At 37.2% G+C, this 72,089-nt stretch overlaps 2 protein-coding genes across 2 annotated transcripts; both read left to right on the top strand.

Moving 5' to 3' along the window:
• Nucleotides 1–21,569: 21,569 nt before the first annotated feature.
• LOC129249414 (uncharacterized) lies at nt 21,570–24,574 on the top strand. The gene is made up of 3 exons (XM_054889218.1): nt 21,570–21,732; nt 21,825–22,160; nt 24,260–24,574. Exons 1-3 carry the CDS (start codon nt 21,682–21,684, stop codon nt 24,470–24,472), a joined length of 600 nt encoding a protein of 199 aa, XP_054745193.1. The 5' UTR covers nt 21,570–21,681; the 3' UTR covers nt 24,473–24,574.
• A 22,359-nt stretch (nt 24,575–46,933) lies between these two features.
• LOC129249413 (facilitated trehalose transporter Tret1-like) lies at nt 46,934–49,487 on the top strand. The gene is made up of 6 exons (XM_054889217.1): nt 46,934–47,199; nt 47,454–47,686; nt 47,756–47,886; nt 47,974–48,314; nt 48,404–48,825; nt 49,001–49,487. The coding sequence occupies exons 1-6, from the start codon at nt 47,121–47,123 to the stop codon at nt 49,208–49,210; spliced, it is 1,416 nt and encodes a 471-aa protein (XP_054745192.1). The 5' UTR covers nt 46,934–47,120; the 3' UTR covers nt 49,211–49,487.
• The last annotated feature ends 22,602 nt before the right edge of the window (nt 49,488–72,089 follow it).

The raw sequence follows: 72,089 nt of genomic DNA on the forward strand, positions 1-72,089 counted from the left end.
CGACTACATTTAATGCTTTTTGCTCTTTCGCAATTCGTGTGCGCACTCTTATGTATGTATGTATGTATGTATAAGCGGATATGCAAATGGCTAAATGGAGAATCCCCTGTAAAAACAAATGTCTAGCTGCAGACGCCAACCTGCTGTGGTGTCAATAAAACGCAATGTTTAAAAATAAAACAAATAAATGAGCAGAACTGACAAGACTTGCAGGAACAAGAAAAATTAACACTCGAAATATTCAATGAAAATAAATTTGTGATCATACATATGCATGAGTGATTCACTCGGTCATTCAAGAAATCAAAAAATTCATTCAAAATAAAACCCGAAATGCGACAATTTTCAAAACAACCAAAAACAAAAAATACAAAGCATTGAACAGCTCAAAGAAGTAGAGCTGACTAGAGACCAAAACTGGAAAGCAGAAGACCCATTTAATATTAAATTAATTTTACAAAAATAGTAACTGAAGTTATTTCCTTAAGAAAATGACAAAATATCCAAACAAAAATACGCCTGGTTCTAATTCATGGAGTTGGAGTGGTTTTCGAATGGACGGAATATAATATTATAGCTTTTGATTTTTTGAGATAATTTCATAACTTTCCAATAATAATGGTAATTTTTGACGAGATAAGGTATGGCACTTTTAAGAGGAGATAAAAAAAAATGCCCAAGACCTCCTCTATTTGGTTCTCTGAAAGGAGAAGGGATTTCTTCCACAATCAGCAGATGCCACGCGTAATAATTTCAAGGTTTGAGCTTTGTAGATATAATCACGTCATGATTTAGCCAAGAGAACCTTAGAGTCCCAACGCCAGATGCATTCGGCATAGTCTGGAGGTTACTGTTTTTTTCTGAAATATTCATAAGATTGTTATAAAAAATAATGGGGCCTTAGCCTCGTTAAAGCCAGATAGTTCGAGAGCGAAGTTGTTGAGTATATTCCATATAATCATATTCTGCCTTTGTAGGTATCTGAAATAAAAAAGCTTCAATAAGATCTTAATGTTAGCCTAAGAGGCTGCCTGGAATGCCGCTGATTAATTTTCGAGCGAATGATTTGGCGACATTAAATGTGCTGGTATACGCAGTAGACTTTCTGAGCTTATATAGAGTGGACGAGGTGTGGCACTGGTTGGCAGTACCTGGCGGACCTGTTCACGGATGGCTCAAAGTTGGATGGAATGGTTGGTGGAGGAGTAATATGCGAGAATCGCCCCATCAAAATCAAGTGCAGACTGCGGTGTGTTCTAAGCGGAGACAGTCGCCATCAAAGAAGCAGCTTATTGACTGTTTATTTGCGTAATAACTGTCAAGGGATTAGGCATATACTCCGACAAACATACATATACACAGACAAACGCCAATTAAAGACCTGAGTTCGATGATATGGGGCTTGAAACTAATCAAGAAATGCCTAGCCTCCCTTTCAATGGCATCCCTTAACATTGGGACTGGATCAACTGGACGCTTGGTCGCAGTTACATTGCGGGAAGCTGCTGGGCGGATAAGTTAGTTGAACAGGGCACCCGTGACGAGGTTTCCCTCCGTAATAAGGAGATTGCGGTCACTTGACTACCTGTGGGCTGCTTCTGGAAAGATAAGACTGCTAGGGATATACGCACACTTGTAAGGTCATGAGATCCAGCACTCCCAGAGAATTTCGTAGCATCAATTGCAACAGAATGCCAAAAAGTGAATAAAAGTAAGGGTTTCTGCACTAAGTACTAAAGGAGTTCCTATTCTTTTGCACACCACTGTATATAGTGCAGATTTTGTGCTTTAAATTTTATAAAAACCTTAAAGTCGAAAAATTCAGTAATGCGAATGTCAATCAAAGCATAAATAAGGACTCAGCACACTTGCAAAGTTCACAGCATACTTATAGGCACTTAAAAGCACCTTTAAATTTTTCATAAACCACTATGTGTATGTAAGAGTTGTACGAGTACAAGAGAAAATGGGTTAAAAGCGCCCATAAAATTTTATGCAAATACGCAAATGTGCTGAACATCAAAGTGCGGCAAAATTTTCACGCCGTGTTGGGCTGATTAAGTCTGCCAGTTAGACAGGCAACAGTGAGCTTGAAAAATAAAAACAACACAACGCGCATGCAAGAAAGCCTACAATTAGGCGCTGTACTACTTGCAAATTACATTTGCATATTAAATTATGCGCGAAATGATGTTGAACATAGCCTGCCTGCCGCCGTAGACTTTCAATTCGTGATTTCTACTCACCCACCAACTCATACTTTCGCTGATTGTCACGCTTCAGGCAGGTGTAGATGTGTGTGAAAACACATAGAAACAGTTCGTCATTTGCGCGCTATGAAGATGGCCAGAATGCATACCAAGTGATTACTTGGTTGATGGCAATCACTTTAGGTGGAACTTCACTTCTTATTAACCCTTTGCTTCCAAGTGAACAGAAGGAGGGGCGCAGAAGTTGAATGAGCTGCTTGCTTGTTTGCTGACATGGTGCAAGATGGCAGTACACACATAAGTTCCCTGGGTACGTAACATGCCCACCCACACATGCATATGAGTTAACACACACACACACACACACATACATCGGGGACGAGCAAATGTCAATTCAAATAAAAGCTCCAATCACTCATACTCAGCTCAACTCGGGAGCTGCCGCCGAGTGTAGGCGTGCAAAGACCGGAGAAACGTACGAAGGGGTTATAGGCTTTCAGCAATCACTTTGCCGCAACATCCAACAGCAAACGTCAATACGTATTGAGAGCGGGTTGCTGGTGGCGGCCTAGATGTTAATGACGCCAGGCACTGGCACGAGTGTAGACTTTGTCTCTGCATAGGGGCATAATGACAGCCACATCGATGCGTGCAATAACAACAACAACAACATAAGCAACAATCACTATCACTGACAATGACATCGTCAAACAAATGATGCACCACCTCCTCTTGTGTGCTCGTACATACATACATAGGCATATGCATGGCAGCGCGCCACCACTAACCGCAACGGCAGCATTAGCAAAAGCAAAGTAGCGCAGAGCAGCGCGTAACTAACCCAATGCAAACAATTCTACAATTGTACTTCCGGCCACAGTCAATTATGTCGTTTGATTGTTTCGAGTGCATGCACAACCACATACTATACGCACATGAATGCCGCATGCCATATGACACAGGTTAAAATGAGTAACATTTATAATGCATTGCAAGAGTCGTGACCGCCAAGACATTGCTCAGTGGTTGGGTGAGTTTAAGTGCCGTCAATGGCTTTCTCTATCTGAATAAAAAAATGAATAAAAAATGGCTTGCCACAATGGACACATGTATGTATACGAGAATACAAAAGCGAATAGACGTTAAGTTGCAAGCTGCAGGTGACACCTGAATGCGCGTGATTAATGTTCAGAGTGTGGCGTAGTACACTTATAGGCGCAGGAGCGCGTTTCAAGGGCAAACCTTTACAAATGCGCTGAGCATAAACTCGGAGATGGTTAACTTAAGTGATTTATGTTTTTGTTTTTCAGGTTTAAGAGTGTCGAGCTCTTATTTGCTGTCCTCTTTTGTAGACATGGGCTAAGACTGCTAATTGTGCTTTGGTGATGTTTTATAACTCCACTAGTACTTCGTTTAAAATACCAAGTTAGAGCAACAAATTATTTTCTACATTTACGAAAGACTGTTTGATGCTACTGGAATGATTTTCTAATATTCAAAACCTTTATTCTCTTTCAAGAAACAATCGAAGACGTGAACCTCCACTAGTTTTTTGAAGGAAGCCTTTAACCCAAGTTTCTTAAGCATTTTTTTTCAGACCTATTAAAAGTCTTTATAAATTTATTTACTTACACAAATTTCGGTTAAGGTTTAATAATTTTTTTCTATTCAAGCTCTTTCTACGGGTATTTCGGAATACATTGTTGCTTTAAAAAATCCTAAGACCTGTAGCTGAATGGGTTTGTGCGTGACTACTATTCGGTGGATCCGCGTTAGAAGCCCAGGCAGGCGGGGCAAACCTTTAAGTTCATTTCTGCCAGAGAAAGGTTTCTCACAATAAATATTTGTTGTTTGAAGCGGGCATAAAATTGTAGAGAAGCTCGAATTTTGAGCCACTTTGACATATTATTATGCCACTGTATTAATAAATTTAGTTTTTTTAAAACTCTGATTAAAAATTTTGAAATTTTGCTAAAAATGTACTGAATTAATATTCCGCTAAGTATTTCACATAGCCTGCAAATATCAAAGTTCACAAGCCCTTTAAGGCCGGCGGGCCAATTAGATGCCCTAAATTCAGTAGTTTTCGCGAAGCGTTGTAGGATGAGAAAAAAAACAATTAGCCAAATGAAGTTTTGGGGATAGTTTAATATATATTTGAACTAAAAAAAAAAATTTGTACAATCTCCAACAATATATTGTAAGCCGAGTTATCAATAGATTCCCAGAGCGCCTTGCCACTGAAGTATCCAACTTGTGTACTATACAAGATACAACTTGCAATTTTCATCTTAAAACAAAAAAAAAAAAGATTATTAATTTTGATGTAATTATCTTCGATGTGAACTAAGAAAATTGGGAGAAACACGTAAAATTCGAATTTTTGGGGAAGGTAGAAAAAATAAAGTGGTTTTTCAAGGAAAAAAAAATTCTTCAACTGGGTAAAAGAGTCGCTTAAAAAAAGTTTTTGGATGTTTTTTTTAGTTCACATAGAAGAGAAAACAATACTGAAGATAACGCATTTTGAATGAAATGGATAGCTTGTTTAGTTTTTTTGCAATCGTGTACATAAATTAGGTAAAATCGTGAAAATGAAAAGCCGAGAAAACGCGCTTCAAAGTTTCAAAGTAAGCGCACGGTTGCTTGACGCCGCACTACGCTCGGCTCTGTAGCTCTGCAAATACTTGGAATTTAACTCTGAAAATTTGTGTCTCATGTTCTTGAATATCTAAGCTATTGATTTCAGGAAAAAAAAAAAATCGATTTTTTCGACCTTTTAATTGGCCCGCCGGCCTTAAAGCTACTTGCCAGTCTGAACTCCTTTGCTTCACCGAAATACTCAGAACAATTCCAATGTTCAACAACACAACGTCAAACTATTTGTATAATTAAATGAAGTTGTAATGTAAAAATCGATTTGCCTAAAAGGTCATAAATCAATGCACAAAACTTTCAAGTTGCTGCCACTCTTATTTATCCGAAAACAACTTAAATGCATGCTTTACAATATTTAGATTGCAATTTAATTAATATATACGAGTGTAGAGGGGCCCACAGCCAAAAAGACAGACAAACGGGCAGACAATTAAACAAGCAGCGCCTGAGAGCGCCGCATCGTCCACGAAATGAGAACTACCCCGACCCCTCAGCTATGTAAGCGACAATGAAAATTCAATTAATCACAACTTGCAGCACAGAAAAAGTGGTAGTGGAGGGGGTTGGGAAGGCTTAAAAGCACGCAGCAGCTAGGCCATGCATTTTCACATTTGTGTGAACGCGTCGCTGCGTACAAAGTTGTTCCTACATTTCCGCGAGGTAATTCCACTTGTAAGCCTATTTCCGCTCTGTATCGCATTTTATTTTCGCTTATTCTCCAGATTTTCCCTTTGCCCTTTTCATTTGTTAGTGCGCAACGAAAGTACTTGTATTGGAGTGTAATTTATATTTAGTAGTGCGCCTAAAAGCATGCACTCACACTAACACACCACTAACACACTCACATGCCAAGCAAAACAAACAAGCACAAGTGCAAATGGAAGGCGATGAGGGCAAAGGAGTTGACAACAAAGTAAAGGTAGACTGGCTAGTGGCGGGTAAGCAACGCTAACGACAGGAAAAGCACGCAAGAGCTTGTTCGAGCACTTTCAGTTTGCGTGATGGAGTGTGTGCGCTTACAAGTGTTGAGTGCGAACAAGAAAAATAGCATAAAATTTATTAAACTTGTACATTTGTTTACTAAACTGAGACTGAGGCGTATTTAAGTAAGTGGCGCAGTAGAAAAGGGGGAATAAAGCATCTAGGTATGTATGTGTGCGTGTACATTAGCTTAAGGCAGACATGAACCGGTGCGGAGTGTTGCATACATTTCGCCAAGGATCAGTATCGCTGCTGTTGTTGAGGTTATGTTCATAGTCGATATTTCATTTGTATGCGCCGTAAATTATACGACAGATAAATGCTTTTAGGTGTGAGTGCATTGGATGGCTGATGGAGATTTAAGTGGTAAAAATGACGTGGCACAATAATGGTTGGATCAGTGTAATTCAAATGGAATAATAAAATGATATAAATGGCATTAGATGGTTTGGAGATACCCAAGCGTGGAAAATAGATAAATGAGTGAGTAAAATTTTATTGTAATGGCTACTGGAGCTAAAGAAAATAAAGCCTGCATTAATAAAGTGGGGAAAAGAGTACGGAATTCGTGCAGCGCTACTGATCCCATAGTGGCTTTCAACTCTTTGCTTCCAAAAGTTTAAAAATTTTGACAGTTTAAAATTTTGCTCGCATATTTTTAGGCGCTTACACTCAATTTTAATAAAATCATTGCTGGAATGAAACGGAATTGTGGATTGCCGGAATTTTCCACGTAAGACAATACTGTCCATTGCATTTAAGGTTTGTAGACAGGATTTAAAGGATAGAGAAAGACAAGTGGGGCAAAAATTCATTGCTCGTTTGCTAACTGCCCAGACTCTTAGCATTTTGTTGAGGAAAATATAATACAGCCCAACCATTTTCAATACATCCGACCCAAAGCAATACCCGCGAAGGCTGGGCAGCGGCTGAGAAAAGATTCTGGTTTATCCGCATTCTCCAATCGTCTTGGAGATGAATGCAGTGAGTTTTCGATGACGCATGTGGTGACAATTCTTTTTGTTTGAGAAGGAGCTGATGTCTAACTCGATTTTTTTAATACAATTCGATATACGTACGGAGGTAGTTTGTGAATATATCCCATAGCTGCGAACTATTCTGGCCTGATTTGAAATCAAACTCTAAGCCACAAAGCAAAAAACAAAACACAAAAGCCAACTTCAACAACTTTTAACTCATTAGTGGCTTCAAAATCAGTTTTACCATTTCAAATGCCGCAGCACAACTGCAAATTTACAAATGCAGTGAAGCACAGCATATTTTACGGCAATTCTGCAAAGCCCCTCTACGTATGCACGTGCACAGTGTAAACAAGAGCACACTTTCAGGCGCTTGGGCATCGCCGGCTATAAGCCGATACGCCACATGTAAATCTGATTAACAAACAATGCATGGAAAAAAATGGCAGTGTGAGATGGCAAATATGAGGAAAGAGGAAACAACAGGGGTACATATACGCTCACGCACCAACACATGGACGCTCGTAAAATTCCACATATGTGTTCGTATATATTAAAGCAGATAAAGCCAAATAAATGTAACAACCAACAAACCCAATGTAGGCGCAAACTGGTGCAAATCCCCGCGCTCGTAGATGCCAAGGTGCTGTTGACAATGCCATGTGACCGGTGCGCCAGCAGCAATGGCCACAGATATGCCCGACATTCGATTGTGACGTTGTTAACAACAACAACTGCTAACTGAGTTATATTTGACCACCGGCAGTCATGTGCCTTGCTGTTGCTTTCCATGAACAAGCGAATCAACAAATTTAAGCAGTGAACTATCCAACAAATCAAAGCAATAGCGGCTCCTGCTGTTAGTGCTACTGCAGTGACGGTTATCGTCATGGCGACGGAAGTGCCATGGGCACATTTTCTGGACCAAGTACGAGCGAGTTGTGTGCGTTTGCTGTTGCGCCATAGCAACCATCCTAAAATGGTGTGCAAACTGTAACATAAATCGTAATAAAATGTGCACGACAACGGAGGCGAATGTTGGACCACTGAGAGGAATCAGTGAGCTCACCAAAAAGAGCACTAAATTAAGTTCTTGTAGTGTCAATTTCGCTTAACTATACAAGTACAAGTACATGCGCTTAGCCTAAATGCGTCGAAATATTTTCCCCTCTACACGTTTTCAAGTTTTGAAAAGGGCCAAATTGGGATGGGAGATCTGTAAAGAGTGCTACTTTCAAAATCCGGCCTCGTTTTGCTGGAAATTCATATTATATAATTTGCTCTCGAACTCTAATGCTCTTGATTTCTGCTTCAATGAATCACGCTTTAAATTATCAATAAATGGAAGGTTAAATGGTTAGCGATTAGGCTGATGGGCTGTCAAAATTTCAATTCCTTAAGGAAATTACTTCTTTACTGTTTTTCTTCGACGAAGACTTAATTAACCTTTAATTTACCCTTAAAAGTTTGAATTTGGTAGACCATGAAAATGTGTATTGTTTCGACTATGTTCCAAGTCAGGGGTCAGTAGTCAGATAGAAAGAAAAATTTGCTTTCAAAAGATCTATTAATCGATTAAAATTAAAAAGAAAAACCTAGATTCGGCTCCACATCAGACATAAAAAATCAAAAATTATAGGAAATGAGATTATATCCAAAGGAGATATTGAAAGTTATCGCAATTTGGGACAAAACCGCAATGAAAACTATTTTACTTATTTTTTTAATTTTATTTATTTAATCGTCCGATGCTAACACAATTTGTCATTGTTGCAATTAAAAAGAGCAATCGATTTGAGGAATGCTCCCTTCTCCTTAGGAGAGGTCAACAATAATCAGAGCGTCAGTCTTTGTGTTGCTAGATTTTCGCATTCGAAAAATGCTCTGTGACTCTAGGAAGTGTAGTATTAATTGAGATACAGATATTGTACCACAGTCGCGTTAAATTCTCTCCCTGGTGTGCTAGTATAAACTGTAGAAATGCATCAGCGGCGGCGATTTAAGCAATTTCGTAGCGATCAAGCTGGCTTCATTGTGAGCAGACTTCTACGCTAAGAGAATCATTTGCACACATCTCCGTTTTAGGAGTACGCAACTTCTCTAATTCAACACATTCACGTTTCATGATCTCTACTCTTTCTTCAAGAGTTTTTACGCTTTGCTTTAGGCTTGTAAGCTCAGCTGTAAGTTCTCATATAAGTATCAGTATGCGCTCACCTGATTCCCTCGTTGAATCTTTCACTGCACTCATGATTTTTACCTCCAGTTGCGCCACCCATGCAGCATTAGGCGTGCTCTCACCTTTGCTCAAATTTTGCTGTGTTGTTGGACTCAAACCCAAAGAAGGACCCAAGTTTTTGTACACAACTTAAAACAAAAGAGCGGGAGAAATCAATAATGCACTCAACGGTAGCAAAAGCGATATAGAGCGAAGAAGCATCAACGGAAACACGAAAAAACGAAAAACAAGTTTTTGTTTATGCGATTATTATTATTTTTTTTTTTTTGTAAATAAATCAGCACTTATTCTGACACCACACCGCTCAAAGATATTTTGATAAGCTTGATATAATATAATACTCAAACAATTTAGCGTGAAAGTCGCGAAAATTGAAATTTCTGTACTGAGCGAGAAGAATCACGTCTGTGCTCCCGAACAGTTTTTGTTTTTACCAAACTGAAATTTATTTATTTAATTATAAGTGATTATATTTCGCAATTACGGCAACTAACCACCGAGGCCATGTGCTTGAATTTAAATATAAAGAAGTTGCTGTAGGGAGAGCACGAAGCAAGATATAATATTTGCCAGCTGATTTTCGAATTCTCCCAAAGCTTTGATGCTTATTTAATATTCAGCAAAGAAACTTTTAAAACAACCAAAAATAGAAATTAATTACTAGAAAATTCAAAAAAAAAGTGCAAAGCAAATCCTGTAACTATAAAATACATTTTTCAGAATTTTTATTTATTTCAGTTAGAGCTCCATTTACTCGAGTATCGAGCAATTCATTGCTCAACTGCTCAAATACTTGTTCGAAATCTTAGATCATAATAATAATTCGCCAACTGCTCGCGCTCTTAATGAGTTCAAGCAGATCTCATCTCTTATCGGACCGGATTTTTTTTTTGCCCAATGATGTTTTCATTAACCTTCGTAACCTTAGTTGTCTGTAAAATTTTTTTGTTCACAGACTTTATATATAAATAAATAAACAAATATTATAAATAAATTTACACAATTTGAGCAGCTCAACAACAATTGTAAATTTTATTTGTCATCATTTCTTTAGTTTTCCAACAACGTTAGCACAGTATAAATAATTTGTAAAAAAGTGCTGACGAAGAAGTCAAAATAATCAAAAGTGTTGCTCGAACAGGTGAGCGGGTACTCGTTGCTCATTTGCTCGACGTTTTCAAAAATGTGCGCATCAAGACCTTTAATTAAATTCCACAAAAAAAAACGATACAATCCAACGCAAGGGTATTAACCTTGTTAGGTAATTATAAGTAGCTTTTGAATTGAGTGAACTTCTCATCAAAGGACCATAAAATGTTTTTGAAGTGTAACTTCTTAGGCGTCGATGGACGAGAGAGAATGGAGAGTAAAATTTCAAGGCCATGCAACGCTTTGGCCATTTTCGTTCCGCGAGAGAGAAAAAAGATATAATGTAGAGGAAGGATATATATATCTGGAGGAGGGAGAGAGCTATGCATTATATATATCTTAGACACACTTTAGGGTCTTTTTCCTGAGTTTTTCCTTGTGGTTGCTAATTTCTAGTGAGAAATAACACTGGCTGCCTTTTGGCGCTTGTTTGTTGGTGCAAACTTGTAGGAAATATATTTTTGGTGCCTACTCTTTGGCGTTACATTTCCTTGGTGCCTAGTGTTTGGGGAGTTTTTTGGTCCCAATTTTTTTGGCGTTTGTTTTTTTTTTGGTACCTACTTTTTGGCGCTTATTTCCGTTTTCTGGCTAGTGCTTGAATACTCGTATAAAGTGCTATCCATTCCGGCGTCGGGTTTATCAGTATTGCCTTGCGGAAATTTGTGCCGTTTCTGCGGTCCTGGAATCGCTGCATTTGTGTGGGTGATAAACGCTCGGAGTAGTGCGTGTTGTTGCCACGGTTTGTGTCCGGCCTTTACCTACACCGTTAGACCCTTCTCCGTTTTTTTGTAAATTTTGTCTATTTGTATTCTCTGCAAATGTTGTGAATTTATTTAGATAAATATTCTTTCTCTCTCTCTCTCTCTCCCTCTCTCTCTTTCTCTGTCGGGCCTTTCCCTCTTTCTTTATCTGCCTTGAAAGTTTCACTTCTATACTACGCTACACGCACTTGTTTGCTTATTTGCGGAGCCTTCATTGTGTTCTTTTTTGTGCAATACTTCGATACTCTTATGGGGCTGCAACCCAACAATACTGACTAGAGAAACCAAAAACGACTTTTATTACCAAATCCCACATATTTTTTATTTTTTGTAAAGCATTGACGGATACTCCATCTCATAATAATTTCTCGCAGTGTCTTCAAACAAATTCTCCCAAACAGAAGCAGTGGCGATGTCAAATCAAACAAAGTGTTGCTTGCCATGCCGGGTATTTATTCCCAACTCCCACAACCATCATGCAAACTACTCGCATCGAATAAAGCAGACTACGTGAAACGTGACGGCGAACTGGACCCTATGCGCAACGGTACAGCGTTGCACAATACTAATATTAGCCTAGTTAGGTGTGGCGAGTGGCAAATGTAAATTTACCAAATAATAAGCAGAGACAAAATATGGTTAACAGGAACCGGCTATATCTACCCACCAACGAACGAACTAAGCACAGACAAATTTTTGCAGGAAATTCGATTCGAACCGCAGTTCCAATTGCAATTGTAACTAAAATCAACAAAGGATGCAGAGGTGGCGCAGAGGTTATCTCGGCCAGAAGGATATGCGGCAGTGTGATGTTGCAAAAAGTAAACACAGATCATTTATGTTTGCACGGGACGAGGCAGGAGATGAGTGCAGTTCAACCAGTAGTTTGCATTTATCGCAGTCGGAAAGTGGCCATGTAGTTGTAGTTGTGGAAAGTATTTCCCAGAGTGCTGCCTGCTATAGCCGCAGCCGTTAGCTCTCGTACATAGAATACTCAACTATTTAATACATATTCGAAATTGTCGCGGTCAAATGGTAACAATGAATGTGTAAACTTGTGAAATTGAAAATTGCTATAACAGTGGAAAATTGCATTTGTGAATTCACTATTTGTATGAGTATTAAATGCAATGTGACTGGTAAGAATAGCTTGGCTATTTTGCGAATTTACAATAACAAAATGTCGGTAAGAGAATATTTTGCCTTTGTTTGTTACAAAATTGGGCATTAAAAAACATCACTTTTACGAATTATTTACTTTGCGTCGCGTTTACGTCCTACTTAGCGGTGCACCGCCTCAAACAGACAGCAATTCATTAACGGTTAATGTGGTTGAGTCTAAAATGATGGCATAACATGACCTGCAGACATTGGTCTGCTAACAGTTCAATTTCAAATCGGGCATACCTGCAACGAGAAGAGAGAGATTTTAGGTTAGTTTAGCGAAATAGTTGGAAATCATTTAATTTAAAATATTCAAATATTAAAATTTACTAAAATTAAGTAAAACAAACAGTTGTGGAGAAGCAAGTATGCAGTGTTAGAAGATTCAACAAGGGTGACAGCGAAAAAATTCTTTTCATCATTTGATGGGGGGCATCAAACCGGAAACTAGTCGAATGACAGTAGCAAAAAAATACTCGACAACGGAGTGGTTTATAACAGGTGGCGCAAAATTAATCAATTATGGAAAGATTTATAATATTTGCAAATTTCGTCCTACGGCAATCATATTTGACACTTGTGAGCTCGACAGCTGCAGCATACAAACAGACAAGCAATGGAGCACGTAAGGGTCAAAATAAAAATTTCCGTCATTCAAAATAATTTTTTTTTTCAGTAAAAAGTTTAATGGTTAATTTTGCGCCACCCGATTAATACGACAGAAATCAGTGGAGAGCACACTTTGATTTTGCGACGATATCGGAGATAAAACACGAATCGCTAGAGAGCTTAAGGACATTCCAAAAAGTGCATATCAAAGTGCTTCGAGGATTGGAAAAAAGGCTGGCACAAGTGTATTATATCTGAGGGGATTACTTTGAAGGAGATAAAATAGAAATTGATGAATAAATAACTATTTTTTGAGATAAATGGCAATTCACCTAATTTCTGGAACACACCTCGTATTACTATTATCTTCCAAGTCATGAAAGCTTGGAGGCCAAAAAGAAGCTCAGGGTGAATGAGCTAATTTTTGAACGATTAACATCAAATCTTGTTTTTTTGGGCACTATTTAATTCTTGAGTAGAATCGACCGGTTTATCGATTTAGGGTTAGCAATTATTTCCGCAAGACACAGTAACAGTAGGAAAACAATAACAACGAAAACAGGTGACGGCGACTATCGCTAGTGTCATCAGGCAATCGCAATCGAGCTAAGCTCGGCAGTATGAATGAAGAGCCACGCCACAAAGACCACACGGAGAGTAGTGTGGCGCTTGGGGAGATAAACTAGCAGCACATGTATGCATCTACATATGTATGTGTGTATGAGTGCATAGAGTTAAAAGCCAATCGGCGCTAAAATTTATGTCATAATTTGATTTGAAGACGAGAAGCGCAGTGTGTGTGGCGTAGCGTCTCGTATAGCGGTGATTTAGAGGGTGGGGGAAATGGGCAATACACAAATTATACTATAACAAAGTGATAAGAGCTGGCTAAACACAGCAGCGGAATGCAAAAGCAATAAAGATGATGAAATAACGCACACTATTACGGGCTCTCTGCTTTTCAGGTTATCAATTTGTACGTACATACACAGAGATGTATGGGCAGTAATTCAAACTTTTCAAAGTAGAAAAATGTAGCTGTTCGCAATAGTCGAAGAGGGTATTTAGCAGACGTAGCCGGCTGCAATGAAGCCCTAAAAGTATTCAGCAATAAAACTGTGAGTCAGGTCGTAGGTCAGTAAGGAAATGCGCAAGCAACGAAACCGGCGAAACCAACAAATGTGTCAACCTTTTACCGGTTAAAACAAAGGATAATTCCACAAAATGTATGCAACATTTGGGCGGTTGCCCGACATGCCACAGCAGTTAAGTATGCATATTTACATACCCACACAAAAAACCAACGGATTTCAATTTACTCCTCACTCAGCCTTAAAAACGATTACAATAACAGCTGAGTGCACACAAATATGCGTTAATCGTTTGTGACATAGAGCCAAACAAACAAGCGAAAAAAATGTGTCGTCTACCATTCAATGACCACCTCCTCAACACCACCAACCGCGTGCGACGTTAGACGTCCAGTCCAACCTGATCACTGCGCTGCCCCTCCAACCTGTACAACCTTTGACGGCTTATGTGGGCTGTAATTTTTCGCTTGAAATACATTTTTATTGCATAAGTACGGGCGCAATCACCAGCCATGCATAATTAAAACACGCATTCATTTCAGTGTGATTTACATACGATGAGCATGCACTCGTACATACAAAGGTGTGTATGAATAATTCGTTTTGCCTCAGAGCTCAGCTCGACAGTTTTAATTATTTGCACAAAAATAAACGCATAAGCGGATTGAAATCAAATTGATTTAGCGCGACATGCCCGCGAATATGAACATATGTACGCCATAGGTGGGTATAGCATACATATGGGCGTCGTAAAAATATATACATACATACATATTTACAGTGCAGTGTCAGTAAATTGGGAATAGCGTTGATTCTAATGGAACTACGAAATTTAATATTACAAATGTAAAAAGGTGTAATTGGCAACCCGCGGGAGTACAAAAGAGGTGGTCAAAAGAATAGAGAAACGTCAGGTGGCAGAAGTTATGGGAATTGAGAAGTTATAGAGCGTAAGTTGAAGTTAGCATCGTGCATCGGGGGAAGTTAAACAAGGCGGTCGCGAATTAATTGGGGTCGAATCGGCATTCACGTCGTCATGTAGCCAAAATATTTGCCCGTCTAAAAGTGGTTGAAGCTTTCAAGTCCTGGGTGGTTAAGCGATGAAGTCCTCGGAACGTTCAAGCCGTTCCTGAATCAACTCTTTTAAGCATTATAAAAATATTATATCAAACAAAATATTTTGTCGAGCATTTCATGCTTCAGTTTACATAAATTAGCAGCAATTTCGAGAAATTGTTGCTCTCATTCATGCTAAACGGCATAGTGATCGCTTAGAGGAGGATGTGTAGCTACAGTTTTGAGATATGGTAAAAATATCCATCAAGAAAAAGCGTACAATTTAGTTTAAGGTTAGATTTTAAGAGCAAACGCTAAATGGGCCGCATTATGGTTCGAAAAGTATTGAAAAACCACTTTGAAGGATGGAGCTGAAGCTAAAATCATATCATACCATAAAACGGAAAAAATTAAGAAACAAAACAAAAATTTTAAAGATTAAAAAAGAATATAAAAATTAAAAAAAGAATATAAAAATAAAAAAAAAATATAAAAAAAAATTTTTTGTATCAAACATTTTTTATGAAAAAAAAAAAAAATCCAGCAGACTGGGAAAAGGTATTCGGGTAGGTTTTGTAATTCAATCTCTCGTAAATTCCAATGCAGCACTCAGAAGATAATGCATAAAAATGTGTAGTGTTCATAAATCGATGCACTGTACTGTAAACGTAGGAGTACATGTTGTTTTTTTTAATGTTGTGCATTTCGCAGTTAAATGGAGATTGAAAATAAAATAAGCATTTGTAGGAGATTAAGCTCATCTGAATTTAAAATGAAACTTTAAATTTTATTTTAAAGTTAATAATTGAAGTGAATTATATGATGTGGAGCCTGCAAAAGCGGCTTAACGCGGTACAAACGAATGGCTGCTGAACGGAGTTATGTTTCGTTCACCATTGCACAGAAATTATCTGATGACTGGCCTACACGGTGTACCGAATTCAAAACAGCTGATTTGCTAGAGCAAATGATTATGATTAACAGTTAAGCGATTTGACTATTTGTTTAGCTTAAGAATCTAATTATTAAGAATTAATAGAATCCGATGTAGGCAAAGTAAAGGCCAGCTGATGTAAATTCGACAATATATTAAATTCCCGAAGTGCTCGAAAAATCGGTGCGTTGCTTTCAAATTTACGACAAAGGTCGACATAAACTGAGATTGAGTTGGTGATATACGAAAAAATACGAAAAAATCAACGCAGCCACTGCTCATGCTACTTCGCTGCCTTCGGAACCATTGATGAGTAGATGCAAAATTCTCTTATTTCATGAGAGAACGTGCCCAGGTACTCAAACTTGGCAGCACTGTCAATCCCTGGATAGATAAACAGCTGCTAGACGAAATGGCGAACTGCCAGAAACAAGGCGGCAAAATTAACTGACGAAAATAGTTCATTTTTACGTTAATATCGCGATTTACATATTTTCCGAAATTTATACTCAAATAAGAGAGAAAAACAAAAATGAGGAAAGTAAATACAAAAGTTAATGCTAAGCTGATGTTTTAAATTAATAAATTATATTGTAATACTGTTTTTTCAGCAAGAAAATGTCAAAAGTAAAGAAAAAGTTGCTGCGAGGATGCTTCGGAGCAATGAGTTTTTAACTTCCACCTAGCAATGGTGATAATGAGATTAGTGAATTGAAATTGAATTATGATATTTTTAATTAGTGATATTTTACATTTTTTCTATACTATCCAGAATTAAAAGTTATTCTTGTTAATTTACTTGTTATTTTATAAATTTGTTTTTGCTACCTACTTTTTTGTTATAAATATTCAAAAATTGCATTTTTTTTATTTTTATTTTTTTTAAATTTATTTTTACCATATCTATATATGTAACTACGTTTTTGCCTTTCTTAATTTTGTCTTTGAATGTTTGGTAATTTCATTTAAATCTTAATTATTGAATTTTTGCTTATTTATTGTACGTATTTTATACTGATTGCCCTTTTTTTGTGCTGATGTGGAAATTGCGAAATTCCCAATTGTTTTTAAAGCACCCAGTCAATGTTTGTTCACGCCCCTCCTTACTAATTCATCGTCGCCGCACCTGAACTTCCAATTTTACGGCGCAATTGTCGAATTTCACGCTCTTTCATCACAGCAGTTGTTGTTGTCGCTGACTTATTTGGTGTCTTCGTTGAACCGCGCGCTTACTTATCCCCACTATCTTTGCACATTCGCTTATGCATTGTTGCTGCCCAACAAGAATGATAGAAATCCCTCCCGTATTATATTCGCCTTGGCTGCCCAATAATTAACTCATATAAGCATTATTTTTTTTCAAACTCTCTTCGCTGATTACATTTCTACCTGTTATCTCAGAATATCACAAGACAGGTGATTTTAACATCGTAGAAGCGAAAAAGCAGTACATTTTCATTAAATTATAAGCGTCCGAGCTTAAGTATATTTTTCATTTTTTTAATAGTATGCGATTTATTCTATTGTCAGCCCTCAAATATAGAGCATCGTAAATCTACAATCGAGTGTTTAAGTATTTTAAAAACATTATCTGAAATCGTGGAAAACGCTTCACAATTCATCACCGTTTTTTCCGTTTCCCATCTACATAGTTATCTATGGCCTGAATCTTTATATATATATTTCTTATGTTCGTGTGTTTGTCACTGAACTCCTCCTAAACGACTGAACCGATTTTGATGAAATTTTTTGTGTGTGTTCAATGGGATTCGAGAATGGTTTAGATTCACAATTTGGTCTCCTGGAAAATGTCTAGGGTCTCGAGATAGAGACCAAAACGTGGAGCCTAGAATGTGTATGTACAATATGGGTATCAAATGGAAGCTGTTGGTGAATGCTTTAGTTCAGAGTATTTTTCACGCCGCTCCGTGACTAGGGTCTCGAGATAGAGACCAAAACGTGGAGCCTAGAATGTGTATGTACAATATGGGTATCAAATGGAAGCTGTTGATGAATGCTTTAGTTCAGAGTAGTTTTCATGCCGCTCCGTGACTAGGGTCTCGAGATAGAGACCAAAACGTGGAGCCTAGAATGTGTTTGTACAATATGGATATCAGATGGAAGCTGTTGGTGAATGCTTTAGTTCAGAGTATTTTTCATGCCGCTCCGTGACTAGGGTGTCGAGATAGAGACCAAAACGTGGAGCCTAGAATGTGTATGTACAATATGGGTATCAAATGGAAGATGTTGATGAATGCTTTAGTTCAGAGTATTTTTCATGCCGCTCCGTGACTAGGGTCTCGAGATAGAGACCAAAAGGTGGAGCCTAGAATGTGTATGTACAATATGGATATCAGATGGAAGCTGTTGGTGAATGCTTTAGTTCAGAGTATTTTTCATGCCGCTCCGTGACTAGGGTCTCGAGATAGAGACCAAAACGTGGAGCCTAGAATGTGTATGTACAATATGGGTATCAAATGGAAGCTGTTGGTGAATGCTTTAGTTCTGAGTATTTTTCATGCCGCTCCGTGACTGGGATCTCGAGATATAGGTCAAAACGTGGACCCGGGTAACCTTTGGTTGTGTATGTACAATATGGGCATCAAATGAAGACGTTCTAATACCGAGAATTCCAATGATTCCACCTGAATTGCCATTTGAATTCAAGCGTTTGCAACTACCCATTCGCTTAACATTTGCAATAACTATCAATAAATCACAAGGGCGAACTTTAGAAATATGCGGGATGAATTTAGAAGAACCAGTATTCACCCATGGTCAACTATACGTTGGCTGTTCACGTGTTGGGAAGCCAACAGCATTATATATTTACTCAAAAACAAATAGAAAAACAAAAAATATTGTGTATGCCAAAGCGCTGGAATAAAGAATAAAGAAATAAATAATATGAAAACCATATCTTTTCTGTTCTAAACCATATCTATTCTATTTTAGTGTGCCCAGCGAAGCGGGCGGGGTTTGCTAGTCTATATATATAAAAAGAAGTTACATTTCCTTGGTAATCTTATAACTCAAGAACCGCCGAACCGATTGGCACAAAAATTTTAGAGTTCTTTTCTATCTTTGAGGAGGTGGTTTGTGTGAAGTTTGATCGATGCAGCCGTTCCTGAGTTATGACATTTTATGTGAGTAATGGTTTCCTATCATACGAAATGCCTGTATGGGAAAAACAACAACAAATACACTGCCGCTTATGAGCGTTTCTGTTGTACTGTTGTGGTTGTAAGTGTATTATGTTAATATTAATTTTGGACGAAAATATAATAAAAACTGGATCATTAAAGGAACTGGAAAAACATTTTTAACTTTATTTATTTTAGCATAATTTATTTAGCGTAAAAAATTGAAATGGAAATTAAAGAATCAAAGTTTAATTACAAGTTTTTATCGGCTCTTTCACCTTACCTGTATATAGGTGACCACCACAATCAAATTTTAAAAAAGTACAGAAAAGGCTATTGTGGCATCTTTAGAAAGTATGTTGAATGAAAAAAATCAACTAATTCAACTGTTTAAACATTTTACGAGTTCTATAAAGAAAACTTAATATGAAAAATTTCTTGCGATATAAAAAAAACATTTTATGTATGGTGGTGCGAAGCCCACTGGGAAATGCTAGTATTGTATAAAAATACAAGTTAAAAACCTGTTCTGTTCCTATTTTTTGACAGGCACCCGTGGAGTGAGTTTGACAGGCAGTCAAGTGTGTAATGGTGTGAGTGCTTGGTCTGTTTGCTTGAGCGTACTGGTGCAGTTGCTATACCAAGAATTTTTATGGTAACATTAAAAACAATGGAAAATCGACCAGAGAAAAATCGATAGTACGAGTAATACCTTTGACTTGGAAAATTTACACTAACAAATATCATTAACATATTTCTTAGCTATAACAATTATTTTATTGGGATATATCAGCATTTTTATGTTATTTTTTAGACTTTTTTATACGTTTTTCCATGAAATTTCATAATTTTTTATGCAACCATTTTACAGAAACAACGTTTTAAAATAAGGTGATCTCAGCTGTGGGCATTTTTTAACAACTAGCTGAGAGTGTTTTTACTTATGAATCTGCACAATGGGTATGGATAACGACTGATTGGAAGTGTGGAGTGTGAAGAATGCGTGTGAAATGAGCGAGCACAAATCTGTTGACAAACACGTCGAGACATAACATCCAAAGTTACTCTCACAATTTGCTTCGGATAGCCAAACTTTGTATTCTACCATCCTAGACTGTCTTAAACGAATGAAAAATGAAATCTTCTAAACAACTGCATTCTCCGAAAGTGCTTAAGAATAAAGCAAGAATACATTTTATTTCAGTTTATCATAACCAAAAGAAATTTCAATATTAAAAACTTCAATTTGAAGTAGGCAGTCAGTAGAGCGTAATCGCTCCTGCAAGCAAAATTTCATTCAAAAAGCATATAATAAACCTGGTAATTTCAAAATACTCATACGCGTATAGAAACTAAGTTCGCTACCCACAGAAAGCTGAAGTAAAAATGTCTCACATCTACAGAGGCATGCAAATTATATTACTACTCCCACTTGAATGTCCTGCCACCCCAAGAACAATGAGGGAGTTTTATGCATTTGATCTGACATTGTTATGCTCGCACCAAAAGTGGAATCATCCGAAACACGTGTCAGAAATTATCAAAGATATGTGCCCAAAGTACTTTTGTGAATGTTTAGGAAATGTCATTGCTTTCTAAAATGACAATGAAAATAAAGTAATAACGTTTGGGCGCAAAAAACAGCCTTTCTATTCATTCACTTCCTAGACACCATTTTCTAGGCAATATTCAGCGCTCTTACCGATTTGTTTTCTTTCTCCTTTTATATTTTGCATTGGAAATTTCGAACATGTGTGTAAATTCTCGCATACATTTTCACCAAAGGGGATTCACGAAACACTACCACCTATAAGTGGCAGTGAGTGATGATGAAAACATAGGCAAACGGCGAGCGATTGGGGCAGCAAAAGCACTCTTTCAATTATGGGAGTTTGTTGGGTGTGAGCGGGGACAAGTAAGTGTAAGTGTGTGAGAATAAAAAATAAAACAAATACAACCCAAACAAAACCAAAACAGATTTCAAAGGAATAAGCGAACACAATAAAAAACATTTCACAGCTGTTTTGAGTTGAAAAGGGTTCAATGACAGTTAGACGGCCCATTATGATGATAGGATAGGAAAATACACTGGCGGGCGGCCAATCGATAAGACACCGAAAGGAATTCATGTAATGAATGAATCTATCGACGGCTTGCGAGAAGTGTGACAGGCAGGTGACAATGGTGATAAGCGAAAAATATTTTATAAAAGAGCTACTAAAAAAGCAGTAAAATTAGTTTGGTGTAGCAGACATTTCATTCAGTTTGAAATTTCAATCAAATAGAGTAATCGCATTTCACATTGAATGTGACATATTTGGCACGTAAATTATAATTTGATTAATTTATTTGTTTCCATATTTAAGAAATTTCAATTATCTCTCCCATTTTGGCATGCGAGTTCAATATGTAAATATACGAGTATATGTAGCAATATTCATTTAAAAATATCTGCGTTATCAGCAGCCAGCTAAGCGAAATGATTTTTCTCCGACCTGATAGCCCGCCAGTAGCGCCGCAGTGAGGCAAATGTTAGCTGATAAGCCAGTAGCGTGATCAATAAAATTCATGTCTCGACTTAGGCAAAAATATTTATTTACATAAAAACAAATCCTCAGTAGCAGTTAACTAGCAGAAGGTGTTGTAAGCATTTTGTGTTATATACGGAAACGCATACTTTTGAATTTTGTGAAAGTGCATATAAACGAAATGACACAGAAATTGTTTATATTAGTTTTAATATTTTTGTTAAGTGCAGAGGTAAGTAGTATTTTTAGCAAAATGATCAAAGCACTTAAAAATTTAGAAAACTTTCATATCTGCTCTTTTCTGTGGTATTCCCCACAATGTAGCACCTCACATTAGCCAGCATAATACGTGTGCGGCGCAGTGCTGAAAATTATGGATTCGTTACAACGGAAAGACCTGATGAGAACTCCTTGGAAGACAGTTTCATCAGCAGTGCCACCCGAAAGCAATTCGAACGCGAAGCTTTGAATGAGACGAAGACCTTCCTAGATAACCTGTTCCGTTCGCAAATAGATTATTTCAGCAAAGTCAAGGCTTTTCTTCCGCCCACAGTTAAGCGAGTGGCTGACATTGAGAAGTATATTGAGAGATTGGAGAAGGCCATATTGGCGGACTCTGTGCAAGACAAGGACAAAATGTGGCGCGACACATTTGTGGAGGTGAGTGAGCGAAGTAAAGTAAGATGAAGTCAAAGTGGAGTAAAGTTGAGTAAGTAGAGTCAAGGAAAAGCGAGTTAAGTAAGGTAAACGAAAGTGAAGTGAAAAAAGTAATAAAGCAAAATAAAAGAAAAGAAAATGAAGTAATGCAATCATAAAGTAAAGTAAAGTACAAGAAAGGTAAAGTAAAAAAAGTCAAATAAAAGTAAAGTAGAAGTGAAATAAAATAAAACGAAATAAAGCAAAGTGAAGTGGAGTCAATTAAACGTAAAGCACAATAAAGTAAAGGAAAGCAAAATTAAGTAAAGTTAATTAAACAAAAGTTAAGTAAAATTACCAATGACCTTATCAATGAGCAGTAAAAGAAAGAAATAAAATAAAGTAAGCTAGATTAGAAAATTAATTAGGCAAAGAAAAGTAGTATAAAGTAATTTGAGTAAATGTAAGTAAGTGAGTAAGCTTCTCATTAAGGACGCATTAGTCAGGTCTGCAAATCAAAGATGGATTTCCGTTAACACCTGTGAAATTGCTAGGCAAACATGGCCAAGGCTAAATTTACGTCTGTCCAAGAGTATTATAAAACTGAATTGACTTCAAATCAGGACCTTAGTAGGGGCCCTCACAGGACATTGTCTCATAGGAAATCATGCAAAGAGATTAGGCGTTTACACGCATGATTTCTGTCGTAGCTGCAGAAATGAGGAGGAGTTGGAAACAATTCAACACCTTTTTTTGCACATGCCCAACTCCAGCCAGAAGCAGAAACCGATTTTTAAAATCCTACTTCTTAACGAATATAGATAATCTATACACTTTAGGTATCAACAACCTTTTACGCTTTGTCAAAAGCTCAGGATATGGAGAGGGAAATGTAGCTTAGCCCCCGCGGTTCACAACGGACCCGTTTCGTGGTCTAAGTGCCATCGTTGTCTCTCTGTGCGATGCGGCTGCCAAACCTAATTTGAGTAAATAACGGTGGGGGAGTTCAGTGATTAAGAACATCATATGAAAGATCTATAAAGCATTTTAGATAAGGTTGAGCACACAGCAATAAATCCGACCTGAAGATCAATGTCGCTAAGAAAAAATAATTACAATTATTTAACCTTAGCGATGATCGAAATATCAGATACTTTGGTTGTCAGCTTATTTAGGGCATATTCTACGAAATCGCACGCGCGAAATGTTGCAACTCGTCCTGGAAGTTAACAAAGAAAGAAGACGAAGTATTGGAAGAAAAAAAATATCATGGATGTGCAATATTAGACAATAGACGTCAGAGAGTTGTGGAATGTGACAAGAGACAGAGAGCTTTTAACGAAACCACACACAATATTTTTTAGAAACTTTAAATTGTAAATTACAATTAAATTGTAATGAAACTTGAATTGTACGATCGCTTACGTTCGAAAACGAACATGCAAATTAAGAACAAGAGAGTTTAGTACAGTAAAGTACACTTAAGTAAGGAAGGAGTAATGTAAATGAAGGAAAGAGAGTTAAATAAAGTAAAGTGAGAGTAAAGCGAAGTAGAGTGATTTAAAGTATAGCAAAATTGAGTTCAAATGAATTGAAATAATGTGAATTAAAATTAATCGAATGGAATTAATAAAAATAAATTGAATTAGATTAAACTTAACTAATTAAAATGGAAATTTGATGCGAATTAAGTGAATTGAATTGTAATAGTCTTAATTGATTTGGACGTAACTAAAGTTGATTAGCTGCCTTGACCTCGGTAGAACTGATTGATGACTTAACTGTAAAACTAAATAACAGAGTAACTAATTCTATAAGTCATATATTATTTTTGCTTTAAATACCTAAAGTTGCAGTTGAAGCCAAGTAATCTTTAAAACATTAAACTAAGCATAGCAGAGTCGGTCAGGTTCAGTTCTCAAAATAATACGAACTGACTGCAAGTGAGTTAATTTAAATTAAAAAAAATATACGGAATTTGAAAACTTTTATTCGATTGAATTTCAAAGGTGAATTAAAAAACAAAACCATTTAAATAAAAAAAAAACAATTGCTTATGAAATTAGGGTTGTCATTCTCTCCTCTTGATTATTTCTCAAATGATATTCACACATTTGTTTCAGTTCAGTGACACTGCCTTCCTGCTGAATAATGAAAAGGATACTGGCGTATCAAATACACGTTACCTCGAAGTTCTAAACGATAGTGGCCTGGAGGAGACGACTAAGAAGTTCCTAAGCGATGTGTCCGTATATTTCTTGAAAATGGCAAAGGCGAGTGGAAAAGCCATGGGATCAACTATCGACGAACAGATTGAGAAATGGCAAAATAAATGAATTTGAAAAAAATATAAATTGCGAAAATTAATTTGAAAAAAGTCTGAGACTAAACACTTTGTTGAACGAAGTACAAAAAGAAGAAAGTTTTTCAAAATATATATTTAGTACTAACTAAAACTACATAGATTTCATTATAAACTTTTGGAAATACTTGTTTATACCAACTATAAGTGGGATAAAAATATGTATGTAGATAGGGGAAATGAGTTTTTTATATCAGTGTTTAACACTACGTGTGCTCTCGTATTGTGTTTGCCAGTTCGTAAATTACCCCTCACAACTGTTAACAAATGTTTACACATGAAGACACACGGATGCACACAAATACGTGCACAAACGAGGCATCCCTTCAGTCTCGCTCTACACTTGCGCGCATATACGCACACATGCATACTCCTGCCGACTTGACTCGATTGGACGTGCCACTACATGCACTCGTTTTGCGCGCGTCAAAGTTGGGGTCTCCGTAGCGTAATGGTTAGTGCGATTGACTACCATGCGAGCACGTCCAAGTTCGATGCCAGGCGCTGAGGTATCCAGTGGACTAACAGAGATTGGAGTTACTCTAAAATTTATGGACAAGGAAGACCCTACAATCTCCGGCTCTCTTCTCATAAGCGCGCAGTCAAAATGGAGATGGGAGCCGAAAAATCCCGCAAAATGCCTGTTAATGGCAAATCCTGCGCGGGTGTGAACGAATCTGATTCACGGTTGTAATGACTAGTTAAGTTATCATCTAATACATACTTACACTACTACACATGCATATAGAGTTAAGGAATGCAAAAAGGAGTTAAAAAAATAAACAGAATAAAACAAAAAAATCTTAAAAAAATAAAAAAAAAATAAAAACCGGAAAAAATATATTTTGTAACGGTTCATGGCTAAAATTACAGACTTAAGGATAGGACTGTTTTTTCTCTACTACTCCACAAGTTTCCTAATTGTTTCAATTTTTTTAGAATTTTGTTATAACTGAGCAGTCCCAAAAAGTTCAAATAACCTTTATATTCATTCATGTATGAAACAAGCCCACAAACTACATATAAATGCGCATAAAAAACTCTGGTCATGTGAATTTCCGTTAACCGACTGCACAGTTAGCTTTTTGTGGTAATAGAAAACAAAAAAAAAAAAAGAAAAAAAAGAAGAGCAAACCAAATTGAAGTGGCGCCAGTGAAGTGACAATCAACTGATGTGCTAACGGGGGCGATACAGTGACTCAAAGAAGTATTTCGCATAGTCTCTTGCATGCACAAATTTCAAATTTGTTATCTTTTAAGTAGGCGAACTTAGTTTTTTTTTAAATGCGTTTTCTTATTGTTGCGCATTTCCTAAAAAAATTGTGCACCCAGCAAGCACAAATATTGTATTGTTAAGTAGTTATAACAAAAAGCAAGTGAAAATGAGATTCTGTGCTCCTATAAGGAATTTGCTTATTGTTTTTGAAACCGTTAAACGAACCAGGTTCGCTTTTTTATTTAGTTTTAGCTGATCTGGGGGCAACTAAAGTGTATCATTTCTAATGCAACCTTTATTTGAATACATTTTGTTTGTACTGTTTATATCAAAAATAACAAAGGCTAAAAAATTAACTACAGCTGAAAACAAATACTTCACAACGACGATAAATCTGTGAAATAAATTTGTAACAGATTTAATCGATGTCGCTAAATGATAAAAAGCGAAATAAAACAGTGCAAAAGCGCTGTATTTTAGAAAACTGAATACATTAAGGTCCACCAAAGCGGCTGACGGGTAGAGAAGATCGCCAAATATTAAAAGAAAAAAGTGAGGGCCCCCCTTTGTCAGACCCAGCGGTTAACAAGAAACTAAAGTCAATATCCCCAATATCCGATGAGGTAGTGCGCAGAGTACTTAGGAGTTACAACAGCCACGGCCGCGTAGCACCAAAAAACCTGGTTATATAAAAAATTAGAAAAGCAATTTTGTTCGCCAACATCTATAAAACATAAAGTTTTGAGTTTTGGAAAGCCGTAATTTTTAGAGAAAAAAGTAAGTATACCAAATTAGGAGCCGATGGACGTCGTATGGTATGATGAAGACTATGATTAATTGCTATCGCGCCGTTCACTGGGCGCATAGTGTCAGCACAATTGATTTCCATTTATTTTGCATTTCAAGTTTTCGTCCTCTATTTCGTGCTCCCAGTGAAGTTTCTAGGTGCGTCGTATAGCGGCAGCCAAATAAAAAGTTGCGAATCAAAAACGTAAACTCCATTGATTCTGTCATGGTTTCTGGTTGTATGTCAGTTCATCCTCAAGAAAAATTTGTATTCCAGTGCAGCAGAAATGCGAATGTCAAGAAACGAGTTTTTTATTTCAACACGATATCGATTATGAACATACAGCTTACGGTGTTAAATGCGGATACTTTTCAACTCAAAGCATTTAAAAACACCTCCGCCAGTTTTGACATAAACACTACATATAGAAAATCGTTGGGCCTATCTCGAGGATTTTAATTTAATTAATAATTGGCGCGTACACTTCTGTTAGGTGCTTGGCCGAGCTCCTCCTCTTATTTGTGGTGTGCGTGTTGATGTTGTTCCACAAATGGAGGGACCTACCGTTTCAAGCCGACTCCGAACGGCAGATATTTTTATCAGGAGCTTTTGAATGGCAGAAATACACTCGGAGGTTTGCCATTGCCTGCCGAGGGGCGACCGCTATTACAAAAATGTTTTTTTTTGTTTTTATTAATTTTGCTTTCACCGAGATTCGAACCAACGATCTCTCTGTGAATTCCGAATGGTAATCACGCACCAACCCATTCGGCTACGGCGGCCGAGGATAACGTGCGGAAATAAAAAAATTCATTAATAAGTGACCTTAAAAGGCTATTTTGCTCGAGGAACGGGAAAAATACGTGCTGAATTTAATTGAAAGACAATAACAAATAACAATTATTATTCATTAAAAGTTTTGCTGAACTATTTTTGTAGTTTCAATATAAATAATCAAATAATCCATAATTCAATATCAAATAAATTATAAAAAATACAAACATTTTAAGGTTAACATGCAAACTACTTTTCTGAGAACATACCCAAACAAGAGCCAGGCATAGGTAAAATATTAAACCTCAGTGCAAAATTCAATCTCCCTACAAAACATCCAAAAAATATCATCCAGAACTCGCCTTCCTGAATACTAAACCCTAAAGCAATTAATACTAGCCTAAGTAAGTTAAACAAAAACAACACGAATCCAATCCAGTATCAAAGTTTTACGAAATTAAAGAGAAATACCACAACTATAACTTCATTTACACAGACGGATCTAAGATCGACAGCAATACTATTGGTTCTATAACTTAATTTTAAGGATTTTCTGAGTGAATTTCTAGCTTTATTATAAAAATTTAGTACAATATATTTTATTCAAAATATTGTCCATCGTTAGCCACTACTTTTCCCCATCTTTCTGGTAATTTGTGGATACCGTCCCAAAAGAATTGCGCCGGCTTGGCTGCCAAGAAGGAATCGAGCCAATTTTTGATACCCTCAACTGAAATGAATCGTATTCCAGTTAGTGCGTTCTGCATCGACCGGAACAAATGGTAGTCGGACGGGGCAATGTCTGGGCTATAAGGCGGGTGAGGTAAAATTTCCCATCCACTGTTTTCCAAATATGTTTTGGCCGGTTGAGCAACACGCGGCCGAGCGTTATCATGTTGTAAAATTATGGCCTCATGCATATTCTGGCCGTTTTTCGGCAATTGCTCTCTTCAAACAAATCAATTGTGTTCGGTAGAGGTCCCCTGTGATCGTCTGGACCGATTTCAACAGCTCATAATAGATCACACCTTTCCGATCCCACCAAATACAGAGCATTACCTTGGCGCAATGAATATTCTTCTTCGGTTTCGCTGGTTGGCCGGGCTTCACGTATGATATTTTGCGCTTAGAGTTGTTATAATGAATCCATTTTTCATCCCCAGTCACAACCCGATGCAAAAACGACTTCAATTTGTGGCTTTCAAGCAGCAATTCGGCCATGCATTTTCGCCTTTCAATGTCTCTCGGCTTCAGTTCATGGGGAACCCAATTTCCAAGCTTCTGAATGGATCCGGCTGCTTTAATGCCTCTAATTCTTCATCTTCAAACTTTTTTGGCTGTTCTGGACGTTCCTTGTCTTCCAAGTCAAAATATCCACTCTTAAACCCAAACCAGTACTCACACGTTTGTTGCGATGGAGCATGTTCCCCATAAACTTCATACAGCAATCGATGACTTTCAGCTGCTTTTTTCTTCCAATTGAAACAGAAAAGTAATGCTTGATGTAAGCAAGAAAACATTATGATAGCGAAATACTCTAAAATCAAACAAATTTGGGTGCCCGGACACGCCAACATAACCGGAAATGAATTCGCTGACTACACCGCCAAACAAGCACATCAAATACCAACACTATTGACAGATAACTTCAACTTAACCGACATGAAAAAACATATAAAAAAAACATTTCGATAACAAACAGCACCATACATGGACCTCAACCAATGACTGGTACCAACAGGTAAACCATACAAAAACCCACATAACGGACTTTATAAAAAATAATAAAAATAGGGTAACTCAACTAGACGTCATAAAGTTCGGGCGTCTTCGGCTAGGGCATACAAAGACTACACATGGGCATTTCATGACCAACACCAACCCAACTACGTGCACGTGCAACCCGGGCGTAATATGTACCACACCCCATATCCTCCTTCATTGCCCACTATGCACCGCCCACAGAGGACGAATCTTCAGCAACTCAACTCCAATGACGCATCTATCTTCCCCAACCTCCGATTCAATATCTTTAGTAACCAAATTCCTTAAAATAACCAACCTATACCATAGAATTTAAGATACAATACAAAGGACTCCATATAGACAGTTTAAACGTAAGGCCTCGACGCTATCGCTTTATGTTACAATTAGCTTATAAGATTTACTCTTTAAGTCAATTTCTAAAATAAATAAATAAATAAACTTTTTTGAGACACTGTAGGTAGTGAAAAACCCAATGGCTGCTTTAGATCATATCATACAAAATTTTTGTATAGGCGTCCCTTTGTGCCCTTTGTGTACATGTGTACACACATAAACGTATATGAATACAAAATATGGACCTCAGAAATAACAAAAGTGAGTGCCCTGAGTGCTACAATAACTACGTACACTTCAATTAATGTAATTGGACTTTCAGATTTTTTATCTGTTGAACGTGTGAAGATGGTAATATACAAATAGAAAACTACACATGTATTTAGATATGTATGTATGAGCGTAAATGTTGCTATGCCGTGTTGAGGAAAAATCGAATTTATGGTTCTGATGGGAAAAAGAAAATAGAGTATTGTATGTATGTATATTAGTTGAGTGCCTCCTTTTGGAGGAGAAGTTTTCAAAATCAAGGGAAAACTTGAACAAGTGAAACAAATTTTTGGCTCATTTCTGCTGTTTCGGTAACTGGCTTCTGGACGCAGTTGTTAGTTGTCGTTTAGAATCGAGCTGGGTTTATCAAATTTAATGAATTACATTTTAGTTCTGTAATAGGTTGTTTTTTTTTTTTAATTTTCGGGCAAATGAGCATACGAACGAAATTACTTCTTAATGGAGTGTAAACCGCCGAGCAGCTCCGGAACAAAAAAAATCATTTTTTGCCCGAAACAAAACGCCGAAGCTATTTGTTAGTGTTTATAGTCAGTTTTAAGTCCTCTTCTTCTGACTATTGACAGCTGACTATTGATTAATACCTCTACCTCGAAGCAATGGGAAGCAGTCTCGACGTTCAGTTAAAAATCCAAGAGAAGAGGAGGGATTTTTTTATAGTGGGTTCCCCACACATGTAGTAGCGGCGGTTACCGTATAGTGGAAGGTTTTAACCCAACGTCACCGCCAAAACAGCAAAAAACAAAATTGACTCATGCCTGATGGTCATTGGCTACTACGATTATTATTAGAAGGCCATTACGCACTGCGACCAGAGCTGATCTATTGTGAAAGGTCTATTTTTGTAACCCTAGAGTTTTAGGCTTTTTAAAAATTTTAGCACAATTTTAGGTTTGTTGTTCCAAAGATTGCATGGAGATACTACGATACCACCAAGGTGATGAAGTCTCCGTCTGCCCAACGCAGGACATTCACAAAGCACATGTTCTGAGCTTTCTATGTCCATTTCGCAAAAGCGGCAGACATTGGTCTCAGATAGACAAATATTATTTAGATTATGTCTCAGGCTGCAGTGACCTGTAAGATATCCTGTTAGATCTGCGTCTAGATCTACTCTGCTTAGTGAGAGTAGCTTGTCAGATATTCCTTTGTTGGGACTTAGGAATAGTTTGGCTTGACGCTGACCGGCACAGTTTAGCCAGTGTGCGGCAAGTTTTCTTTCCTCCCATTTCCTAAGGAATTCATTAAGGGGTTACATCTAGTTAGAATTTTCAAAAAATCGATTTTTTTTTAATTTCATTTTTGTCATTCCGAAGATTATTTTTGAAGTTATACGCATAAATGTAACGACGCGTCAGAGCACTTTAAATTAGCTTTTAAAACTTTAACCTTGTTTTTCTCAAAACTGTGTTTTGAAAGTCGGTGACCACGATTTCTCGGAAACGGCTACACCGGTTAGTCTGAAATTTTTACACCGGCTTCTGAACTATATTTTCTAGTACTTAATCGAAGCTTTTTTAAACCGATAAACATTTTTTGTTTATACACAATTTAAGGCCAAAACTATTCCAAAAAATAGATTTTTTTTTTGAGAAGCCGCCATTTTGTCAATAATTTTTTTTTTGCTTATTCCTTCGATTAATTACAAGAATATACAATACTTTAATCAAATCCGTTAGGTTTTTTCATTTCAGATAATCCACTTCGGAAATATAGTGGTCACCGTAAAACGTCTTTTTTTGGAGGGGTTCCTGGAAATCTGCTGTAGCAGCTATAAAAACTGTTATTCTTGCAAATAAAATTTTTTTAAATATTATTCAAAGTTACCATAATATGTGTACAAAGGCTTAAAACAATTAATTCAGAAGTTTTCTCAGGAAAATTTTTTTAAAAACCTCATTTTTCAGGGCTTCTAACTAGATGTAACCCCTTAATGTGGCCTTTTGTGAGTCCACAGAAAGGCTCAGGACCAGTAAGTTGCATATTTGCTCCTTGTTTTGCAAGGTCATCAGCCATTTCATTTCCCTCATGTCCTTCATGTCCCGGAAACCAGCCTAGTGTTACTATGTTGAGGTTTCCTAACGCGTTTAGGAGGTTTAGGGAATCATTTACCAATTTAGAGGTGGTAGTTGTTGATAGAAGGGCTTTTAGAGCCGCTTGGCTATCTGAAAGTATGTAGATGTGAGTACCTCACATTTTCCTGCTAAGGCATTCTCTCACACATATTTCAATGGCATGTATTTCTGCCTGGACTATTGTTGGGTAGAGTCCCATCGGAATCGATTTTTTTAATTTAGGCCTATTGATTGCTGCCCCTGTTTTACCATTTTCCAATTTGGACCTATCAGTAAACCATAGCTGAGAGCCAGGTTTGAAAGTGATAGAATTAGTTCTCCAGTCGGTGCGTTCGTTAATTATAACTTGGAAGTTCCTGAAGAGTATTGGTTTGGGTGATAGTATATCATCCCTATGAAGAATGGAACTATATAGGAAGTCTTCTAAGATCTTTTAATGTCCTTTCATATCCCCACTTTTCAGTTCAGATATACCTTTTAATCTTAAGGCACTCGAGCGAGCTTCCCTTTCAATCAAGATTGGAAGTGGTGGTATGTTCAGGAGCTACTACGATTACTACCGACAATTCACCGATTATTGACTTTTGACTACTTAACGATTGATCTTTGGATATTGACTTCTGATATTTACCCTTGACTACTGACTATTAATTATCTTCTCTTGATTATTGATTATTGAGTATTGACAAATTGATATTACATAAAATCGTCTTTTCAGAAATAGACATCCATTGAAAAATCTAAATAAGAGTCGGAGGCGGCAAATAAAGGGTGTAAGAGCGAATTATGTATATAGAAGTATATGACGGCCGCCGTAGCCGAATGGAATTCGGAATTCACAGAGAGAACGTCGGTTCGAATCTCGGTGAAACACCAAAATTAAGAAAAAGATTTTTCTAATGGCAGTCGCCCCTTGGCAGGCAATGGCAAACCTCCGAGTGTATTTCTGCCATGAAAAAGCTCCTCATAAAAATATCTGCCGTTCAAAGTCGGCTTGAAACTGTAGGTCCCTCCATTTGTTCAACAATATCAAGACGCACACCACAAATAGAAGGAGGAGCTCGGCCAAACACCCAAAAAGGGTGTACGCGCCAATTATATATATATATATAATAAGTATATCCAATAAAGCCCCCCTTGCAAAAGATAACTGTGAGAATAACAGATATTTGCTCTTCTTGTGGGCTGAAGTAAGGAGTCGCAGTCATCATAGCCCCGCTACGGTTTACGTGCCGTCTCGAGCTTCATCTCTTTAAGTGCACTTATTTGCCCACCTTATCGCTGAAGTATTTTCAGTACGAAAATTCTAAGCATGTTATTGATTTTCTTCCACGCCACGCTTAGCCATAATCAGCATTTTCAAAAGTCCCAACCCGTAGGTGTTTGATCCAGGGCACAATAATGGTTTCCATTGAACTGTCGACTTCGCTTCCGCAACACTTTTATGCACCATGATGAAATGTAATTTTTCCCAATAGATGATTTACCATATAAATTTTATGTTATAAATAATTTGTCAGAATTACATACAGAGAAAATTGCAATGTGTGCCTGAGAGTCTTCGCCTGTTGCCTTTATGAATTTTTTATGAAGCCTTTATGGTTGCTATCACGCTCGCATGAGTTACATAATCGTAAAAAACTATAGGTGCTTCCTCGTTTTGTTGCATTGACTTTGACTGGCAGAAGAACGATGTGGCGTGTCCTGCTCGCGCAACTCCACTCACCTCGCTGTAGGACTATCTCGTGCTGTTTGCGACACGTTAGGTCGCTGTCATAAAAGATTTGTTGTTGGTAATATACTTTTCATGTTTTCCTTTTCTTGTTTTATGCTATTAAGTAAGGCCGCGCGCAAGGGGATTCGCCCAGAGCTGTTAGTGTGCGCTGCCATACATATACATATGCACATTGGAGTACGTAAATGTTTTCAGTAACTTCTAAGTTTCCAAAGCTTACTTTTATTATTAACGACTTCTTCTGGTATTTGTTAGTTAGACGCGTAAACGGAGAGTACAAAATCTACTGCGTACTTGGGATTTCCTTACTCTACAAAATGGGCGGTTGGTAGCGGAACCTACAAATACATACTTATTGAACGCACACACACATGCATAAAATATAATAAAAATGCTGTTGGAGCATGAGAATTGATGTATGTATAAGCTTTCTCGTATTTGGTAGTTTCTTGCAAACACCGACTTTCGAAGCTTCCTTTAATGCAAACGAAATATTACATCTTCGCAATACATAAATGTGGTTTGGGTCCCTTAGAGCATCGCGCAAAAATGCGGTGCTGACGACAGGATGTATCCTGCGGTCGCATTGGCGCAGATACCCACGTACAACTTTGTACAGCAACAAATGCGATACAGAGACCACTGATGTGTCTGCGTATGTGGCAGCCAAGGTGGATTTTCTTGACATTACAGTAACATAAACGTATTTACTTAGAAGAATTCCTCTCGTCGTTCGAGCGGCTTACTTGTTTAAGCGCATAAATTCACTTTACTTCCTTGTTAGCATATTCGGTGTTTTTTTTTTGGCAGTTGTGTTCCTTAGTCAAATAAACTTAACCGAGAGGTTTGCTGAAAAGAAGACGACAGGAAAATTTGTTATATGCCATTGTGTTCGGTGTTGCTGGGTAAGAGCAAAGTGTTGCCGTTGAATCATCGCATATTCGGTTGCCAAAAGAAGCGCCGCACTGCAAGCGACGCACTTTTCCCTCGTTTATTTCACTGATTTGTTGTGCTCCTGCTGGGGCTGGCTCACTCCCTATCTTTCACTTAGGGCTGTGTGTAATGGGTAGGCATTATGCCGCTTATGCGCTCATGATTGGTTGATGGGCGTATGCCTCGTGGCATTATGCTGCGCCATATTTGGTTATGAAGGAGCAGCAATCATATATTTACATATGCACAAGATGGCAGCGCTGAGTAACTCGGAGAAATGCGGCAAGATTGGAGTCTGTCGAAATTGCAAAATTTAAAACATTGCAGTTTAAAACGTCTTGAGGTTTTATCTCGCAACTACTGGGTGTACAAATTGCTTTCATGCGATTAACGCTAAATATTACCTATCGGCAGGTAATGACAAACCTTCAGCCTACCATAACAATCATATGCGATCTGCCAAAAGCTCAAATTTTGGCTCACGAATTCCATGTATGACAACTCCCAAATTCTCAAAAAAACTTTTTTGGTTTTTTGATTTACATTATGGACTTGGAAATCGCCCAAAATATATGAATATTCGAAATCTCAGCCGCCATAGCCGAATCGGTTGGGACGTGACTACCACTCGGAAGTTCAGAGTTTCGAAACCCGGGCACGAAGCATCAATCGATAGAAACAAGTTTTTCTAATAGATTCGCCCTACTGGCGGTAATGGCAAACCCCCGAATGTATCTCTGCCCTGAAAAAACTCCCCATAAAAAGCCATATGCCGAGGCGAGTTAAAACTGTAAGTACCTTTATTTGTGGAACAGCACCAAGACGCGCACTATCTATAGCAGACGGAGCTCGGCCAAATGCGCAAACAGCGCCAATATATATATATATACGTATAATCTATTCTAACTATATATGGGAAGCGGAAAATTTTTGCTAGATGCCGGAAAAGTAACAAGAATCGACGCAACGTCGTTAAGGAAAGAATAGCAGGGGGATGAGTTTAATAATTTGGATGGCCAGTTTCGTGGTGCTGGCATTGCAGATCAAAAGTTTGTTAAATTTAGTTATGCATTTTCATTACAGTAAAAAAAATCTTCTTAGAGTTGAAGCTGTTCCAAAATAAAATTTTACATAAATTATTTTATCTTTGAAATTTGTTGTAGTTAGTTGCTTGGTCAGACAGCTATGAAAAAACATACCGTTTTCAAAATGCTGGAATCCGACAATTCGATATGAGCTTTGCAGAGCTTTATAAGCCTGATATGAGAGTTGAAAATATTATCAGCAGGCGAGTTGGGCGATTTGAGCGACTTGGTGAGACTTGCTGCTAGGGATGCAAGATCAATCAAATGAATAGAGTTCATCTAGTAATTTTTTCAGAGAACGAATTTGCTGTTCTGATTTATCGAATCATTATGAAATTAACTGAACGCAACATTTTTTCCACATCGAAATTGGTACTAAAGGGTTTTTCGCTCTATGAACTTCTCCAACAGATTTATTTTTTAAAAGTAAATTTTTACAATTTGGCGTTAAACGATTCATGATGACTAGCCAAACCTTACTGAAGGGAAATGTCAAAACAGTTTGCCCATCTCAGCTGTAAAGCCATAGTTATCGATATCGATAAAGAAACACCCGATATTTAGGCACACCATCGTAAATCTATCCTATAAAAAGTGAAATTTGGAGAACTTTCTCAAAAATTTAAGATTCTAAAATTAAATTCCAATCCATACGTTTGCCTCCTTTCCTTCATATAGCCACACTCGACTTGTCTATCTCTACCCGCAAAACGTTTGGTGTCTAAAACCGAAAGCAGATTAACCAATAAAAAAACTATGCACCTAACTTTTATGTAATTTTTTTTTATAATATATCATACCAATATAACTTCGAAAACAATTTTTGAAATTGAAATTTGAAAAGGTCGAGCCAAGGAGCACCAGGAGATTTCGAGGCTCCTAAAACACTTAGGCTAAAAAGCCCATTGTATTTAAAGCTCTGGAAAGGGGGTTGATAGTCAAGGAGAGAAGGAGAAAAAGTATCAGAGAAAGAGATAGGAAAGAATAGAGATAGAGATAGTTAGTCCTGTGAGAATTTTCCAGATTCTTTGGTAAATCTGTAAATATCCTCCAGTTTTAGAGAACGAATATTACTCATTCTCATCACATCGGAACCCAAAACTCGTAGCCGAAAACTTCATTAATTTAACATCAAACAGAAAAATAATCGAAAATGCCGATTAATCGATAATATCTTGTATTTCATTGCAATTAATTTTTTGGTCGTGCAATTAATGATAGATTAATCGAGTAATAAATTGGTTTCCCATCCCTGCTAGCGGCTTGAAACTCCATAAGAAAGGTCTTGCTGTTATTAGTATCAGTCGAGTGTGATAAGGCTGAGATTTAAGTAATACGCACACACTCCACGCTTTCAGTTTGATGTGTTAGGCAATAAATTTGATAAGCATACTTATAGGCGAAAAAAAAGAAGCTAGCGAAAAATGAAGAAGCTAGCGAAGCATACAAAATAAACTTTTCTAACCACACACTTACTCAGTCCACATCAAATTCCCTTGAATTTCCGTAAGAAAGTAGGTAGGAAATACTTTGATCAGGGGCTTGACTAATAAATTGAAATCGAATGCATATTTCTCTAAATTTTTTCTATTCATCGGGTAGTTCAACGGCTATAAATTGTAAAACAATACATGCATGGGAAGCAATCGCCAATGACGATCCAACCACACATCGTTTGACTATATATTTACGTGATATACCTGCCTACCTAGAAATGCTTTCGCTTTTTTAAATATTAATAAACAACATAAGGGATTCACGTATTGCATTCTGTGTCTTTTCACAAACACAACGGCAATGAAAGCGTGTGACATCTGCGAGCTTCTGGCAGCTAAGGCTTAAAGTTTTTGATACATAATATAGTACTTTTAATTTGTGACTGAGTTCCTTTATAAATTGGTATGAACGGCAAGGTTTCTCTAGTAAATGTTACTTTCCCTTGTGAATAAAATTACCAAATTTTTGTAATGCGCCACACATTCAATCATTACAAATATAAAAATTTGCGTTTTCATTCTGCTCATCACAACAAACAGTGAGTCGTACATTTTAAACAAAAACTAACCAAATTCCGGAAATCTCATTCTCTGTTATTAATCTAAAAATGTGTCAACACCATGCCTTTGAGCTTTAAATACTCCTATACTTGCATACATAACGGAGCATAAAGGCAAAAAAGGGTTGCCATAATATCCAATTGTCTACGAAATATGCAGCCAAGTTGCTACCCAAAGCATATGCGAATTGATTTGACCCATCTTAAACTCAAATGAATGCGTACTTAATACAGAAGCAGTAACCGCCAGCCATTAAAACAAAGAATACAAAAAGGTCGCTCACATACCAATCGGAGTCGCCCAACAGGAAATATTAGGTTACGCAAGGGGAGAAAAGTACGGAAGGGGAGGCCAGTAATGGTTCTCGCTTTGTAATAGCAAACAAATGGAATTAAGTAAAATAGCCAAAATGACCAGAAACAGAAGAAAACAAAGCTGTTCATGCAAACCATTTCTCTTTCAAACCATCCTATAAGGTAAGGAAGCGAAAAAATTCCTACTTGCCTGTATGCAAATCATGCACAATGACACATTCCAATCAGCCACAGCTGACAACTTCTTAATGGAGATTACATGAGTAGTATTTGTATTTGTACACTACTACCCTGCAGGAAAAACTTTAACCAGTGAAACAGGAATTATAGAATAAAAGTTGATGCAGATTGAAGTAGAAAAATGAGCGTATCTTTGCCGCGAGCTACATTTGAATGAGATGTTTGAGAGAACTAGGAAAAGAGTGTCAAGTGGGGAACATTGGTAAAGAAATATGAGAAGGTAGTTTAAGATAATGAAAATAATAGAATAGAAGAATAGAAAAGAAATTAGAAAAAAGGTTGTTCGTTAACAAATAAATTTAGGTAACACTCTACAATTACGTCAGCTCAGCAGCTGATTTTGCCAAATTCACCCACAGCCGAGTAGAAGTGCCACGATATGCGTAGTATTCTTTCAATTGCGAGTTATTATGTCACATTAGAATTTCAATAATAATGAGCTGAATTATTATAATGCATATTTAAAGAAAAGAAATTGAGAGTAAAAATCGTTTATTCTCTTCTAAATATAGAAGCTAGAGTTTCTTTAATGTATCCAATACTTGTATCGACTGTTGCGACGGTGGCAGCAGTGCGAGCTAGTTCCGTTTCTCATAATAATAATAATTTTTAGTATCTGTATTCTCCACCTTACCTGTCACAAAACTTACTATTTTCCTGATGTCTACTTTAGGAATCTTCCCAATTGCAAGTAAAAGCCCTTATAAGCCTTCTGACTTGACGGATTCCTGTGTGACTTCGTATTGTGTAATTCTGGACCGTAAAAATCTGCAGTCGATCCCGCTCTAGCGAGTTCATCAGCAGTTTCATTAGCTTTTATTCCAGAGGCACTCGAAACCCAGCAAAATACAATTTTATTTGTCGTACTAAGTTGATACGTTTGCTAAGTATTCGTACACTAGTTTCGATTCCACATAATACGAAACTAGTGATTGTAAAACAGCTTGACTGTTCAAGTTTATAGCTCTGACCCTCATAAGATTTATTCTCACACAGATTGAAATTGCTTGAACTTCAGCTTGAAAGATAATAGACCATTTGTGCATTGGCTCGGAGGAGATTTTCGTGTTTGGACCATAGATCCCCACACCGAGCCCAGTGTTTGTTTTCGAACCGTCTGTGAACTTTACGAAACTCCTTCCATTTCTCAAAGATACGATATATGTATTAGGAATGGTTCGGAACTTCGAAAAGTGACATGGAAAGGGCCCAATTGAAGCATGCGTAAAATTCACTCGCTAGTTACACTAAAAAGAAAGGAAATATCAACTAGCCATGGTTCTCAATCCGCTAAAAGTGCACCAGCTCGTCACTAGCGAATTTCCTAGCAGGTTACTACTCAATTTGCGCATGTATGTGTGTGCCTCACTGTGTTTTCTCACCCAGGTAGGCAATGAAAGTGCAAAAGCAAACTAACCACATCTTTAGTATTCACATCTAAAAGCACCGATGTGACCCTAATTTAGACAGTTTTATGAGTTAAACTATCGTCAACTAGGGAGTTAATTTGTTATAAGTTTTACTCAAATTGATTGCAACCGATGAACGAGCAAACCTAACGGACAAGACACACAAAAGGACACATAACTCGGCGGCAATGGTTTTGCCTCCTGAAGTTTCCAGAAGTTTTCACTTCACTCAAATATTTGATTACAATTGTTACATTCATAGCCGCACATTTCCATTTTGAAATGGATGTAGAAAATGAGATTAGATAATTACAACAATGCTGGGGAATATTTCATTGTTTGATACGTAAAAGAGCTTATTGGGGGCTATTTATGTACTTTGACTTTCCGAAAAAGATTTTCTTAAATTGTCAATGTCTGATGAACTGCTGCAGCTTTCCTTGTTATAAAAAGCCACAAATTTATGGGTTTTATGGCATACCAAAACTGCTTTGTTGGAAATATTTCTACATTTTTTTTGGAGGGCACACGAGATTGGGCAAATTTTAAAGGACGAACATATTGAGTGATACGTCAGACCTATTAAGTCCCAAAGTACATTTGCGCGAAGCGTTTAATAATTTTTTCCAGTCAGATACAAATAAATTTTAACAAAGGCAATGTTAATAAAATTTATTATTTGTTCAAAAAGCAGCAATATATCTTAAGGTTGCTTGTCATATCATTACCGCTATTTATATTACCTGACCCTGTGATGTCATCACAAAGGTGGAAGTTGAGTCTTCCGAATCCCTTTTTTCTGATCCATCTCGTTCGTTTATTTTAATCTTTTGTGTCTATAAGCAAAAATGAGAGCAATGCTACAAAATAATCGCTCAAATTCGGAATGTGTGCAAAGATCTCGGCAGTATATGGCCGGGTGGTTTTATCAGAATTAGTTTGTGACGTCGATTTATTTCTTTATTTGTTCGGGCTTAGATATTGTAGAATCTCGCATGCTTTTGAATCATGATAAGTTCCACATTTGTTTTGGTAGGCGTTAAAAGTAGGTATCTGATAGACTTTTTTAGACTTTTATAGTTATTTTACTCTAATAAACAGAGTTAGCTGAGTACCGCCCGTATCTCTTAATACGATTTCATATCTGCTTTGGCAAGTATACACAAGGATTAAATATTTATCTGGCTTTTACGTCTATATATACAAAATTACGACCTACCCAGGCTAACAGTGAAAAGCGCCAGTGAAGCTGTCGCTAAGAGGAAGGAAGAGCTGTAGAATTTTGGACCACCTGCTGTTTTGTCGCTAAGCGTCACAATTTTTGCTTACGGTTTATAGAAATTCTTCTCATTTGATCTCCCTTTTGGTGTTTGGCCGAGCACCTCCTATTATTTGTGGCGTGCGTCTTGATGTTGTTCCACTAATGGCGTTACCTACAGATATTTTTATGAGGAACTTTTTAATGGCAGAAATACATTCGGAGGTTTGCCAATGTCTGCCGAGAGGCGACCGCTATTAGAAAAGACTTTTTCTTCATTTTGGTATTTCACCGAGATTCGAACCTACGTCCCTCTCTGAATTTCGAATGGTAGCCTACGATTACCATTAATAAAAAATGTACTGGCCATAGTTTGGTAAAATAACTTAACCCAATATTTCTTACCCGTGTGGATAATTTTGACCCTTATTTTAAAAAATCTGCAAACTATCAAGTTTGAAGGGTCCATGGAGGTCGAAATTTTTCAACAAAAATATTCCCAGAATAATTGTTTTAGGCCAAAAAGGGCGTCAGTTTGTAGATTTTCTTACTGTAGTTGTTGTGGTAATCCTTCACGAGTGGTTTAAGTTCGGCATTTTGCGACCAATTTTTCCTGGCGCGGCATAGTTTAGTGGCGAGAATTCTCTCGGCTTTATATGTCTCCCTAGGTTCTCTAGTGAGCCTTCTTAGCATTCTTTGCCGAACTTTATTTTTCTTAACCAGGGCTTAGGTGCATTCAGCGTCGAATCAGTTATCGTTTTTGGCTTTAGGCAGCTTGCCTACGCTTCCAATATCGACATTTGTTAGAGAAAGTTTTGAAATATTTTGGCCTTTGTAAAGTGTGCAATTTGGTTTGTGATCCATTTTGGACTCGTTAAGCCTTTTGCTTGCTTGTGCCCGGTTATACGATGATTAATTTATGGCATACGATTCGTATTATTGTCATATTCGTTGTTATTAAATTCTGCATCACATTTTTTCAATGACCAAAATGAGTTGGCTAATATTGCATTCAAGTTTTTCTGTTTTCATATTTCTTAACGATTTCTTTTATTTTTGCATTCGCAAAAAATGTGTTGAAACATTTCATCATCGTCCACGCATAAGGTAGTAGTGTGACGGGTTCAAAAAATCGAATCTTTTTTTTTACATTTTTCGGAAGAAAAACATCTTAAAAATATACTATAAAAATTTTAGACAGAAATTTTAATTATGTCTAAAGTTAAAGCTAAAATAAGAGAGCGCGCCGTAGTGTGTATGAAAGCGTGTGACACGCCAGCAGCAGCTGTTGTCGAAACTTTAAACCAGTTTTTCTCAAAACCATGTTTTAGAAATTTCGGGGAATCACTGACTCAAAACTATTCAACCGATTTGGCTAAACATTTAACCCGTTATTCTAGACACACATATCTAGATCCCGGACCTTTAAAACATTAAATTTTTTAATAATAAACTATTTAATTTAAACAATTTATGAAGAAAAAAACTAGATTTTGAGAACTTTTTTCACAAGTCCGCCATTTTGGTTTTGTTTTTTTTTTATTTTTATGTATATTTTAGGTTCGGGACCTAAAATAGTCTACAGAATAATAATCTCTTTGAATTTTTTTATTTCAGATGACTTTGGAAAGCTGTGTGTTTCCACGAGCCAACTCATCTTTTTTTAAAAGACTCTTCTTTGACGTCAAAAATTAAAAAAAAAATTAATACAAAATTAACTTTAAACAAATTTTTTATATACTTCAAAACACCAATAAAAACATGTAAAAACTTTAAAACGATCGTATTTTATTTTCTTTTTAAAAAGGATTCATGACAAAACGTCGAAAGTTCGGTCGTTATACCGGACTACTACCATAAAGAGAAATCCAAAAATTTTAGGTTGTTGGAGGCTTTCTAATGTACTTCAGTACTTACACGGATTTGATTATACCTAAAGCAGATTTCGGAAGCCTCGAGTGAATAAACCACCTTTTGCCAACTCGCTGGCGACCTCGCTAGCGGCGACCTCACAGTTCATTGCATTCGTTTGAGAAAAAGTTTGCATAATTTTCAACTTTTTTCACGCAGGTGTTATGAAAATAAAGAGCTGTGAGAGTCAAGCGGTAAAAAGCTGTAGCGCCATACTGTGCGATTATTTTGGGTATTTCTCCATGCTTTTGTTATCTCTATGATAACCTGCGTATATTTATTTATTTACTTTGTGAGTATGAGTTGGAGTTAAGCCTGCTGCCTCTACTAAATTTAGTTTATGGATAAAGCTTCCTAAAATTATAGCGGCCGAAAAGTTCTTTGTTCTTGTCCACTACGTTTTAATATTACAATGTCCGACAAAAGAATGGAAGCGCAACGAAAAACCAAGTTTCAACTATTTTTTGTTTTGCATTTAATTTCTTTTTTATGTTTTTACAAAGTAGAATGCATTCTATAATAAAAACTTTTTAACTAAAAGCTCCAAACTTTGTGCAAAAATTTAATAAATTTAAAAACGCGTTCTGAACATTTTTCAAAATTTAACCAAAATGTTGAAATAACGTCAATATATTCTGTTTTAAGGTCCTTTCAATTCTAGTATAATAAAGTGTATGTTTGAAATCGCACTCATTTTTAACAATCTTTTTGCATAAGCATTGTTCGGAACAATTTTATATGGAAGAAAACACATCAGCGTGAAAGGGTTTTTTTTTAAATCAACGAAAATGTTGAGCCACTTTAAACCTACTCTTTATTACACCAGAATTTAATGGACGATAAATTTGAGTACTCAGAATCTTTTAAAATTTCTGAAAAGATGTTAGAAATTTTGTTGTACTTTTTTACACTCGTTACATTTTTGTGAATTTTGTACAAAGTTTGGAGCTTTGAGTTCTATGGGTTCTATGGGCAGTCGAGTGTACTATACATTTATAAAAATATAACAATTAAAAATAGTTAAAAGTGGTTTAGTCGCTCTCCTATTATTTTAAACACAGGCATACATATATGATATTTTCTAAAAGTAGAACTAAAAAATTGCCCGTATTCGGGAGATTTCTAGATTATAGTAAGTCGTTTATGTGTTTTAGGTGCAAAATTATTCTTAATTCATATTTCTCGTATCACGTTTTTTTATAAAAAAAATGCTGGTCCAAGTGTAAAATGTAATAAATGTCCAATGTAAAATTGTCTTCTAAATCCAAATATGATAAAATAAAATTAATAGAAAAATTTTGTAGCAACTTTTGTTAAAACATGGATGAGCTTATTTGACCCAGAATATTGCGACTACTATAATAATTAATAATTAGCAGTAAGTGTCAATCGCAATTTCGCAATTAAAGTTTTTCCGTCAAATAAGTAAAAAAAAATTAACAGCTGTGAACAAAGCGAATTCAAACAGCAGCAAACAAAAAACTGTAATCCTGAGGCGAATGAAAAAATAAAATCAGCTGTTCTTCTATCATTACTCTTATTATCAATATTATGATTAATTTTACATTTCTTATTATTTTTATTATAGCTTTATTTTATTTATTACTGTTATTATTTATTTTTGTAATTTACTTTTTGATATCTGATTCTGCATTTGCGGTATTTCACTTGCTTTTCGTGGCCACTGTTGACCCTACACACACGGAAAAATTAAATAAAAAACAGGGCCTTTCAAGTTCGAGTAAGTTTTTTTAAGTGCTTTCAGATAATAAGCAGAAAATCTACTCTAAAACAAATTTAAATTGCAAAGTTTGGAATTCGAAAATTTTAAACGAGTAGCTCGATAGAAGACAGGAAACAATTATTAAAGAATATCATTTTTCCGCTGAAAGACGACCACCAGCTGAAGAATTTTGGGCACAGACTTAAATTTTAAGCCCTAAAATTATAAGTCGGTGCAATAATTGGAACCATATAACGAACGGCAGCGCAGAAAATTACTTAATTTTCTTTAAGGAAATCGGAGGGTTTTGCTTGAACGCACAGAATTGCCGTATCTGGGCATTGGAAAATCTACAGCAATATGGTGAGGAGCCTTTAAAAAGAAGGTGCATTATACCATATGATCAACGATAAAGCAATAAATTTCACAAAAATCGCTCACTTTAACGGCTTAGAATTATTTTTCTTAAAGTTTTGGCACAGATAGAGTTTATATGAATAAACTAAGAAGTTCGAAAGGCAACATTCGGAGCGCAACAGGTGTGGCATCGAAAATTTCACTAAAAGTATAGACGCTGATTGTTTAGTAAGGAAGATTTTCCGAATTTTCAAGTTTCTTGGGGAGCAGAGGAAGCCCTCAGAGGAAGACTCTGCCAGTCTATTGTGTTTGTAGAATATTTATTTATTGTAAAAGTAAACTTAAATAAATAAAAAATAAATACTATAATCAAGAGAAAGCCTAAGTTGTACATTTTATCATTAAATTCAATAATGCGGTGATTGAAACAGTTGAATAATTTTTTTTTTTCGAAAAACATAATTTTTTATATTGAGTTTTTTCACAAAAAGAATGATTGCATATCAAAAAAAAAAAACTTATTTTATAAGCCTTTTCTTCCATACAAAGTGCATGCTTGGATTTTTTTAAGGAAAGAAAAAGGCTAGCACTGCGAACAAAAAAATTGTCAAAAATCAACGGTAGTCTGTGGTCACCTGGAACTTACACTTTGTTATACTAAAATGCAAGTGGCTATAAAACTGCATAGCCAGAAAAAAATTGGTTACAAAAATTTAAAGTTTGGATGGAAATGAAAATTCAAACCTCTACGTTATATGGGTTTTTGTAGTATTAATTACTTTATTATATTTGTATAAAAAACTGATGTGCTAAATAATTTTGAACGGCGGTGTATATGAGTGGAAATCGTACGGACACGAATTAGTAGTGGTTAGTGATCAATTAAGAGGAGTTTTTTTCATTTGCGTTTTTTTTACAGATCGCGCGCGAGTTGTGGCAAACTGTCATCGTGGATTTGTTGAACAGCGTTTGGCATTTCATCATGGAAAGACTCACACCGCAACAACGTCTACAAATTGTTCAACTGTATTATGAAAATCAGCGTTCTGTGACAAGCCACTTGCCATACAGCTCGTGAAACAATGACTTTATTGAGAAGTCATTTCGGAGAGCAGCTGATTTCACGTTTAGAACCTGTGAGTTGTCCACCAAGATCTTGTAATATCACACCTTTGGACTTTTTTCTTTGAGGATTCGTGAAATCCAAGGTCTATGCTGATAAACCAGCTGCGATTGAAGCTCTGGAAGCCAACATTACGCGTGTTATTCACGACATACCAGTCGAAATGCTCGAACGAGTGATTGAAAATTGGACCTTCAGAATGGACCACCTTAAGCGTAGTTGCGGCCAACATTTGAATGAAGTCATATTCAAAAAGTAAATGTCAAAGAATGTCCTTTCAAATGATAAATAAAGGTTTTGAACATAATTTACATTTTTGTTTTTTTTAACTATTGAAAAAAGCACCTCATGATTGATCACCCTATATGATCAGGGCTGTGCAATCAAAAGCAAAGTAATGGAGGAAGTCTTCAGCTCAGAAATTATAAATCGCTCCATGCCAGGTTTCTTGCAGCAACGCCTCACAAGGGTTATGTACGTAAGATGCATCAACCTTGGACGGTGAGGCCTTTAGCTTTCGCTTTTAGAACCAAAAACTAAAGTTGAATACTTTTATCTATGCCATGGGTTGAGCAGTGCAAAAAACAGTTATGAAAATTTAATTTTTCATTTGCTTTTGTTATTTAGGGCGCACATTTGGAACATATCATTCATAATTCATAAAGTATATACCCTTATGGCATTTAATTTGAATTCAAAGAAAAGCTCGTACTTGAAAGACCCTGTAAAACACTTTCTCCTCAAGATTTGTGACATTTTTACAATCAGTTTGCTTTTTTACACCTCGTCCCACAAGCGAAAAAGCGAACGTCACAAAAAATATTGTTTGCATACCTACGAGTATTTATTTATAAACATACAATCTTATATATACCAACTGACTACTGTCTATTAATCTTCGCTCGGGCTTTGTGATGAAATGCGATGTTTGTTTTAGATTAAGTTAAGACGCATATCCCAAAAGAAAAACAAGTGATGCACGGAGGGCAGCTCGACTGCCTATAAAGGTGTATGATTATTTGGCAGCTTCGTTGTAAACCGTTAGTTTTTCGCCGCCAGTGATGGAGTTCACAAGTGGAAATTTCATTTTAATAAATAGATGAAATTAAAAATATTTATACAGGACGAAGAAGTTGTCCTTAAGTAAAAGAATTCACAAATTTTTGAAACTTAGACAGATTTTATGAATAAAGAAAAAATCTAAATAATCCACCGACTTATAAAACAAGTCAGAAACATGTTTTTCAACTTCTGTAATCGTTCTGAGGGCGTATTCCGCAGTGAATTTCGCAACCAGTTGTTAGCGACCCTAAGTGGTAAGTCTAAGGATAAGTGTGGAAATGGTGAAAGTGTGGTTATGGTGAATTTCTCAAATACTCTCACCAGCTGAGTGTTTCGAATGAGTGAAATGTGTATAAATTTCATAGTTGTGCTGAAAATAAAAACCCAATTAAAATTTTTCCAAATGCCAGCATTTAAATAAATCTGCTATTTGATTGATTTAAAAAAAAAAATTATAAAAATGTGCTTTTTCTAATTGACATTCTATTCTAAAATCTCCTTCTCCCAGTTACCATCATCACATTTTGCAATGGCATCGGCATTGGTTGGTTCGCGCCCATGCTGGCGAAATTTCAGTCGCCCACTGAGAGTCCGCTTGATTTCACCGCCTCCGTGGAGGAGAGCTCCTGGTTGGGTGCATTTGTATGTGCGGGAGGTTTTACTGGAAATATAATCTTTGGAGTTCTTTTGGATCTAATCGGCCGTAAGCCGTGCATTTATTTGCTTGCTATACCACATATGGTGAGTAACGATTCATGAGCGAGCGCAAACGTTTAAAATTAATCAAATTATTCAAAAAAAAAATTCTAGAGCTTATGGCTACTCGTCTATTTTGCGCCGTCTATTGAATACCTCTATGCTGCGCGCTTCGCATCTGGCATCACTGGTGGTGGCACTTATGTTGTAATACCAATTTTCCTAGGAGAAATCCTCGATCCAACGTGAGTTGGAATTTCTTGTTTCATTGTTGTAATTTTTTGTATTACCTTTGATTTTACAAACTCCTCTTTCTCTTTATTATTCTGCAGCATACGCGGGCGACTTACCTCAATGTTCACGCTCACGCTCAACATAGGCATGATGACGGGTTATGTACTCTCCTCATATGTGCCATATCACATCATACCAATAGCGGTGATCTTACTGCCTTTGCTGTATCTACTACTCGAAACCTTCTTCCCCGAAACGCCACCTTATCTTTTGCACTGTGGCAAGGAAGCGCAAGCTGAGTTATCACTGAAGTTCTATATGAATTACAAAGCTTCATCTAAGCTGGACATCGAACAATTCAACATCAAATTCACGGAATTGAAAAGTGCGGCTAAACATCAAAAATCACAAACGGATGCGGTAACAATCCGCGATTTCTGTGAGTTTTCCATCTCCGATTTCCATTCAATTAACTTGTCAATACTTGCAAGTCTCACTAGCGCCCTAATGTTGCTTATTCATTTTCAGTCACCAAAGGGGCACTGAAGGCCATCGGCATCGGTATGACAATGATGTTCATTAATATATTCACCGGTAGTTTTGCGTTGCTCAGTTACATGTCGACCATTTTCGTGGCTGTCAAAACGCAAATACACCCAGATACGAATACCATCATCATTGGTGTGGTTCAAATTGTTGGCTCTTACATAGCCATCTCTTTGGTAGACCGCTACGGTCGAAAAATTCTGCTCATCATCTCCACAGCCACCACAGGTGCTTGCCTGGCCTCCTTCGGCATGTACGCCTTCTTGGCTGAGGAAACTAGTGTGGATCTATCAGCATACCACTCCTGGCTGCCACTTGTACTAATGGCGCTTATTATATTCACTGCCAATGTGGGTTTAATACCTGTACCTACTGTGGTATTGGTGGAGATTTTGCCCCCAAAGGTAATTATCATCCGGACAATACGCGGAAATATTTGCACACTTTGATAAAGCGCTATCTCTGTGTACGTGTGTTAACTTTTTTCATTGAATATTCAAATAACACCTAGTTAATATCTGAGTACATGAAAATGTTGATAAATTCATTATACAAACAAACACAATCTCATATTTGCAGATTCGCTCAAAAGCCGTTTCCTTCTGCGTAACATTGCTGAGTCTTTTCGCCTTCATTATGCTAAAAATTTTCCCACCATTCATGCACGCTTTCGGCTTGTCAGCGACAATGTGGGCTTGTGCGTCATTTGCTGCTTTTGGACTACTCTTCATAACTGTATGTGTGCCGGAGACCAAGGGAAAATCCATGAATGTGGATGACGAGAAATAAAGACCGAAACCGTTCGTTTTTTGTTTTCTACGAATTGCAATGAAATACAGAAGTTTCATAACTATGTAAACAGTGCTTAAAGGGATCTGGACATACAGCCATACATATATACACACACACGCAGTGTACTAAGCTGAAGTAAATCTGTGTTATCACACAATCAAGCGTAATATTCCTAAAGATGTAGATAAATGAGTGCGCATTTTTCTGTTCTATTTTTATACTAAGACATTTTTTAATTTCGAATAATTAAACGAGTTTCTCTTTTTGGTGATTATATTTGGATGTATGCAAATGGATCAACAGTAACGCAATACATACAATAAATTTTTTATACGTAATATAAAATTACTATTTTCTAACATTACCTGCAAACGAGCGACAATTATAAGAAAAAATTTCTCAATACTGAGTGTCCATGTGCCCATAACGGGCCTAGGGATGAATAGAATCACAATTTTTTATTTTTTTGTTTTTTGAAGGAGGTTTCAATCAAAATCTCAGAAACATTTCGAAGGTGCCGCTATACAAATGGCACCAATTAATACTATCACAATCCTCCCACCTCGGTGAAATTCTACCTTGGACCCACAAAAGTATAATACAGGGAGAACGATATGAAGTGTTACCAACTTCACACTGCTTGTATCTGTAAAACACCTCTTGACATCAACGTCAAAATTGTTCTAATGACAGTTCAATATATTTTTTATAAGGCGTCAAAAGCATTTGCGTCTCAGTTTTGTTGAATTTCTTTTTTCTGTGATGAAACTCAAACGTAATAGTGTGATTGCGATATATTTGGCTGGAAAATCACAACCAGCCATTGTTCGTGAGCTCAGTAAAATGTTTGTGTATCGCACTATAAAACGTTACACTGATACTGGAGCATTGCAAAACGCTATGGAGGTGAACCAAAAAAACCGCAACAACGCCAGAAATGGTTCGGAAAGTGAAGGTTCGACTTGAACGAAATCCACGTCGAAGTGGAAGAAAAATGGCCAAAGAACTGAAAATATCGCAAGACAGCATTCGACGTATATTAAAAAATGAGCTCAAGGTCAAGGCTTACAAGTTCCAAAAAGCACACGAACTTTCACCCCAGCAAAAAAAAGTTCGGTGCGAAAGAGCAAAGGAGTTGTTGCGCCTGCACGAACGAGGCGAATTTCCTAACATTGTGTTTTCTGATGAAAAAAATTTCCCAATTCAGCAGTTCATCAACACTCAAAACGATCGTGTTTACTTGACCGAACGCTCATACGAGAATTTGAGCCTACTTATGGGCACTCGAAGTAATTTCCCTCCATCGCAAGTAATGGTTTGGGCCGCAGTGACCACTGATGGACGCTCTCCAATCGTTTTTATCGAGCCTGGTGTCAAAGTGAATGCGACTTAATATCGGGAAAATGTTTTAGAAGCTGCTTTAGAGCCGTGGACACGCAAACATTTCGGACGTTCCAACAGGACTCGGCACCGTCTCATAAAGCTCGTGTGAAGCAAGAATGGTTAAAAAATCATGTTCCACACTTCATTTCATCCACACAATGGTTTTCGAATTCGCCAGACGCAAATCCGATGGACTATCCCATCTGGTCCATTTTGGAGAGCAAGGTGAGGACTAAAAAATATGCCAGTATGGATGCGCTGAAAAAAGCGATTATACGAGAATGGGCCAAAATACCTCAAGATCACATTCGTGCAGCATGCAACACATTTTTTGACCGTTTGAAGGCTATTGTCAAGGCAAAAGGTGGTCATATCGAGCTTAATTGAATATATATTAAAATTGTAATCATTTTTGAACAATTTTGTCTTTAAACTCAATAAAAGCTAATTTCACACAAAAAAGTTATGTGTTTTGAATAGGTAACACTTCATATCGTTTACCCTGTAGCTGGGGAGAGCCGCGTTTATGTCCGAAGACACAACAGGCACCTGCGTCCGGGTCCCTCTCCGGTAGGCATATGAAGGCTACACGCCATCGAGAGCCCCAATTATTCCCCCTGCGTTCACGGACAGGCAATGGCAAACCTTTAATTAAAAAGAGAACCCGACTTAACTGTGTCTGAGTGCTGTACTTGCTAGTGTGTCCCGCCAAAAAAAAAGAGCTTAGAGCTCTTTAATTTTTAGAATCAATTCTTTATATATAAAAACTAAATTTGATAAGCCCTTTGGATCATCCAAAGTTGTTAGGAATATAATATTTTATATCTCTTCCTGAATACTTCAGCTTATCCACTGGTGGTTGTATAGTGAAACCGCTGATTTTCCTCTCTTCTGCCTAAAATCAAAGAATATTTTCCCCTGTACGCGTCTGTAGAAGTTCATCTCATATTATCTGAGTGTTTGCTATGATTGAAGTCCAATATCTTCGAGCTAACTTGCAAAGAAAATCATACTGGAACTATCCGCTGGGTTTATCGAAATCGAAATCAAAGATAGGTAGCTTTAACTTAGCCCATTTAAATACTGCATGGAATTAAATAGGGCATTACGGATTGAACTATCATCTTATTAACCTGGGAATATACTCCAATGAAACTTGCATCTTCTGTAGAGAGAAGAACCTGACCCTCGCAGTGTTTAAAGGCACTCTCGCATTGGTTTTCACATAATCTGCTGAAGTTTATGCTGAAAAATGGCACCTTTTGAACTCAACGGCAACAACGTGGCGTAACCTATGACAGCCAAGCGGAAATTAGGGGCCTGAGCCCGATGATGGTGAGCTGGTCGGGGAATAACCGGCTTCTCTCTCGATCGCATCACTTTGATGTCAGGCTCAACAGGGTATCTGGTCATTGATATTTGATTGATGAAGGAGCTAGATACACATTGTAGAATGGGTTTAGACATTGTGAAGTGGTTTCCCCGCGAACTGAAGGAATTGAGCTTCCCTTGATTATCTGCAGTTTGCTCAGCTGTGGTTCAACCAACGAGTGCTGGGAAAGTAGATAAACTTGCAAGGTCGCGAGATCCTTCCGCCACGTATGAATCAGAGGCGCTTGTGGGAGCTTCTGAGTGGAACAAAGCCTCATCTCTTGAATGAGGTGGAATCATTCTCCTCATCTCGGAGGATGAGATGGAATCATTCTACTTCTTCATGGCTGCCCTTTGCTCTCACTTCTTTACTACGCCTACTGATACAGTAGGCTTAGATGTATCTTGTTTAGTGTCACGTTTTCGCCTCTAGTTCCCTATGTGGTGAAGCCACTTTGTCTCCCTAATAAAACATGAAAAATTGTGAGTGGCTGCGAATTCAAAGTCTGTCAGATATCCCAAGAAGTGAGAGTTGAGACAGCGATGTGCTACTCTAGCCAGAGTGTGGCAAGCGTTCAATCTTCACCACTTCCTCCTCGTTCCTGCAGCTACGAAATAAGCCATTAGGCAACGCCCGGTGTATTTATGGGCTAATAGAGAGATTAATAAGGGACCTACTTCTATAGGCCAGACCTATCGAGTTATTTCACAAGTATTTGACCTGTGCGGAGTACATCGACCTAACCCAGTGTTTTTCTAGAAAATCCATACAAATAATTCTCGGCGTGCTCGATTACTATTTTAATAATGACTTTCTTCTGCTCCATTGAGAAATAATGAAAAAACAGTTTTATAAGCTAGTACACACCTGATATTTCTCAACAAATGAAGCGAGTAACTCTTTCGCGATAGAAAAAATATGGAGCATTTGCCAAGCGAGTAGAGCGGTGATCACGACCTCAGCGACCGATTACCAAAACGCTTTGTTTTATCGCGAATGTTAATTACAACATGAAGACTCAACTTTTCTAAGCGTAACCATTTCAACTAACTAGGCTTTGGCAAGCTAAAAGTTTCACTTCAAATATTTTCGGATGCTGGCTGTGAACTTTGACATAACTTTTTCCATTAACCTCAGCCCAAGTTAAGGCTTAAAACGGTGTCCACACCGCGCGTGCCACATACATTGTCTAAGTGGAAACGACTGACGACTCTACGACATACCAAACATAACAACAATAACAACGCACGGAAGTGTACTTGAATGATTTTAAGTGGAAATGTAAACAAAAGGAACTTTAACGAAATTTCGTGTTTGTTCGATTGTTTATTCGTTTTTTGTTGACGTAGGACAATTGCAACAACTTGAAGTCAGCATTTACTTATATTGCATGTAGTAGTTGTTATTGTTTGCTGAAAGTGGAAAGTTTTTCAATTGCACATTGTTGTTGTTGAGAGTTAAACTAAACGAACCTGGTTATACAACAAAAACGGCTTATTTGAGCATTATGGCAAGAAGGGTTTGCGTTAGGAATGCCAACTTGTTTGGTTCTTACGATCCCGGGATTCCTGGATTAGTCTCGGGATTTTGATATTCATTATTTGGCAACCACTTACTCCTACGAGACAATAAATAATGAATAATTTGAATAAATTGAATGAAGATGAACTGGTCAACTCCAGGCTAAACAAACCAAGGGCGGCGTTCGGGAGAATGCATACAGTATTGGCGAGTTCGCAAATCTCCAGACGCACTAAATTGCGAATATTCAGCTCATGTGAGAAGTCATGGCTGGTCTCCAGCACAGAGGCTACAAATCTTCCCCAACAAATGCCTCCGTATCACCTGTAGAATTTTCTGGCCGGACACCATCAGCAAACAAAATGTCAGCAATAGTTGGTTTAGTGCGGATCATAACCTGTGTAATGTGGTTTGACCTTCAAATGATAAAATCAAAGTTTTATTTTATTATTTGTATGGTATACATAGCTCAAGTGGATGGCTGGCCGATCACTCCTAATATTTAAATATTAAGATTTCAGTAATTTGAAGAGTTGAATATTGAACATAAAAACCCAGCTGACTTTTACTACAAAGTGTTGTAAAGACAAAGTGCTTTTCAATTCCATTCATATTATTCATAAAGAATTACAATAAATATGCCGAAAATAGTTGGCAAGCAATCCCGGGATTTTTGGGACTTAAAAAATACCGGTTTCCTGGGATTCCGAGATTGACATCTCCAGCTTGAGAAAATGTGCGGGAATGAGAATGAAAGAAAGGTTAAATGAATTTTTAGTTTATTTTCAGTTGATGTTATAGGGTTTTATTTAAGGGGAACGTGTAAAGTACCTCCACACGTTTCATAGTTGCTGACTCATTTAACCATGAACTTCAAATTGAAGTGATCATTGTTGTTATTTCAATGGTTTTGTGTTTTCGGTTTCCGCAAGTATGCATTTCAATTGAAGGCGAACTTATGAATGTAGGTATGTGCGCGGTTCTGAGCAAAGAGGCATTTCAAGGGCTTTTAGTGTAAGAAAGTAAGAAACAAATTCAAAACAACTTTTTTTTGCATTTCAAATTGAATCTACATAGGCATATAAATTGGCATATAGGCAAAACATAAACCTACAGAAGTTACATTCTTAAATGGTTTTTAACTGCCTCACCGACCTCAGTTACTACAATTTCAGATTTACTATTTAAATGAATGAACTGCATATAACATAAAGCTGCTATAGTTTTCGAGCTGCTTAGTGAGGCTCATAAAGTACCCGTAGAAATCCGTTTATTTCTTATGTTGTTATTGCTGTATTTAATTTTCCTGTTTTTTCTCTTATTTGTGAATTTTCATACTCGCCTGGCCCAAAGACAATTTATCATTATTTCACATTGCACCAATGAATGAAATTCAAATAGAATTTAGACAATCGAATTGAAGCGATATAATTCATCACAATTCAATGGCATTCGATTTCATTGACAATACGCGTACTTGGACCTGAAATTTCTTCTGCGCGACTACCAGTTTGAGACCGATTTTAAGCGATCGGAATTTAGTATACATTACTTTTTATATAAATGCATATCTGGCGCCTGAGGTTCATTTTTTCAATTTAAATCTCATAAATTAATTATAATATCTTTTGCTAAAATTTTTAAATCAAAACTTATCAAGGCTAATTCTTTGAGCGAAGAAAAATTATTTTCAACATAGTCTTACTTTAGCTCATTTATAAAAACGTGGTATATTATATGCTTTTGGACTTTCATTTTTGTTTTAATTTTAATAGAAAAAATTAAAAACTTTTCCAAATTGTTTTATTATTATAATTTTCAATAAGTGTCCAGGAAGAGAACAATCAACTAACTCAGATTTATCGAAAACATCAACTCGCGCAGATTTGGAGTTTTCATTCAGTTGATATTCTCATTAGATCGATCAGCTGACAAGACCTACGACTTTGCGTTGGCCACTACTAAAGCCTCAAATGAGTGGAGTGAAGCATTACGAGCTGAAATGAAACGGGCAGTGCTGAAAAAAATTTATTGGTGTTAGGAGAATAACTGTATCCGTGTAAGGTCGAATTGAACGGAGGCCATCTCAACATCGTGCGAATGGAAAATTAACGAGTTTACTTACATCGTCGGTACATCTTCAAGTGGTCTAAATATGAGAAACATCACTGGATGTGGTTTTAACGATCGGTATGCTCGATGTTCGCTCTCCGCTAATGTTTTGGATAGTGAGGTACACATTAATGCGAATGCCCATAAGGAAAAATAAGTAAAAAGTGTTCTTGACCATTTTACTGAGACAAAAAGCGGATGTTTCAACAAGTTTCTGCTCGAACACATAAAACAGGGGCCAACCTGTACCAATACCTGTGATCGGACCCAGAGTTTTAAGTAGAAATAAGTTTTGAAAGACTAAGATTGCACAATAACGGTTTTTTAAAACTCAGACAATCCTATTTTTAGAATTTTTTTTTAATAACGCTTACATATTGAAAATTATTATTATTACTATTAAATTGTCACATGAATAAAGGATTTTGACAAGAGTTGTACAGGATCTAGATATATGGCAAGCAAATAATTTTCGCCTCATATCTAACACATTTTAATATTTAAGCTATATAAAAATTCAAGGCAAAGAAATTTAAATTGTTTGAAATTACCTGGATGTATATTTTCAATAATTTTTTTCCTTGATCACGCAAAATTCGAGAATCTACGTACTAAAACCCATGTAATTTACTGCCACACCTCTGACAGTTGGTTCTGCGTTACCGGAATGACCCAAACTTAAATCTGGCCAAGCACTATTACTGCAGCAGCAAACTACAAGCACTTTTTCACAGAACAGAAAAGCTTTTTGCAAGTCAAAGCCATTACTTGCCACAAGCCACAATGACAATAAAAAATTCGTATTCTCGAACAGCTGTTAAAAGCACTAGCAGATAAGTACTTAAGAGCTGGTAAGTTGTTGTATTTCTGCCATCATAGACCTGCAAATACATGCAAAATATAAACTGCGGGATATACTCATGACTGCCACTAACTGCTTTTTTGCTGGTTAGGCGGCTGTAAAATTTGCGACGTGCCAAAAATCATAAATGAGAGAACGAGAGGGAGTGAGTGAGTAGGCACGGGATGGGCAAAGTGGTCTAAATACTCGCAAACAAATGCAAAGCGAAAACGTCGAAATGTCAAAACGGCAACGACGCCCTTGTGGCATGCCTCATTGTGCAAGTGTTTTTTAGAGGGCTCAAGCATATTTGCCTTTACGTGAGTCATGTAAACACATACATATGCAATATGTATGCATGAGCGAAGCCCTTTCCGAGACCCAATCGTACGACACTCGAACGCGTGCAGAATTTATAATTTTTCTTTGGGTGCACGGTCAGCCTCGGGTGAATTGTGTGAAATGCAAATTCGCCGATAATATTGAAATAGAAAACGGCAAAAACCATGCAATCGATGAGCAATAAACAATCAATTTTTGCAATTGAGGTGGCTGACCTCGAGACACTCTACTAAAAGTGTAGTGCGCACAAGAATGGGGTGTATGGCGGTCACGTGTGTCAGCTAAACAACATTTTTTACGTGCAACTATAAAAATGGTTGATGGTAGTCAGCCGTTTTGGGTTATTTATATTTTTCCAACATTTGATATTAAAATCACTTTGAAGCGCTTAAAACTTTGCAAAGTAGAAAACCAATACAATGGAGGCCAAGAAATAAAAACAGGGCGTGAAATTAAAAGAATGTTTCATTTTAGAGGAAAACGTTTTTCCTCTTCCAATAAAGTAGTAACAGCTGAGGAAATTCTATGCAACATAATTATTTTCGTAAGCCGGAAAAAGGATGGCAGTAAACATTCGACTGTGAATTATAAAATACTGCAAAAAAGTAGTAAATAGCAACAAAAAGGTTTACATTTTTTTAATATTAAACTCTGGGCAAGAAAAACGACTATCAGAAGGGTTAAAGAAAATCTTTTGTTTCTCCCTGGGTCATCTCACGACGAAGGTTCATCGACTGGGTGCTGCGATCATACGACTTGACAACTCATGATTATTATTTCAGTGGCTACGGTTCCAAATCAACTACTTTGGATGAGGTCGCATATATTGGACCGATTGTTTGAAGCGCTGACAGCAACGCCCAGACGATTATTTGAATGATGGTCTAGACCATACGTAATTGTATGAGTGTCATGAAATGATGGTGCAGAATTCGGTTGCAGAATCTCCCTTGTGATGTTGTAGCCGAAGTTCCCCGCATAATTTTCTTGCTCTCCATAGTTAGAGAGCAAACTTTGTAAACCTATCATCCTTGTGAAACAAGCGCGTATCCAGTGACGTGGCAGCCGAAGTTACTCGCTCAATTTTGTTTTTCACCATAGCTGAAGGCCAAACCTGGTAATTTAGCATCTTTGCTTTAGCGTAGCACCAATTTGGCATCTCACATTGAGGCTTTTACGCAAATTTTTTTTCCTATCTTTCTTATCTGTTCACCCTATGGAGATATACATAAGATTAAGATTATCATCAAAAGTGGGAAGTTTTTTGAGAAGGCGTCATTTTGTTCAGAAAACAAATTCCTTTTATTATTCTTTATTTATCAAGCCTAAGTATTCCGTATTCACAGTCAGTAGCTTGCTTCAGAGCACCTCAGGTAGATCGATGCCCGCATATTGCAAAATTATTATTTTAAAGGAAAGATACATGCATAGTTGTGTATGTCAAAATAAAAGAAATGTTTACGTTAATAAATTAAATTATTTTTCTCGGAAATAATTTTGAAAAATTTATTTCACTCAGCCTCTTTAAAGACTCCTAATGCAAGGCAAACTAAAGGGATATTTTTAGAAATAAAGAATTTGTTAATTTTAGGCTCCATATTGGCTGGCACTCGCATTTGCTTTTGGCACATAACTGTAACTCCACTTTGCCTCCAACTGGTATCGTTGAAATATCTCTATTTGAGCATTTTCCGTTTCACTTGACGGCAATGCGCAATCTTAAACTGTGTTTACTTAATTTCTCGCGGCTTTTTTTAACACTAAACATCCTTTACTTTCGCTATTTTTAGCACAACAATGTTGCACCATCTAAAACTGTTCTGGTGCACTCGCGCACACACACTGACTCATGGACACGCATACATTGCTGGAAAAAATATCAAGCGTGCAAGTGAAGTGTTTGTTTTGTGTTGATTTCTGCAAAATAAAATTATTGCCAGCAAGCGCGAATCTGTTACATATCTTATTTTGTGGCACAAAACACCAAACAGACAACCGCCGCGATATGCAAGATTTAATATTTGATATGCGGCATGTGCCTATGACGTTTTGCAGATTGCGTAAAGAGCAGGTCTGGATAAAATTTCAAGGGGTTGCCTTTGCCAAGAAAAATGGTAAGCAATACGAGGAAATATTTAGCAGAAAGAGTTAGCGCTTTTATGGCATGCATGATGAAGGGCAAACACAAAAAAAGAAAAAAAAACAAATAAAAAATACAAAGCAAGTTGTCTACAAGCACTTAGCAGGCTTAGGAAGTGGGTTTCAATTACTCTATACAGTACGTAGTACAAAATTTATACAAGCATATTTTAATGCCATACAAATTTGAGTGAAATATATTTTACACATTTTTTATTTACTAGACTTCAGTGTCTCCTTAAAACTTTCTCACGCAGCAGCAATGATAAAATCTAAGATTGCGCGTGGGTTTAAGGGCTAATTTGTGCCGTCTGCCTAGAAGAGAAGCTTAATTAAGTTTAATTGTTACAATAATTCCCTTTTCCTTTTTAAGGCAGCTGGGCCTTTTCTATAGCTCAGCCCAAGAAGCATTTCACTCGTAGAAGGGCTACGGTGCGTCACTAAAGCGTATTGGTATAGAGTGAAAGAGTAAAAAAATTAGAAAAAGTAAAAAAATTAGAAAAAGTAGAAAACTGAAAAAACTCTACAGCTGTTTTAACTCCGCTAGCGAACGTGATTTATGAATATCCATCACGCACGCAGTTGGCAAACCACAAAAGGCTAACGTGGTCAGTGAGTAGAAAGTGAGCCTCGAGAACGAATTCCGCATTGTACGAGTTTAATAGAATAATTGGACGCTGACCTAATTAATTAAAGCTTTCTAAGTTTGAGCTCACACAGGAAATAGCAAAAGTTAGGGCATACCCACGCACACCCGCACCTGCTTACATGCGCGTGCATGTGTATGTACATTAGGATGGGCCAAAAATCAAGTTTCTATTTTCTTGACACTGCCGCTAAATTTGTTCTATGGCGAAAAAAAAATTAAATTAATAAATTAAAAATTACCATTGAATTCCCATGGTAAAAATGCACTTTACAGATGGATATTATTTAATCTGCTCTTTAAAGCAATTTAACCATTTTTTATAGCGACGCTGTAACCAGAAAACCCAATGCAAAAAAGCTTTGAAAGTGAATTAAGTTCTCTCAGAGTTCTGGAAGTCGGAGAAAAATCAAGATCAGTAGGATTTAAATTCTCTCAGAGTTCCAGAATTCGGAGCATTGGAAGCATAATTAGTTCTAACAATCTCTATCAAAAAAAGAGGTTGTCTGTAAAGTCGGTTTACTGACGATAGTTTAACGTGATAACGTCATAAGAAAATACTAATTGAATGGTTGCATTTTTCAAAAGAAAATTTTTATTTTATTTGTTTGATAGATATTTTGTATGGATATAGAGAATGAGTTAACATTAACATAACATAATATACTTTAACATAACATAACATAACATAACATAACATAACATAGCATAACATAACATAACATAACATAACATAACATAATATAACATAACATAACATAACATAACATAACATAACATAACATAACATAACATAAAATAACATAACATAACATAACATAACATAACATAACATAACATAACATAACATAACATAACATAACATAACATAACATAACATAACATAACATAACATAACATAACATAACATAACATAACATAACATAACATAACATAACATAACATAACATAACATAACATAACATAACATAACATAACATAACTTAACATAACATATCATAACATAACATAACATGCTGTTCAAGCAAGGTAACGACGCATGAGCAAGATAACGACGCATTTTTTTGGTGCGTGCAGCTGGCTACATAGAATTATGAGACGTTATCACGTCAAAAAATAATAATAACATTAAAACAACAGGTATTATTAACAAACTTGGTTTTATTTTAAATTCTTCAAGTAAATCAAATTAATAATAATCAATAAGAAGGCATATGCAAATACAAATAAGTGAATTTATATATGTACATATGCGCATATACATACACATATACGCTCACTTAAGTAGGAGAGAGCAAGATGTCGAACGTTGCCGTTCGTTTGCTTTGTTTGCTTTGTCGTTCGTTCCGCGCTTTCGCTTGCAGTTCATTCAAGGTAACGGCAATGAGCAAGGTAACGACATATGAGCAAGGTAACGGCAATGAGTAAGGTAACACTAATGAGCAAGGTAACGACACATTTTTTTGTGCGTGCAGCCTTTTAAATCGAATTATAAGACGGAATACTGAAGTACATATTCTGGAGTAACGATGCGGAGCCAATAACCCCTCTTATCAAATTGAAAATTAAAATGAGGGAGAGAATAGTCTTTTTACTATCTACTGCTTTTAGGTTATTCCCCAAGCACTCACCTCTACAGGTGGGTTTTTGCTTTCGTAAACAATCCGAAACGGACTTACAAAAAGTTTGCGAAAGCTTTAAAAAGTTACAAAATACTTTAGCCCGGGTAATAAAGCAATTTAAGTTAGATATTAGTGTTAAGCTTAAGAACGAAACAGGACGGATCAAAGGCTGCGGTGACCGTAAGAAGGCGGAAAACGTGGTGTCCACGCTGAAGAGAAATCCAAATCTTTGCGGAAGAAATATAGCTCGAATGGTGAGATACTTGGAGCCATTTGGGCGTAGAACTAAAGCAGAAATTCCGGTGGTACCCTTTACCTAACCTAACCTAAAGCAGAAGCTGGTCTGAAAACATACAGTTCATAAATAATCGTAATGGAATGCAACGAAGAATGATGTGGCTAAAATACGCACCAAAAGGATGTACGCAGATTTCGTGCAGAAACATTAATGTAGCTATGATCAAACGTACGCACCTTTTGACCCTTCTCAACTTCGCTGCCAAGAGTTTTATGCTGCTGACTGCCAAAGGAAATGTCTCAGCAAAAGTTAGGACTTTGTGTCCTGAACAGTAAAATTTTCGTCACTATTGACACAGAAACCTTCACCAAAGAGTGCTTACTAAAGAGACTTTGGCCATTTTTACATCACCATGACGTACATGGCCTGATCTGGCTTCGTGCCACTACAGTAAAGCAGCTCTTAAACTGTACGAGAAAAAAATGACATCGTTTTTGTGCCTACTGAAGCGATCCCTGCCTATTGCCCAGAACTTCGGCAAATCGAGAAATATGCGTCGAATAAAAGCATGTACGGCATATGAATTTGCTATTCAATTCTCTTTAAAAAGCGAATCTAGATTCAAATACCGCACGAAGCTCAATAGTATCATTTGGGCAACGTAGAACTACCAGTGTAGTAGGAAGTAGGCATAAGAGAACGAGATTTTCACAGCCTTGGCGCCCCATTTTTGTGGCCATAGAATCCATCTAGGGGTTAGCAACAAGAAAAATATTTTAGGTTTTTTTTGGGACACCCTAATGTACATTCTTACGAATATTTCTAGTGACCTTTTATGGATGCCTCAGTCTAGCCAAGAATAAGAATATTCGAAGCGCATTTTCTAAGACAGTAGCTAAGACACATTCTATGTAACTGTGAGAAAGGTAAGTCTGAAGGCACTTTTAGACACATACTTATCACACACACACATATATATAAAATGCTTATCATGTTCACGTCAGTCAAACGTCGATCGGCGGGTCAATGCAGTAAAAGTTTAGCAATTCTTGCAAATTTCCAACACGTTCATTGTCATTTAGAATTTAGTCACGTCGCTCTTTAGTCAGTCCTCTGCTGTAAGTCGCGTTATGGACATATGGTTGATTGGAGGTAGAAAAATGCACAGAAGTATATAGCGGCCAGCGCTTATCTACTCAGAACGGATGGCTGAACTCAATCAAGGGACAGTGAGTGGTCTTATCACATAAGTCTTCCTCTTCTTGTTGTTTTCGTTCCTACATTCGCGCAATAAATACAGAAAAATTAAACGAAATAAAAAGAAAACTTCAAGCAAGTGATGGAGCAAAACCAAAACAACGCAAAATGTAAATAAAATCATTAAATAGGAAAAGAAAAAAGCAACCAGCCAACAATCACCTGCGCAACTCAAAACAAAAGATAAAGCAAATATAAACTGGAATCTCCGCTAAAATAAAGCATATTGTTGGAAAGTGAAAACAAAGCAAAACGTAAATGAACTCAGGATGCGCGAGTTCATATTTAACTTGTATTTTATGGTCTCGTATGTGCGAGCACGTCAAGTGACACTTCATTCAACTTCACTACACTCGACTTCATTCCACTTTCAAGCACTGCCGCACTCAAATTCCTCCGCTGCTCATCAATTTTTGCTGAACTGACATTTTTTGAGTAATTTGTTTAATTAATTAAATGACATTTGTACGTGTCCGAACGTCAGGCGTTCGGCGTACGGAGAGCGTTTTTTACACCGATGACAGCTTCAGCGCAGCGCAGCGGCGGCGCCTCGGTTTTTGTGGACACTCACGTTCGCCCGCGTAAGTAGCTCAAAGGAGCTGAGTGTGTGGCGGCAACTCATTCACACATCATGTCACGTGTCAACAACAAGTCAGCCGGACTGAGCAGCCGAGTCACCAGCCATAAAGACGACCGCGTGTATCGCAACGTGTCAACAATGCCTGGCATCCACTGGTGGCTCTTGTCTCATAAGTATTGTTGTCATGGATTCTTTCTTTGGTCGCTGCCAGCGGCCACTTGACAGTTAAGCACAATATTGCAGTTGGTATTTGGTAAGGCTTGGCGCCAAAGGTGAAATGCCAATGCACGTAAGCACATATCTGTGCCACGTTCCAAGGTGTGTAATCTCTTCTTCTATTCCTGTGCTCCATCTTATGCTCCCATATGTACGTATGTATATAATTTCTTATTCCACCCGTTCGCTTTTCGTTTAAGTAATTGAGTTAATGAGCGTCGGTGCATGTAGCAATTTGTTCTTTAGGCGCCATATTGCAAAACTTGCTCGTAGCCACCGCTGCCTCTGCGAGAATGTGCGCTCGTCCGGCGGCTGTCGGCTTAGCAAAGTCTTACTTTTTTGCTTTTAGCTTTTAGTTGGTGTTTATTTGTACAGCTTATGGCCGGCTTTGAATTTGTGGTGGTCATTAATCTTCAATAGCATGGCTGATTCAGGTCTGCTTGTTGTTGGGAAGTTGTGTTGTATTTGACAGATTGCAGACTTGTAGTTAAGGTAATCACATAAAAATGCTGGTAATCAATGGGAAAGGTACTTTCAAAGGTTTACTCTTTTGTGAAAAAGTAATTGGAGAGTGTAAAAAAATTGGTAAGTAACACTAAACGGTTTACGGACAAATCAATAGGAAAAAGGGTATGTGTGCTTGTGCTTGGAAAAAGTGGAAAAAATCTACGTAGCCAATTTGCTGCAAATGACTTGGCACATTTTCGCTACTTTTGGCGTGGCTGTACTTAGCTTAGGAAACGAAAAATTTACTGAAACATGAAAAGTGGTGGAGTAAAAGCTATTTTCATACAATAACATTCTCAGAATAATTGCAAATGTATGCCTCCATTATATTACATATATTCAGAACTCCTCATTAGTACGGTGATGAGGCATTTCATTGGACCAAAAAATATTACAGAACTTTAATTTAAACACGATTCACAGATTTTCTCTTATTTTTTTTATTAATGGCTTAGGCTTAGCTATGCAATGAAAGGAAATGAGGAAATATTAGAATTCCTATGGCAACTTGCAAACTAAGAATACAAAATAATATTCTCGAAGAAGCCAGTAGGTCAAGGAGAGAAGAAAATACTTGTGTTACAACCAGGCTAATTTGGCCTCAAATAGATAAAAAAGGTCAGGAGAATAGCTCAACCTCTCTCGAGAGAACATCTCGAAGGTCGTGGCTTATGTTACCGGTCATTGGCTGTTAGGTAGGCTTTCTTCTGCGCTAGGAGTAAATGGTTCCATGATGAATATGCCCTGTGGTTCCCGTGTTACAAAGTGGTACCACAACGAACCTACATAATCTAAGTGAGTTGGCTATTCTAAACCGACTGCCACAGAAGCCTAACCCAACCTAGGCTATGCTCAGTAATCTCTGAAAGTTCCATAATGGAATTCCCATAACTTTTCGGGTTACAATCTATCTAATAGAAGCGTGGCCAACATAACTAAGAAACTATTTGACTAACTCGATTCGAACCAACTGCTTCGTAAAGGCTTTTAATATTTATTATCCACAATATATTCAAAAAAGTCTAAAGTTTACTATTCTCTATAATGGCGTCATATTTTCGCGACACAATTTGTTTTAATTTCTGCGCAAATTGTGGAGACAGTCGCTTCAAATCAGCCCAAGTTTTTTGATAGCTATTTGAGCGTCCATATTAGTTTTCCTTCGAATGTTTCCTCAACTCTTGCCCAAATATTTTCAAAAAGGTTGGTATCAGGCGACTGTAAGGCCATATTACATTCGCCCAATCCCATTTTGCTGTTTCCACTCTACACACCTTCGGCTTCGATACTTGAATTCATTATGTTCTCGTAGAATCCAAGATTAGCTAGTTTTTTCAAAGATCTTCATATCTGACGGTACTAATGCTTTTTGGTAAATTGTGCTAATAAAATCGGAGGTAAATACAAACAAACGGCCAAATCCTACTACTTCATAGAAGACCATAGTTATTAGTTGCCTAGATTTATGGTTTATTTTATAAATTTATTATGTCAATAAATTTTGTATAAATAAATAGAATCTATCATATTTTTCATCACCATTTAAGATCGTTGGTGAATGACGTTAAACGCCAACCTGCTGAACGGACATTAAACTTATCCTGATATTTGCCACATAGCGAGACACACTACGTGGCATCCGCTAGTGAAGAATATATGTATCTTGTCTTTTCAAACATGTCTACTCGTACCCAAAATGCAAAGAAGCAAAACTGGGTGCTGTTTAATGCGTCACTTTTCCTCAGTGTCGCTCAGCAGCAGCTCCAAGTGACAGCAAACGAAGAAGACATTAAGTGTCAGATGTCAAATGCGAATATGATGAGCGCTAAAGGAATAACGAAAATGGCAACAAAAGCAAATACATATTAAACAGAAGCGGCCGTAGTTACGCTCGTCTTCGTCGTGTAGAAGAAACAGCGGCTAGGCTGCTTGGTTTTAATACAATTTGAATTTTTATTAAATTTTTTGTTTTGATGGTTTTTATGTTTTTGTTTTTTTATACTGTGAGTGTGTAATGGGCCAAATAAACGACGCAGACAGTTTGTCAAACCTCGCAACATTATGTTTGTTGTTGTCGTCGTGCAGGCTTACCGGGAAAGTCGCCTTAAGTGCTTAACGCCATTATTATTTAGGTAATTTCTGATTAATTTGGTTATAAAGCATGATATGTCTAAAATTCAACCGTTTTCGTGATATTCGATTTTAAAGATTACTTAAGAAACATATTTTCTTTTGCTTGTACCCCTGCTTTTTTTAAATGCCAGTCCGATTTTTCCCTCAATTTTTTGTTCAAGGATATGTCAATTAATTAAAATCATCAATGAAATTCTAACCAAATAATTAAAAACGGCTGCCAGATAAAGTTTTGAATTTACGATTTTTCACTAATCGTTGCCTAATTCCCATGTGAAATGGTGAAATGTTTGCAGTACGAGACTGTCACTCTCCGACTATCATTAAAGCGCCGTTTTGATATCATTATGAGACCTCTACAGCCACCGAGAGGTGTTGATGTAATGGAGAAGAGCGATGGGATTTTAGTTGGAGCCCTGCCTGTCGAAAAAAAGAGCACCTAATAACCTTAACCGTCCAGCTGCCAAGCCCGGACATTTACAGAGAAAGTACTCAACAGCCTCGACAATGGGGATTAAATGGTAAAGCCAGCTTTTCTGCGTGAGCGCCGATCGTCCAATGACCGGTAAGTACAGCTACAAGTTTGGAAATTGAATGGCGTGGAGACCCCAGGACCATCTTCGTCCTGCTTTTATTATACTGAGGCCATAGGATTTTCGAAATAGCTCCATCTGAACTATGCTTTCCTGACAAATTAGTTGTGCAATTCCCCTTTAACAATCGTCAGGGGAATGCCGATGGGGGTGTGGGAGACCTCTGCTGGCATGGAAACTGTTCTGCAAATTATTCTAGAAACTAGTACATATGTCGTTTTAGCTATCCAATTTATAATACTTAAGTTAAAGAAGAACCTTGTAGGTGGAGTAGAGGCTCGACTAGTGGAGGCTAAAATTGCATCAGGAAAAAAAGTGAAAATATTACTTTAACGTTTTTTCATTATATTTCCTATTTCTGATACAAATTATCATTCTTTCTCATCTTTTTTTCGATTCTTTTAATGGTTTGAATTATGTTCGGTACTAAATAGGCCGTCTTTGGAGTTGATTACGTTGGACTACCGGCTAGTCTATTGGGAATAATTTTATTACTCTTAGAATATTATACTTTTCCCGGTAACCCTGTATTATAGACTTGCCATTCACTGCAGCGGCATTGAAAAACCGTGCCCTCAGTCATAGAGCAAAGTTAGTTAGTTAAATAAATTACATAAATAAATAAATGAACCTGAAGTAATTGAGGCCACTAGCGTCTGCTGGTTGTTGCATTTATAATTATATTTCATGTAAAATATATATATATAATAAATGAATTAAAAATATATTAAAAAAAACAATAAATAAATAAATAATACAAATTTATTAAAATATTGGTTGTGGATAGGAGATCCAAAATCACTATATGAGAAAAGTATGTAAGTTTGACAAACCGATTCTGTCGTTTATTTGGCCATTTAAGAGACGCCAACTTTTATATGCAAATGAGAAGGGGAGATACTGGTATGGAGTGTAAAAGTGAAATAACACAAGTGCTTCACTCATATGTGTGCATTTAATTAATGAAATTCGCAAGATGATCGCGCCGGTTTATGCGCCATTTGGCTGCCCGGGTGACATGTTTTGACTGTGTTTGAAATTTATGAATGGCATTAAGCTTAACTGGTGGCATACGCGTTTATTCATATGTATGAAAGTGTACTTTAAATTGTCGTGAACACGACAATGTGTGGCACAAACAATCACAATTGAAATGACAGCGAAAGGATATGAAAGTTTAATGAGTGAAAAAGAGTCAAAAGAAATTGAGAAATAAAATACAGAAGAAGCGGAAAAACTAAGTGCGCAATACGAGAGACAAACTGTAAAGGAAAATGGACATAAATAGAAAAGCAGCAAAGCCGATTTAAAAATGAGTACTGCATGGAAGCGCATTGGTGTCGTGCTAAGTATTCGTGACCCACCGAATGAGGCCAAAAAGGACGCTGAAAGAAGCAACAAATTGTATGTAGCATAGCAAGAATCTGAAATTATTTTTAAATCGAGTTTAAAAATAATTATTGGAAGCGTGAAATTGCGCCTTGATCAGAAGAATCAGGGAAATTGAAATGAAAAAATTTGCAGCTTTATTGATATTGGATAGGGAATATTTTAGTTGTTATTGGAGCCTTTTTGTGACAGATTTGAAACCTCCTTAAAGATGCATGCTGAACAATGAAAAAAGAAAACTCATGCAAGCGGATGATTATCAATAAACCAGCTCAAATATATTGCTACAATGGGTAGGTAGGTAATTAATCACATCTTAAGTTAAAAATAAGTATGTACATTTGCGTTCAAAATAATAGGAGCGCTACGAATTCGGCAAATCTCAAACTTTTTACTCAGAATTTTCAGCAAAATTTTTATAGATCATTAAATTTTGGTGCAAAGCGCAAGTTTCAAGCAGACAAAAAATTACACTAATTTTGTAGAATTTTTTTTGGTTGCGTGTTACCCACTGTAAGAAAAATCCCAGTAGTTGCTCTCATCAAAATGTTTGCAGTGCAACTTCTAAAATTACTCTAAATTTATGGCGTTGCCATATTCAAAAATAGACAGAACTTCGCGTGAAACCAGCATATAAATGCAGCCCAATTATTCGCAACTTTAATGGCACGTACTCTCAAGAGTTCTCAAGATTAGCAAACTGTTGAACTTTGGCCGTCTGCACACTTTGAACTTCACCTCAACATTCTGTCTTGCATTGCGAGCATTCACAGTGCACCACTTGCATTTTCCACACAACTATTATTTAATTAAAAATCTTGCAACTGTCATTTATCAAATCAATTTTGCATAGTTTATTTAATTACAGCTGCAATGGCATGGCAAACTTAACCTCATTTAACAATTGCTTGACAGCCGCTATGCGCGCTCGTACCTATGCTCAATCTACACTCGTCTCCAACCACAATGCAGCTCTCTCTGTGCCTGCACAAGTGTTGTGTGAAAAGAACTCTCTGCGCGTCGCTGCCGTTTCTCACCAGCTCAGCCAATACAAATTGCTTTACAAGTTGAATTTTGTGTAAACTTTATTTTGTTGGTTGACTCGTTGCATGACCACAAATATTGCACTTTGTCAAGGGGTGCGCTTCGAGGGCGAAGCTGAAGTTATTTAGTTATGCATTGATGTACACACACACATATGAATATATGCACGCGAGAGAGTAGTAAATTTGTCAGCTGTAGTAAATTTGGTGTAGAAGCGCATGAATGCCAAAATTGAGGGTCCTTCTAGCCATCTACCTTCCTTACCACTTCTTTGGAGAAATGTGCTAAATGACATCATGTCCTTACACATTTCGGAAATGCATTGCCTTGCCTTTACAAGAAACTATAGAATGTATGCACATTTATTACAAGAGTCCAACTACTGTTGACATGTTGAGGCAAGCAGAAATTCTGTGGCAATAAAAAAATGTGTTGTTGTAACTTACAAATATGCGTTGGTCGAAATTTGTCGGAGTGGGTTGGTAGATATGTAGGTATGCTTAGTATGCAGTTCCTGTTTGGATGGCTTAAGAACTCTTTTCGAAAGCAAAAGTATTTGTAGTGAAAGTGAGAAGCTGAACAGACTTTATGGTACGTTTGGCTGTTTTACACTAAATTACAATATAAAATACATTGAAAGGTGCTTAGAGCAGTTCCAAAAGGTGGGAAGCGATTGTCTGGGAATTTCGGTGAAATATTTTTCATGCTCAACATTCCGTTTTAAATACATGACTCATTCGAAAAAAATTTCTTTGATGTGCTCTTAAGCATTTAATCTACTATTAGACACAAAGTAACACTTCAAGTGATATTTTCATCAGTTTATAAGCTGAAGAAGAAATAAAGCATAATTTAGTAAGGAAACAATATTACATTTATGAAAATTATTTATTTGGCGGGTCCCAAACCCACAATCAGCTATGCTGGGATGCTTCGCTTTCTCACGTTAGCTCACTCCCGAACGGGGTTTCGGAAGCTACCCAGAGGACACTTGGGCTATTCCCGGGAGTTGTGAGCTGCTTTTACCATATGCAGCAGAATCGTCCTGGCCACTCCCAAGTCAATGGCGATCAGTAACTTTCCCCACTTGTGTGGACTTCTATATATGGAACCATCCTCCAAATGCCAATTACCGCGGGATTAGTCTTCTATCACCTATAAGGTACTAGCGAGCGTATTGTGTGAAAGGCTAAGGCCTACCGTCAACCAACTGATTGGACCTTATCAGTGTGGCTTTAGACCTGGAAAGTCTACCATCGACCAAATATTTACAATATGCCACATCTTGGAAAATACCCATGAAAGGAGAATCGACACACACCGTCTTTTCGTCGATTTCAAAGCTGTATTCGACAGGACGGAAAGGAGTTACGTGTATGCCGCGAGGTCTGAATTTGGTATCCCCACAAAACTAATACGGCTTTGCAAGATGACGTTGCTCAACACCAGCAGCGTCGCCAGAATTGGGAAGGACCTCTCTGAGCCGTTTGATACCAAACGAGGTTTCAGACAGGGTGACTCGCTGTCGTGTGACTTCTTTAACCTGATGTTGGAGAGCATCGTACGAGCCGCAGAACTTAATCGCTCAGGCACAATTTTTTACAAGAGCGTACAATTGTTGGCGTATGCCGATGATATTGACATCATCGGCCTTAACAACCACGCCTTCTCCAAACTGGATAAAGAGGCAAAGCGAATGGGTCTGGTGGTGAACGAGTACAAAACGAAGTACCTTCTGTCTTCAAACAAACAGTCGGCGCACTTGCGTATCGGCTCCAACGTCACTGTTGATAGTTATAATTTCGAGGTGGTAAAAGACTTCGTATATTTAGGAACCGGCATTAACACCGATAACAATGTCTGCCTTAAAATCCAACGTCGAATCTCTCTTGCCAACAAGTGCTACTTTGGACTGAGTAGGCAACTGAGTAGTAAAGTCCTCTCTCGACGAACAAAAGTAACACTCTACAAGACTCTCATCATGCCCGTCCTAACGTATGGCGCAGAAGCGTGGACGATGACAACATCCGATGAAGCGACGCTTGGAGTGTTTGAGAGAAAGATTCTGCGTAAGATTTTTGGACCTTTGCATGTTGGCAACGTCGAATATCGCAGTCGATGGAACGATGAGCTGTATGAGCTTCACGACGACATAGACATAGCGCAGCGAATAAAGATCTAGCGGCTACGTTGGCTGGGTCATGTCGTCCGAATGGCTACAAACGCTCCGGCTCTGAAAGTATTCGACGCGGTACCAGTTGGTGGTAGCAGAGGAAGAGAAATCTTTCCAATATAATAATATCTTCCTCTGCGTTGGAAAGATCAGGTGGAGAAGGACTTGGCTTCACTTGGTGTGTCCAATTGGCGCCGGTTACCACGACAAAGAAACCACTGGCGCGCTTTGTTAAACTCGGCCAAAATCGGGTAAGCGGTTATCGCCATTTAAGAAGAAGAAGAGCGCCTGGAGATTTGCGCACTTGCCCATACTGCATGCATTCGCCCGAACGCCGTCCCTGCTTTGTTTGGCCTGATAGTGCAGCCGAGGTAGTAGGTGCTTTCAAAAAATTCTACCGGGCACTCGTAAAGTTCAGAGACTGAAGGGCATATTTCAGAAAAATGTTTTGCACAAGTTCGATTCTATTGATAGCTTGCTGACTTCATGGCCTCTAAATAAAAACAGCCTACACTAAGTGAGACCTAATCAATGTTTGCTAGAGTAACTTGACGGTATAAGGATCAGAGAACTTAATGGCATTCCGTCTGAAGAAGCACAACATGGAGACAGATATTGAAGTAATATAATTTATATGGTTATTAAAAGAAAATTTGCTATCAAAGACAACACCGACCTTAATCTCACAAATCCACTAAAGGACACAAGTCGAGATATTGTAATTAGTAAGCACAATGTTAGATATTTTCGAGCATGAAAGCAGTTGGG

The sequence above is a fragment of the Anastrepha obliqua genome, chromosome 5 (genome assembly GCF_027943255.1).
Source record: "Anastrepha obliqua isolate idAnaObli1 chromosome 5, idAnaObli1_1.0, whole genome shotgun sequence".
NCBI classification, from domain to species: Eukaryota; Metazoa; Arthropoda; class Insecta; order Diptera; family Tephritidae; genus Anastrepha; species Anastrepha obliqua.

Coding starts and splice junctions, on each gene's coding strand:
- LOC129249414 (XM_054889218.1), top strand. CDS start 21,682: ATGACACAGAAATTGTTTATATTAGTTTTAATATTTTTGTTAAGTGCA. Junction 21,733..21,824: donor TATTTTTGTTAAGTGCAGAG/GTAAGTAGTATT, acceptor CCCACAATGTAG/CACCTCACATTAGCCAGCAT. Junction 22,161..24,259: donor GGCGCGACACATTTGTGGAG/GTGAGTGAGCGA, acceptor CATTTGTTTCAG/TTCAGTGACACTGCCTTCCT.
- LOC129249413 (XM_054889217.1), top strand. CDS start 47,121: ATGTTTTTCAACTTCTGTAATCGTTCTGAGGGCGTATTCCGCAGTGAA. Junction 47,200..47,453: donor GTTGTTAGCGACCCTAAGTG/GTAAGTCTAAGG, acceptor TCCTTCTCCCAG/TTACCATCATCACATTTTGC. Junction 47,687..47,755: donor TGCTTGCTATACCACATATG/GTGAGTAACGAT, acceptor AAAAAATTCTAG/AGCTTATGGCTACTCGTCTA.